Source organism: Sturnus vulgaris, chromosome 2, assembly GCF_052056855.1.
Source record: "Sturnus vulgaris isolate bStuVul1 chromosome 2, bStuVul1.hap1, whole genome shotgun sequence".
In the NCBI taxonomy this organism is placed as follows: Eukaryota; Metazoa; Chordata; class Aves; order Passeriformes; family Sturnidae; genus Sturnus; species Sturnus vulgaris.
In genome coordinates, this window is record NC_142244.1 from 47,871,432 (window position 1) to 47,936,621 (window position 65,190).

Here is a 65,190-nt window from a genome sequence, read left to right on the forward strand (position 1 = left end):
TCAAATCTACCTGTGAATGAATGAGAAACCTAACTCTGTTCCAGCAGGGAGCTCATAGCACTTTTCTCTGAGTGCTCACTGCAGCTCAGGCTTCAGCTGCCCTGGGAATTGTCATCTCAAGGAGGAAAATGAGGGCAAATTGCTTGATTTTATTTGAGCACCAGCAAGGCCACACCTGGAGTACTGTGTCCAGTTTCACACCCCTCAGCTCAAGAGGAATGTGGAGAAACTGGAGAAGGTGCAGTAAAGATGATCAGGGGCTGAAGTCCCAAAGAGAGGTTGTATGAGATGAGTTTATTAAGTTTGGTGAAGGGAAGGCTGAGGGAGGATGTAATAGGAATGTAAAACTGGTTGTAAGGGAGTTACAAACACAAAAAGCCAAACTCTTCTTGGTCAGGGCAGATGATGGTGTAAAAAGCGGCAAAAGCATAAAGAAGCAAAAGGCATTTGTGCAACTGTGACAGATAGTAATTGCCTAAAACAGTCAGCCCATGTGTTCCTCTAGTGGAGTGTGAACAGACAATGATCTCCAAAAACATCGTGTTCACTGTTGGCTGAAGGACTCAGCAGTTGTAACAATGACATTGCTGGTATCATAACATTTATAACTGAAAACTATACAAAATTCATGCCTGAAACCATAAAATATTAATGTTATATTAACTTATTGAAATTTGAATTAATATTTTTTGGATCTGATTTGGTGTACTCTTGATACTCCTTGACTACTTCTATTACATATAAGGTCTCTTCCATAAGAGCATTTCAACCCCTTTTGAATTAAAGGAATAACTCAAAGAATTAAACTCAAGCATTCCAGAAATGGCAAAACTATTTCTTTCTCTCCATTTTGTTATAATATTATTCCTAAGTGCACAAAAGAGTTAAGGCATAAACATCCCAGAACAAAAATTGTGTCTGACACTATAATGTCACTTTGTAGCTAGAGGGAACATTCCTGCTGTCACTAAAATACCGCGGATGTAGCCAATTGAACAAAAATGGTACTGTCTAAACAAACTCTGCACACAATGGTTAGTTCCTAACTTCAGAGGTTCAGCAGACCAACTGTGCTCCAGACAATGCTGAGTTTGTTTAAAGTGTAATACATTTAGTTGTGCATGCTTATATATGAGTTGTTGTAAAGTTGCTTCAGGCTAAATTCATTTTTGCTGCAACAACACTGAAATGAATGTACTTACAACAGAGATTAATTTGGCCCATTATGTACTAAACTTGCAGATCTTTCTTTCTTTCTTTCTTTAAAAAAGAACTATTATTTTTGCTTTTGATCTTATTCACTGCAGTCATTTAAACACAAAGAAAGTCTTATCTGTGTTTCCCCGGTGTGGTGGAGTTATACTGGATTTATGTTGTTGCAACTGAGAGAATTCTTTCAGCTGAAAATAAAGACAGCTGCCCAAATTACATGCAGATCACTGCACTTCTCCTATACACCCAAAAACTTGCAATGCACATTTCAGTGTCATGCATGACTTGCTACAGCAGCTGTAGGGAAAAGGAATTCCTGATACACAAAACTTTGTTAGAAAGTTAGGTCATGGCTTTAGCTGTAAGAGATTTCAACATCTAAGCAAATATGTTTAAGCTTTTCTATTATGCATGAACAGCAAGAAGTCGATACTCTCTCCAATTTATGGGGCAGCAATGGAATTATTTTCCCATCTGGATCATCTACAGAGATGTCACTTCAGCATTCTGGGTATAAAGACTGGTTTTGAACTCAAGGATGGAGGAATAAGATTCAGATGTCTAAACTGAAACTATAAACTAAATTACTGAGACATTTTATGGTCTTATCTTACACAGGAAGACAAGAATTTCTTTCTAGTCTTAAGGAAGTTCTGAACCTGAATTAAGCCCCACAGCTGGAATGAGGCAGGAGCAACCTGTGCTGCCAGGCTGCTCGGAAGGACTGATGTGCCTGCTGCAAGGAGAATGGCATGGAAGCAGCCCAAAGACAGGCACTCGCAGCTCCACCTACAGCCACAGATATGCTGGAAAGAAGATCCACTCCTGTAAACAATAAAGAGCAGAGATTTTAGAAATACATCCTTAAAGTCAGACACTGAATTTTCATGTAGTCTACAGCAAGAGGCTGGTGCAGACTGCATCCTTCCCATGCTGCAAAATCCCCAAACACTAGTCACTAGTACAGCCCCATTCACAGACAAATGTAAATGCAGGCATTATTTTGTAGACTCCTGGCCAAGAATTTTGCTCTTAAAGGAATGGGCTGCACCACTTCAATTGAGTACAGAGTTTAAAAGACTATAGGATGTAGAAAATCCAGAGAATCAGCCATGTGTGTTTCTGGTATCCCAGCCAGGCCGACTTTGCTGCAGCTTTTTCTCTCATGATGAAAACTATTCTTTCCCCTCAGAGTAGCTATAAGCCAAACACAGTAAGTTTACTTAGACAAAACCTCCTTACCTGCTTACTTCTGCAGAAGTGCAGAATTTATACAGCAAACCTCACTACAAAAGACATGCAAAGCAAACAATAGGTTCCTCTGTGGGGCAGGATAGTTCAACCATAATTATCCCTTCGTCTCTGCTCAGAAGACCACAACATTCCTTAAAGCCAAAATTCTCAGGAAGTTTAATCTTCTCAGACAGGAGTGAGATATATGATAGCTGATAATTGTTTGCTCTTCCTTTTTAGTTTTCATTAAACTGAGTATAGACATAGAATCTATATTCTCACGTGGTTTTATTTCACTTGACTCCATCAATTCACTGACTTTGGTGGATCCTGTGCAAACAGAAGAGAAATGTATCCCAATGAAAAACATACTGTCTTTTTGAGGGTCTGAACTTGTGAAGTCCTTTCTATTTAAAAAAAATATTGCCTAGAAACCACAGGAACTCTTTAAAAGCCATGTCTCATGCTACTTAGAAATGCAAAGGTCTGAACATTTTAATGTGTTTTATCATACTTTCATGGGAAATAAATAAGGAGGGCAAAGAACTGCAGGTATTTGATTTTTTTTTTTTCCTCAGGAGGCAACTTCTAAAATTGCAAAGATGTGGCTGAAAAAAGGTTAGAGTTGGCTACATTAGTGATGCAAACACTGTGAGCCTGGGCAGTTCTTTGTGGCCTTGGTGTCAGTCTGCTCATTGCCACTGTCCATGGCATTAGGAGCCTCAACTACATCTGTAGCCACTGTCATAAGTGCTGAGGACGGCCCTGGAAAGCAAGGTATGGCAAAAGTTCACACATTGAATACCCTCCTCTAGGGATTAAAACTAGTTCTGCCAGGCACTCTACTACCACTGGTGACTCAAAGATACACAAACCACATATTACACAAAAAAGAAAGGGAGGTAACTACCCAGGAAGGACAGCATTTTGTTGCTATGTACCACTAATCTCTCTTTAAAAATGAAAAAAAAACCTTGCACAATGAAGAACAGGTGGTGCAATCCAACTACTACTAACGCATCAACAGTAATTAATGATACCTGTAATTCTGGCATAACATCACATACCTGTACATGCTAAAATGTATACTTCCTCAAACACCCTGTTTTCCTGGACTACGACACTAAGAAAAACAGTCTTCCTAGATCATCTTTATGAGAAGGCTCTCTTCAGTTTTATGGGTTTGGGTAAGCCATCTGCTTATTCTATTGTCTGCTGAAAATAGACACAAAGACAATTAGACTTGATGCACATCCAGTTGCCAAAAGTGATCAAAATGTCAGACCTATTAAGATCTCGCTATCTGACATCTGTTTCCTTGATGTGTATTGCCTTCATTCCTGTTCCAGCTACAGTGTGGGGAAACACTGATGAGGTTAGTTAAAGCCCATTCTTAGTGCAGTCACACTGAAAAGGCTTGCTAAAGCCCAGCTGATTGCTCTGTGCCAAATCCCTGGGAACAGCAGCAGCAGTACAGGGGTGTGTGGAATGCACCTCATTTGGCTTTCAGCACAACTGTTCAGACATTTACTGGAGCAGGTTAGGACTCCCCCCAGTATACCTCTTTTCATTATTAGAATCTTCAGGGTGCTCTGATACAGCTGTGGATGAGGAGGGCACCCCTTTCAAGCTTTCTCCAGAAACTCACATGAAGCTACCTCGCTCAGTGTGGCAACAAAAGGTACCCACACCATCACAAAGGCCTTTAGAGACCAAGAGTAGCAGCACTTGTGTCTCCTACTTCAGCTAGAAATTCTTGACAGACAGTGGATGCAAGGTGACAGCAGTGTGGCTGCATCCCAAGGGAGGGAGAATCCATGACCAAGCTGTGTCTGCATTGCTGACGTGCTCAGCTCCCTTGGGAGTACTCTGCCTGCACTTCAAGTGACAAAATTGTGGAATATACATCTAAATAGAAAGCTTGCCAGATGTATTTGTAGCAAAAAGCTCTCTTAGTCAGAGGAAAATGAGTTATCAGCTAGTATTACCATACCACCTTATGCACTTATTTAGCTTATTGCTGCTAAGCACAATCTTAGTACTACCCATATTATACACCTGTCAGCTTGCTTTACCCCTGCCCAGTCATCAGAGTCAATCTGATTTACCATGTGGATACATCATGTAAAGCAGAGACAGCACTGCCTGAGCACAAGGAAGCACCAAAAAAATATGCTTGACTGTACTCCCATGAGAGAAGCACTCAGCACTACAGGGCAGAAACTGTCTTGACCTGCCAGGTCCATGTAAGTGCTGCAGACAAAATAAAGATTCACAAAGTCTTCATACTTAACACTTCTGGAAGAGACCCTTTGTCTTGCCTACATTCCTGCTTTCCACAAGTAAAACTTCTCAGAAATCTGGCCCTCCCCTCTTCACAGAACTATACAATGTTTAGACTGACTTGCCTTCAGTACACTGCACATTTTCAGTGCAGAATTGAGTTAACACTTCTGCGTGCTAAACGGTGAAATTTCCTATAAAGGGCAAATCAGCAAATTTCAAACGCAGTGGACACCCCACATTATCCCCAGTAAGGACACACTTCCCCTGCACTAAAATCCTTCATGCATTTATGCTAACAGTCTCATGGCACAGCAGCTAGATGGACAAATCAAAGTTAGGGAGTCAGCACTGGGTGAAAGGTGGGAGTCACTGCCAATGCTACACTGCATGAGATGAACAGTGACTCCTGTGTCAAAGCAGGAGCCAAAAGTAAAACCTGGATTTGGTGGAAGGCAGAAGCAGACCTCCCACTGATGTCAAGGTAGTTAGTGTTTCATCTTTGCACATGCTCAAGTGGGTCTTGTTCCCATATATCTTCTGGACTGTGAACTTCCTCTGAAGCCACTGGGATTTCTGCATGGAGACAGGTTTCAACATCGTTTTCCTAGAGATGTAATTCAGTGAGCACTTCACATAATGAATGGAAGCAGCAGTGTAAATGAATAAAGGGAGGGAGCTAACTGTTTTGTCACATTAGTATTTTAAAAGCATGTTCATGAAAATTTAATCTAGAAGAGACAATGCTGTGGTACAAAAAGTTTATTTAGTCACAATTTTGTAAACATATGAGGTAAATTAACATTTACATCAACTTGCTTCTTACAGAATTTAATATACAAGGCACTTCTGTGAAGACAGTACTTTTAACTGTTTGCTGGTTTTATTGGTACTACAAGTTCCTGACTGCCCAGAAAACTTGCTATGCTTTTTGTCAGATTCTGTCATGTAAAAGACAAACATCCGGAAAGCAACGAGAAAGTTCTGAGTAAGCTTTCTTATGCTTTAGAACCCTTTAACTGTGAGAAACAGTGGCAATGCAAGTAGCAATAAAAGCTAAAAGCACCTTAAAATATGCTCACACATCTTGCATAACTTTTCAAGAACTGAAAACTCTAGAATTAGATTGGCATCTTACAGCAAACTTAAAATGCAAATCTACAATTTCTTTATCACATCAGTGGTTTTAGTTTATGCAAATAGTCTCATTGTCTTTTATGGTCTTATTTGCAAAAGTTAAAATAACTTGCATGAAATTGTATTTGCAGGCTCAGAACCATATTTTTGCCTAGAAAGCAAAACATTTATTTTTTGTAAAATCTTCTACAGTGTAACAGTGCAGTGTTTATTCACAAATACTTGGTTTGGAATTTTAAACCAGGCTGTAAATTTAGGACATACATCACAGCTAATTTTTGTCATCGAAGCTCTAAACACACAGGAGGGCATATGAACAATAGTGAACCTTAGTTTATTTGGCAATAATTGAGTTCATGATGATATATATTTTCTCCATGGTGTACTCCCTATAAATCCAAAGCCCATATTTTAATTATACAGAGAAAGCTGATACTATGCATCAGTGATCAGGTTAAATTTAATGGTACTACCTTATGTCTGAAGAGTTCCTGTGTTATAATAAGACATTTCTCTCATGTTTAACACATTGGCAGAGTCATTCTTTTACTTCTTATACAAATGTAAACCTAGAAAGCAGTTTATTTCATCCAAATGTGCAATCTGAAATCAAAAACTGAATGTAAACTTCAGAAAATCAAAATTACAAGAGCACACTTTTCACAAGAAAAATCAAAGTAAAACATTTGGAATTAAAAAAAAAATCAGCCTGTTCAATCCATGGTGTTAGTGTCTGTATAAAACAAAGAGGCCTGGGGGCTCAACACTCTGCTCCTGCAGACTGCTGTCACCCACACGAACTCAGTGGAATACAACAGTTTGTAGCAGCTGAGGAGGTGGTCCCACGCCTAACCAAAAGAGGACTTAAAGAGTGATCTGATTTTTAAAGCTTGCTTTTATCATCTTACTGATTCTACACTTATGTATTCATACCAGATAATAATCTTAAGAGCTGCAAAATGTCAGACATTTAATTAGCTCTGAGTGCCTTGCTGAACAATAAACATACTGCAAAAAGAGTAGTACATCATACACCTGGTAACTTGTTCAAAGCATATCTTTTTTCAGTTTTCTTTTCCATAGTTTACCTCAGCATATTTTTTAACTTCAAGTAAGAGAGAGAACAAGTTTTCCCACAATTATTCTACTCAAAGAGCAAAAATTAGTGGGTTTTTTTTTTTCAGTCTGCTTAATATCAGGCAGGATTCTGTTCTGACTTCTGCTTTTGCAATAACTTACCTACAAGTTTCATCTTTGCTGTGCACTTGAGGTCTTTCAGAATTGTGGCTTGAACAGCCATAAGACCAGGCTAAATCAGGGTATCACTACCAGTTCCCATGAAACTTTGTAATTAAGTGATGTGAAAGAGTCAATGACTTAGAAATTAGAAGATAATTTTTGCCAATACACTCTATTCTGCAAGTCAGTGGGTGTTGTACATATTTTCTAGAACTGTGGAATTCTGCACAGAATTTGGCACTCGACTCACAGGTCGATGTTGAATTCAGTGATCAGTCCTGAGTAAAGATTGAAGTCCCCAAAATCGGCCACACCAGTAAGATTTTTCTTTCAACAAATCTGAATCCAGATGTGATGTAGCAACTACAAGCAGTTGTAACTCCACTACGGAGGAGTTCTGCCAAAACAGTTACCTGGGCTCAAATGAAGAAACAGTTACTGGACTCCAAATGAAACTGTAGGCAATGAAGAGGCTTGACGCTGCATAGTTACGTGATGGAACTTAAGCTGCTCTTAAAAGCGCAACCTGTGAGTTGTAGCTTTGCTTTCTCAGACAAGGACTGCCTGGATGCAGAGGCTGCTCTCTCAGACTTCTCTTAGGGGTTGCAATAGAGTTACATTTCTCCCCCCGAGCTTCACCTAACAGGAAAAACCATCTTTTAGAGTTTTCCAGTAGTTACTCTGGCTGAAAATACCATATATTCCACAAAAGCATCTGAATTTTCTGCAGGTCTAACCACAACACACATTAACTTGAAAAGGTCAGCCTAGGTCTCAGTTGATCCTAAGTTAAATCTACCTCTCTTACTATTTTTTTATATACAATATGGATGCAATCCTGCAGGACACACTGTGAGGGTAGCATTAAAGTAAGGGCTGCAAGATGCAGAGCTCAGTCAGACAACATCAGTTTTGCTCTCAGGAAGTGAGACAAAAAAGCACACATTCCAGGTGGCCTGGTTTATATAAATACACTCCAGAAAGACTTTGACTTCGTTCTTCAGAAGCGCAGAACAAAGGAAAATGCAGCCCATAAACTCTGATGTACTAAAATACAGAGATGTATATATTGCATTATTTCAGCAATGTCGTTAACTGGCATTTATCAAAACTTACAAAACTGCTACCATAGATGCTAGTAAATTTAAAAATTTTGAATCTTAATTTCCACCTTTGCTTACATCTAGGCAACTTCATCAACTTTAGTCTGTGTTTAGCATAGTTGCATGGATACAATAGAAAGCAGAACTTGGCTTTTAGTTTTCTTGCAGAAAGCATTTTTATGGCTTATAACACAGAAAATCCATGAGAGCATGCATGAAGCTGAATACCTAATAATAAATATCTTTATTGTACTACTACACATCGACTTTTAATGCAGTTGCTGCCCTTAAGATCCATGGGAGCAGAAGGACTTCTTCAACACAAGGTTCAACATAAGCAGGACAAGGAAGTCATGAGAAAATATGCCCAAAGACTGCAGAACAGCGCTTCTGATCATGAGAAGCTCTTTGTGACTACCCAGAAAGCAGTAAAAATGTTTCATCTTGAGTAGTGGGAATATATTTTGACCGTTGAATAAAATAAGCACACTTAGGAAAACATTTAACAGCAGAAATAACTGGTATTGTTAACTACTTGCTACAGGTTGACCCTGCTTTGCCTGAGTAAGGACTGCACTGCCAGGCCAAACACTTTGAAAATGCAAAGGGCTATCCCAGTGTGTTTGATTGCTCTTTTCCAGTTACAGTACTTTCGATTTATAGCAGCAACAGGACTGACTCCAAGCTTTAGTTCTTTTGGATTTTGCTTAGAACAGAAGCTCAGCCCAATTCCATATTCCTTCTGTACCGAAACTCTCCTGAGCCTATTCAGGCATGCAGAATTCTAACATCTTGTTAAGGAAGGAATAAAGGACAGAGCCTGCTGAAAGGAAAGCTGCACCTTACAAAAAAAAACCCAGTACTTTCCTTCACCCATTTTAAGGGACACATACATTTTTCAAAAGCAGGACTTCAATGTCTTTTCTAAGGCCCAAAATCTAAATTTCTTCTGGCACCCAAAACTTCATGTGAATGTTAGTCTTGCTTGAATAAGGCCTGCAACATCCATTCCCAAATATTGCCCCTTGTTAAATTGAATGGAAATTCTGAAAGTGACTTCAGTCGGATCAGGATAGACCCTTCAGCCACCAGGTTGCCCAGATATTTTAGCCACCTTTTCTGCAATACAATATTATCTAAGTCTGTTTTTACTGACTTAAAGACACTACAGATTGATGTTAAACGGTACACAACAGGAAATAATGTTGCTTAGGGAATTTCACCATTAGTAAGTTTCTTTCCTCTTACATTTTCTTGTAAGATCAAAGATCAAACTCAAATTATTAAGTACACCGTCAAGTAACTTTAAACCTACAGATTATTCTCAAAATGTTCAAATACTTAAAAATAAGCACTCAAGTTTACTTCTAAAAAGCATTTTTCCAACAAACTTAAGCTGATATCTAACAGTCTAAAATGCAGAGCTGTACTTTATCCTAACTGTTTGCTCACGGGCAATGTATGGGGCCACAGTCTATTGAAATGATAATCCTTGCTTTCTGAAGAGAAATTGTTCTGTGCAATAATTTCTGAGGTGTGGTTTGAATTCCTGTCCTCCTGTAAGCAGTTGTAGAAGTCAGCTAAAATTATAGTCAAACATGCTCAAACATATTTGCAGGCTTATAAACATGGTGTGATCATGGTTGGCAAACACCGGATAGAAGGTCAAACCAAACACTTCCTAACAGGTCAAGAGTTAAAAAAAAAAAAATATGGAAAGAAGAACCTCAAAAATCTATTCCAGGGGTTCCCTAAACTTTGCCTGGCCGAGGACCGCATGGGTGACTTGCCATGAACACAAAGGCTTCATTAAGTCATGTTAAGTGGAAGAAACTGAGTTACCTTTAATACGGCAAGTTGGTCCGTAGACACAACAAGTGCCAACAGGCAATACACCACCCTGATGCTTGCCATAGGGCTACCATAGGGTAAGATTTAAGAGGAAGAAAGCAAGTCATTGCATCTGCTCATGTGAAGCTTCTGGGAAAGAGCTGAAGTGAAGCAAGGGCAAGAGAGAGATGACAGCCAGGTGCATGGGGACTAGGGATGTTAGCATTTTTCTCAGATGAAAGTCGGCCTCAGGGCACACGACCAGCTAACATTGCCCCCTGCTATGTGTGCAGGCCTCCCCTACGGCTGCCCTCCAGAGATCTGCCATGAACATGAAGGAAAGTGGGACTGGTCCCCCGGCCCACGGGCTGCGCTTCGGTCACCCCTGACCTATTAGAAAATGTTGATAATTTTCCCCACTACAACTCACAGAGTGCAAAAACAGCAAGCGTCTAAGTTTGAAGCCCAGGCCTTCTCACCCACGCCAGGCCTGGCCTCCCCGGGCAGCTCCCCTGCCCACTCCGCCTTCCAGCACCTGCTCCCCCGAGCACGGGCGACCGCCTTACACGGCCAGGTCGTCTGACCGGGCTCTGCAGCTGCTCGACTTACTGGCCCTGCTCAAGCGCCGCGTGTCTACGAGCAGCGGTGGCTCGTGCATCTCCACCGTGGTGCAGGCAGCCGAGACGGGCCGTGCCCCCGACAGCTCCACCTCGCCCTCCACATCCCACTTGCTGCCGCTCGCCCCGCTCAGGCTGGTGCTGCTGCCGCTGTTGGCCACGGCCACGGGCAGAGCAGCCGGGGGTGGGAGTAGCTGCTCCAGTGGCTCTTCCTGCTCAGGAAGGGGATGCCGGACGCTGCTGGGGGTAGAGGAGCCTTCTGAGCTGGAGGAAACCTTGCCCTGGTGCTCGGCTGCCATGTTGACCCAGTTCTGCTCGGATGGCAGGGCACGGCTGCTGCTGTTGAAGTAGTTGATGACGGCTGGCGTGGGCGTGGGGATGGGGGTCGGGATGGTGACGGGAGTGGAGATGGGTGTGGGAGTCACGGCACGGTGCCTCTCCTCAGCAACTTGTGGAGCAGCAGGGTAGCTTGCCATGGACGTCGTGTTGGAGGGGGGCCGTGGTCTCGGAGCAGCTGTAGCGTAGTAGGATGCCATGGTCACTGGGGCCAACAGCGGTGTGACAGCGCGGGTGTCAGGCAGAACAGGGGCCGGCGTGGCAGTTGTGACCACCACAGGGGGTGCTGGTGGCGGCAGGGAAACAGGTTTGGACTCCCCTGTTACCATAACTGGCGTCATTGTCGCAACAGGCATCTCTAGGATGTACTGGCTTGTCATGCCCTGCTTAAGCTTCTTCCACCCCAAGTGATATATCTCGAGCATGTTCAGCAGCAGGGAGACTGAGGCCACCACCAACATGAAGATGATGAAGATGGTCTTCTCAGTGGGCCTCGAGATGAAGCAGTCCACAGTGTGTGGACAAGGTGAGCGACTGCACTGGTAGACCGGCTTTAGCTCGAAGCCATATAGGAAGTACTGGCCCACAATGAATCCCACCTCGAACAGTGTCTTGAATATGATATTGAAGACGTAAGTACGGAGCAAGGCACCCCCCATACGGATTCTACCACGTTCATCACGGATTGGGAGCTTCTCTTTCCCCCTTTTGACAATAGGTTGATCTTTGACGTTATTGCTGCCTCCTCCACCTCCAGATGCTGCTGCTACTGGGTAGTTGCCATCTTTGCTGCTTCCCTTCTTTTTCAGCTCCTCTTTCTCTTTCCTCTTCTCCTCCATGCGTACAATGTGCAGGACATGGCCCAGGTAGATGAGGGTTGGAGTGGAGACAAAAATGATCTGCAGCACCCAGAAGCGGATGTGAGAAATGGGGAAGGCTTTGTCATAGCAAACATTTTCGCAACCAGGTTGCTGAGTGTTGCATGTAAAGTCCGACTGCTCGTCTCCCCAGACCTCCTCAGCAGCAGCCCCCAGCACCAGGATCCTGAAGATAAACAGTACTGTCAGCCAAACCTTGCCAATAACCGTGGAGTGCTCCTGCGCGTTCTCTAACAGTCTCCCCAGAAAGCTCCAGTCACCCATTGCTTCTGATTTCTAACCTACAACAAGAACACCAGAGCAATGTTAAAACATCTTATAATTACACAAGGCTGGGGCAGAACAGATTGATCCTCCACAAATGATATTTCTTAAGGGTACTTGCCTTTGCAGAACTAGATAACCCTGTGACCACACAACCATGGGCTTTGGTGAGCACAGAAGGGAGATGCTTAATGCTCTCACAGAGCCCATACTGGCTCAAGTGCCTATACACAACTGGCAAGAAGCATTCCTAAGTCAGAATTTCTACAAGGCTTAAATATTAAAAAAAACCCATTAATTCTGTTTCCTCTGTCTGAGATGGCTCTAACTGCTCCTGCTTATATTCAGAAAAGGTAGAAATGATATCAATTAAACAGAATAATCCTACTGTTCATGCAAATGCACTGGTATTCAGATGCAAAGTTTGCCTAACTAACTGTTACCAGAACTTATTTACTCCAGCAATCAGGAAGTTAGTAATAGGTCTCTGCTATTTTCAAACTGCACAAACACAGAGAAAGAATTACTCAAAACCTACAGAATTTGAAGATGAATTTTGGAACATGTACAACTCAGCAAGCATGTTCTCAAAGCCTAATCTTGTTCAAATTTGTTTATTTCTAAAAAATCCCAAACATTTTAGTAACTTGAAGTATTGGGAAGAATGACAAATTCTGAGAGGAATGGTGAAAAAGCTTCTATGCCATTTCCCATACTGTCCTGGCACTTGGTGTTACTGAACTGTAACTACTGCAACATCACTAAAACAAAACAAAACAAAAACCAAAACAACAAACTCAAGGTCATTTTAGCAACTATATACAGATACTTTCTTGGAAAAAAATAGAATTACATCCTATGACCTTACTTCTGTGACAAAAAATTGGCATATATTCTCAGCAGTTTCCACCAATTCATGTATGATGGGTCTCCCATGTCCAATTCTAGGCAGAGACACAATTGCTGATTTGGAAAGGCTTAAAATGCAAGATTTTTTTTGATATGAGATTCCTCACAAGCTTCCTCCAATTGAGAAACAAGAGAAATCTCCTGGTATCATTTCTGTTATCCTTGGCCTGTTCCTAACTGGATTATATGTAAGAATACTGGAATATATGTAAGAAGTACAATACATTCCCCTAATAAACTCACTTCTGTATTTCATATGGCAACCTTAAACTAAAAACAAAATAAAAAATTTTGCTTTCAGCTAACTTCAATACCTAGTGTCATATTTGCAATTCAGATTTAACAATTTACATTTTAAAAAACCACTATCAGAAAAGTAATTATCTTCTTGTTTAAAAATCTTAGAATATTTTATACATATAACTTAATTACATCTTACTAAGCTTATACTTCTCATCCAAACACCTGGGTGTCTTACAACTCCCAAAGAAAAAAAGCTGTTCATCACTACAGCTAGGAAATTACCACTGAAGAAGTGTACTTTTCTCATCATTATATGAGTGCAATTTCCAGTAATTATGTCACTGTTTTTCCAAAAGAAGTACTTCCAAAGTCTGTCCTGAACTTCTTTCAGGCTTTTAGTTAAGGCAACAAAAGAAATTAGATTTATTTAAGGTACTTTTTATAACTTGATTTTACGGTGAGGCAATGAAATACCTATAACTGCGAGTAATATGCCTTCACACAAAAAGCAACAACACACCCGTTAGTATCTTGCAGTTCTATAAATCCTGGTATACTAATTCATCTTTTATCACACAGAATTAATTTAATAATACCTCCCCCTAAAAATACATCTTCAAAAACACACTCCCTTTAATATAAGTGATTTTTTTTCCAACATAACATGATAAAATTACAAACGATGATACTAACAATGAAATACTGATTTTGTGTACGTATGTTCCCTGTCCTGAAACAGTTCTTTAAAATATATTCAGATTCTTTTTGAAGAATATATTTTTTCTCCTCTTAAAACAGTAGCCCAAAGCTGAATACATTTTATTATAATATTTTTACAGTCTTAATTTGTTTGTATTATTTTAAAATTTATTCATCCATCTTAATTTCATACGGTTTAAAATATTTTGGATGGTTAAGTAATTTTAATCTTGACAAATAATAATTTTTAGAGCAATAGTGAATTCATTTTTTTCACTAAAATCATTTGAAGATATTCTCAGTTTAGTTCCAGCTTTGAACAGAACTAAACTGTTGTTTGGGCATGTTTTCATTATGAGTGGGAAAATGTAAGAAAAGCAAAATAAATGTGATATTTGATGGATTAAAGACGTTTAGCATAAACCCAAGTTTTCTCTGCTATTCTTTACATTGTCCCTCTCTGCTCAATACTCTCTGCCTCACTCTTTGTTTTCCATCCCCATCAAACAAAATAGGCAGCTCAGGTAATGACCAGGCAATGATGTTTACAATGAAAACAGGACATTTCGTACTTTTCTGAGGATTTATCTACTGATTAACAGAACAACAATAACAATTTTTAAAACTTAACGATGACGAATAATAAATCCATCTAACTTAATCATTCTCCAATCACTAATACTACTCGAGAATTTTTTTCTTCTTACTATAGGTCAGCAATGCCCAGCTGAGTTAATTCAGGACACATTCATGAGTTAAGACATGACACAATGCACTTCTCAGAGGATATACATAAAAAAAGCTATTTTAGTGCTTAACTTAGTTAAAATATTTACTTCTGCATATTAGAGTGTGCAAATTTATCCTGCACAGCAAGAGAAAGTGTTTAAGCAGTCAGCAGATACTTCACAGCATCTTAACTGCACAGAGGTGAAAATTTTAGTGCATACTTTAGTATGAACTGCAGCAACTGTTGCTTTCACCACAAATTGTCCATAGTATATAAATACTGGAAGGACATAATTTCCAATGCAAAGTGGCTGGAAAGTTCCCAGAAATCCAGGTCCTGTATCTTTCTTCAATGTGAATACATTCTTCAGTGAGCAATTCTTAAGGCCAATGTAACTCACACAAAAACCCCATTAACAAGTGCAAAGGGGTGCCTTGATACAAATCATTATTAAATTATATTAAACGAATACAGAACGTTCACAAAGCTCAGAGAATATCTGATTTTTCCATATTAAATTCAACGATACCTATGTCTAAATTTAAACATCTCAGTATTTTAGCTGAGAATAATCCCAAGCTTGCTTTTGTAGTATTGTATAAAATTCATCTGTATAGTATTACTTTCAGTGCTACAAAGACAGGCAACTGTTAAGACCTAATCTTCAATACGGATTGTGAAAGGAGACATTTTTTCTTTTTGTGCTTGGAAAAAAATGCCGATTAAGAAAAGAAACATCTTTATCTGCATTTCATGATGTCCATGAATACCCACAAGGGAATGACAAAGAATCTGTCTCAGAAAACAATCTAATTCAATGGTATGAAAAGCAAGGACTTCATGAACCTTCGTATCAGTTAATAAGAACTGGGAGTCTTGTATTATTTGGTGCATTTTATTGTATTGTATTTCTTGTATTAGAAAATCATTCCTTTAAGACCACACCAAAAGTGGACAATCATAAAAATTGACGTGGCGTTTAAGAATCGATGTTGTGTTATTAATTACGAGTACATGCACACATTTTGCATGTAACAAAGAGAGCAAGCAAGTGAGAATAAATTTTAGAAGTTGCAATGTTGTATCTGTCCCTCTGCAGAAGAATAATTACAATGTGACATCGACAAACTTTCCAGTTATTTTTATTTCTGATGATGTCACTGAAGAGGTTCATCACTATGTGCACTAGGTGTGCAAAATTTGACATTTTATTATTTATAAATTTACGTAAACATGTACATGTTTATGTTTTTATATACATATATGCACACAAAAAAGTACACAGCTGTATTACATACATAACCAATTATGACATTTGATGTATTTATTATTTCATTATACTAGTACATCCAAAAAATGTTCCATAGCAAATATTTAGAAACTTAACAGATATCCTTATATCCTATATGAGATATCCTTATATCCTATCTTATATCCTATATATTGTCTGAATACAATTTCTTAAATTCAGCCCCCATTTCCTTTAATTTCTTATGACAGTCTAAAAACTTGGGATTTAGATTTTTTCTTCAAACTTATCTCTATTTTATAAAGCAGTATGACAAAAAAGGCTGTTAAAACAATTTGCAATATTTAATTTGTTTTTACACTAAACAATCAGGCATCTCCACCACTACCAGGTTCTTAACTCTGCTAACTGACATCAGACAAAAGCAGACATCCTGCAGAAAGTCTGCAGCATGACCATGTAATTCCAGACAAATGTGCCATACGTGCAGGCACAGAATGAGTTACTATCATTTCCAGTGAAACTTTATTGTATTTGGCCATGGACATATCTATGAAACACAACGGTGAGTGTTGCATAAGTCACATTAGAAGTTTCACAGTTCATTTTATAAACTTGTTTAAATCAGGATTTGAAAAATACCTTTCTCATACTCCTAGCGTCAAATTTTCAGACACATCTATCACTGCTCTCATTGTATTTTAAACACTTGTTAAGAATTAATTCCTTAACTGATCTTGTTATTACCTTGAACTTACTTTACTGCTATGCAGCCTCCTCCTTAAATCCCAGGCAAAACTTCTTTTGACTTCTTCTTGACTCCACTTGACCTCTGAGTGAAAGTTTGTCCTGAGTAAAGGAAAAGTGCAAGGAGTGCAGAGCTGAGCCCAGGAGGAGAGCTACATCCCACCTGTTAAACTCCTCTGTTCCCTGCTGGAGCCCCTGCCCTGATTCATTAGCCACAGGAGAAAAACAGGAAAAACAAGCAACCCCTTTTCTCCCCCAGAATACTCAAATGCCATCTTAGAGCTGTACATGGGAAGGAAAAGACAGTGACTTACCTGTAAAGCTGAAAGGTGCGAAGGGTGTGGAGCTACCGGGGGACTGTGGAACAGCCGTGGAGCATGAGGGCAACAGTCCTACATCCCGAGTGAGTGAAGCATGAATGAGACAGAGCTGTCAGGTGCCCACAACCATCAGCCAACAGATCTAAAGACTACACCGTGAGGAGTGTCCCGCCCCCCGCCCCAGATATACAAAGGAAGGATGAGCCTTTCTGACATTCAAAGATTCAAGACCTTTTTCCACTGCAGAGAAGCAGGGACTCCAACGTTTGAATATCTGTCTGAGAGGACTTCAGGCAAGTTAAAGTGACTGCAAGGGAGACCCTGTTCAAACTCCTTAAAGTACACTTCTGTACTATGGAAACAGCTTAAATTTTTTCTAGTTTAATTCTAAAACGCTCCAGTAGGATTCTTTCATTTCCCTTTAAATAAAAGAGGTAAACACCTCTAGTATCTCTGACTACTCAGTTCAATTCATTCTTCGTATCTGTGTCCGTGTTCTAAAGACCTAACCCACTACGGATTTTTAATAACACACTAGGCTGATATGATTTCTTCAGTGTGTCAGCAGTGAACCCAAATATCTTTTTGCCTACAGGAAAAAAAAATACACAAATGAAACAAATTTTTTGCTTATAACAAGGGCAAATTTTTACTTCCTCAAGCTTCATACCTTCCTAAGAATATTTATTCATCTCAATACTTTGCATCACTTTTGAGTCCTAAGTGAACAAGTGAGTAACTCTCAGACCAAAGATGTGAACAGGGTGAGAACAGCCTGGTCAGTGCAGGGAGGCCACCCGGCCGTTTCCCCACTGTCAGTAAAAAGTGTTTGCATGGGCCAGAAACTCAGAGTTCACCTCAAAGAATCCCGGAACCACCTCGGGTTATGCTCGTGAGCTCCATCATTCTCTGCAGCACCACCTTACAAGGCTGAAAGAAATTCTGACTCTGCTTTATAAAGACTTAACTTTACTTCAAGTGTACAAAACCGGCTTGATGTGCACACCAATGTTCACATGTGAGTGGCAACTTTTAAGGAAGATATTGCACGCCCCTACACAACCATCCTGGATATTAATACTTGTTGCTTTGTCCTCCACTGCATCTTCTGAGGTATTTGGTGAAGTTTGGACACTTCTCCCTGCCACACCAGGCTCAGTTACCGTCCCATCTGCGAGCGCCGCTGCCTGCAGAGGGTTCCGTGAGTGGGGCAGGGACAGACGGACACCCACGCCAGGATCCCTCACCAAGGTACTCAGAGCAGTAGGGCCCCTACCACGACTCCTCCTCAGCAGCATGAGCAGGCTCGGCCCCGCCCTGCCCTTCCCTGGCGCCCATCCCACGGCCGGGGGACACGGCGAGCGGGCAGAGGCCGCGGGCAGGCTCCCGCCCCCAGCGCCGGCTCCGAGCGTGCCCGCGTCCGTGCCTGGGGCCGAGCGGCGCAGCCCGGGGCCGCTCTACTTACGCTTGGCGGGAGGAAGGCTTTTTAAAGCGCCAAAGGCGCGACTCGTTCGGAAGGGTCCGGGCGGAGATGGCGCACAGGTCGTTTAAGCGGGAGGAAGAGGCGCCCCCGAATTTGGTTGGGCTGTGGCAGAAGCGGCGGGAGCCCGTGCCCAGTGCCCTGTCCCCAGCGCCCTGCCTTGTTCCCAGCGCCGTGCCCTGTTCCCAGCGCCCTGCCTGCTGCTGCCCGCGCTCCCCGCCCGGCGCCGGCACCTCTGGCGGCCGCCCCGCAGCCCCCGGGCACCCGGCCCTCCCTCTCCTCTCCCCTCCCCTCCCTTCCCCGCCTCCCGCCGCGGCTTCACACGGGACGGGACGGGCCGGCAGCCCCTCTCCTCACCCGGAAGGCTCCAAGCGGATTGTCCGCCTGGAATTTAAAATGTTTGTCACTGTGCAGATGACCCATCCCACCTGCGCGGGATTTCCTGGGAAATGAAAGAGCTTCTTTCCCGCTGAGGAAAGAAACCCCTCCCCGTCCCGCCGGGAGCGGGAGCCGCTGCCCGCCCGCTCGGCGCCGCCGCCCGCAGGATGCGCTGCGTGAGCCCCGGCACCGCGCTGGGAGAGCGCCGCGCCCCGGCCGCCGGCTGCACGGCCCTCCTCCGTCCCGTGTCACAGGTACCTGAGCAAAAGGGGAAAAAAGCCCCACCAAAACAACCGAACGAGGGTTCGGTTCTTCTTCACCAAAACGAGGGTTTTCTCTCTGAGAGCAGATAAACCTTGCATGTGGTGCCTGTGTGTCCTGCATGAAGAGACCCAAAGGGCTGCCAGCCCCTCTCTTCTTTCCCTCAGGTCCCTTCTCAGCCAGGATCAGCTGTCAAGCTGTTGTGTGCAAAACTTTTGGAAAAAGAAAAAACAACCTCCCCCCCAAAACAGAGATCAGTTGTCACTGTTCTGAAAGTTATTTAGAAGTAGCTCTTGACATTTTCAGCATAAATACTCAAAAATATTACTATCACCTGTATTTTGGTTAGGCTATTGTGTGTTCTGTGGTGTTGCCCCAGGGAAAGGAAAACAGCCACACAGCCTGGGCAGTATCTAAAGCAGAGTGGGAGGTGGTTCTGCTCAAAGCAGGTCGAGGGAGGTGATTCTCCCCTGCTGTTCTGCTCTCATGAGACCCCACCAAGAGTTCTGCATCCAACTCAAGGGGCCCCCACCATAAGAAGGATGTGGATCTGTTGGGAGTGAGTGCAGAGGAGGGCCATGAAGATGATCAGGGGGCTGGAGCACCTCTGCTAAGAAGACAAGCTGAGAGAGTTGGGGCTGTTCAGCCTGGAGAAAAGGGTCTAGGAGACCATACAGCAGCCTTCCAGTCCCTAAAGGGGTCTACAAGAAATCCAGAGAGGATCTTGATACAAGAGCATGTAGTGACTGGACAAGGGGGAATGGCTCAAAACTGAAAAGGGGTAGATTTAGATTAGATTTTAGAAAGTCTTTAGTGTGAGAGTGGTGAGTCATAGGAACAGGTTGCCCAGATAAGTTGCAGATGCCCCATCAACAGAAGTGTTTAAGGCCAGGTTGGATGGGGCTTTGAGCAAGATAGCCTAGTAAAAGGTGTCCCTGCCCTTTGCCAGGGGGGTTGTACCTAGATGATCTTTAAGGTTCCTTCCAAACCAAACCATCCTATGGTTCTATGGAAGAATGACTTAAAGTGGCATGATGACTCAAAAACTCTTCACCAGTAACATATGAGTTTCTCTTGATAGCTACTCTACAAAGAGCTGGAAACAGAACCACACCAGTCATTCCCAAGGCTTTATTTAGTAAAAAAAATCCAATAAAAATTTTGAGACACTTTGAGGAGCTGTGTGTAGCAGAGAACTGTTGAGAATCTGAATCTGCCCATGCCCATGTTCTTGTATTCTTGCACTGCTTGATTGGTCCCTGTAAATATTTCAGCTGAAAGCACTAGAGAGGAAGATCTCTGTTGACCCTAAGCACTAGAGGTGGCACAAGGTCAAATGACTGTTCAGAGATGGGTGATATCTGAAACACAGTGCTGCCATGATTGTAAGTTTATCACAGGGTATCACATGGTTGATCCTGAAGCACTGAGGCATGAGAGGCTGTGTTAGGGTACAGGATGGAATCCTAGCAGCTACAGTAACTCCTAACATTAAAACTTTCCTTATGAAGTGAAGTCTCTCAGCTCCTAAATTTTAATAGCATGAAGCACTGGGTGTTTCTCTGATGGCTTTTTCACTCTCTGGAAGTTTCAAGTGGTATTTCCCACTATCTGGTCAAACTGGCCTTGATAATATTCTTACTCAGGAGGGCAGTGAGATTCTAGAGCATCCTTTTAGTAGTGCCACAGAAGGTTTTTATGATAGAATCCTTTACATTTCAAACTAAGAGAAGCCGATGCAGTGCCTGCCTGCCATGGGACTACACCCATCAGCTAAGAATTTCCTTTCCAAGAATTCTCTTCTGGGTTCATACAAGAAGAGGTTTGGTCTGTCAGCAAAACCCTCTCGGTCATTTGTCGAAAACAGGACAGGCAAGGATGCAAAATTCATGGGGAAGACTTAAAAGAAGCAGTTTTAAAAGTGAAGAACCAATTATGTACTGGTGGAAGCCCAAGCATGAAAGCATGTTGAGGACATGACTTGTTAGTCATATACTAGAATAGGAGAATCTGTAGAAAAAAGTAGGACTTGTCTCCTTGAGGAGTTTATTCAGAAAGAAAACAGGCTCAGATTTAGTTAATGGTGTTCAAATTGTCTCTTTATGTGGACTTTCTGAGAGAAGGATTTCCTTGGAAGAGCCATCCTGCTAGTTTCCTCACTTTTCTTTAAAGAAACACAGCACTGCTAGTTCTCATTATGTTTTAAGGGTTCTCTCCATTGGCATTAACACTAGACAGTGACATACAAGGTGACATTAAATTTTTTACGTTAAAAGGTACACCTACAAATTTTTCAGCCTTCCTTTAATTTACACAGAATCACAGAATGGTTAAGGTTGGAAGGGACCTCTGGAGATCATCCAGTCCAACATCCTTGCCAAGGCAGGGTCACCTACACCAGGTTACACAGGAACGTGTCCAGCTGGATTTTTAATCCCTCCAGAAAGGGATTAATTATCTTCTTTAGTACCATCTTTTGTCTTCTGTCCAAGCCTCTACATAGGTGGCAACCCCTGTTCCACATGTAGACAGACATTTAGCAGTACATGATTTGGCTGGCACAGAAACAAAGTGAATTCAAGAAGTGGGGAGACAGAGCAGTCAGGCAAGTACTTTTAAGATTAGATGAATCAGGTTTTCATGACAAGGTACACGGAAAGAAAATAAAAAATAGACACTGAGCTTTATGAAATGATAAAAAGATATCATAAGTTAAAGAGATATTTCTTGATTGTTCTTAGTCTGAAATTGAGCTGCTGCTTAACAAGAAAAATAGACTTTTTCAGATCAGTATTGCTCTAAGACAGTATTTTACCCCTTGCTATTTCTAATTTAAACATCTGTATTGAAGTACAGAAGAGGATCACTCTTATGAAACTGTGCATCCAAGCACGGTCTGGTGGAAAGCCCCCTAAACTGTGGTACGTGTTTTCACTCATAAGCCGTGCCAAAGTGACACGTGGCTCAGCAGTGCTGATAGCAGTTTTGCCTACACAGTCAGCTGAAAAAAAGGAGATACAAATACCTTCAGTTCAGCTCATTGTGGCACTTTACGGTATGTCAGTAAAGAGAATTGCGCTTGATATGCCACTGCCCTACAGAAGATGGCACTAAAGATGTTTAAATTCTGGGAAAGGGTACTGCTACCTCCGGAGGCACAGCTTGAAGCAAGGAGAATTAAAATTTCTAGTTGTTTTCTGCATGGATGAATCGAAGGATTTTAGAATTAATTAAATAATAAAGAACATGATAATAAAAAGACTGAAGTTGTAGTTTGATCTCATGTTATATACTAATTTTTATTATTGTACCAGTTAGTGATTAGTGATTAGTGTTCTGTTCTGTTCTGTACTACAGCTAAGCACATCAGAGAAGGGAGCATAAGAACTGGTGTCAGGAAGTATTATTATTTCTAGCTTTGTAGGACGACACTGTGAGTCTAGTTTGTAGGAATGGAGGCACAGGAAGACTAAATATCTCGTCTTACCTAGGTTATATTGTTCTGAGAATAGCAGTGAGACTCTTGGCTGGTGTTTCACCCACCAGAACCAGCTTCCTCTGGTTCTTTCTGGTTCTTTCCTTTGGAAACACGGGAAATCTCCTAATACGACAACAAAAACAACAAGAACAACAACAACATAAATCTGAATGTTCTTGGATATGGAACAGCAAGATGCTTTCCATTCATCCTCACGGAATCAAAAGCTCCATGTAAGATGTAGCAGAGGAAGAACTGTAACTGTACAAGCCAGGCATCTGTTAGTAAGCAGAATCAAAAAGAGAGACACAGGACATGCAGGATCCTAAGAGGAATTATGCCAGCTATCATTCTGTCATGGTGTGATGCTATTTTTTTTCTGACACTACAGACAGAAATATGAAATAAAAATATCGGTGTTTGAAACACACTGATTCCTGCCACAACAGGAAATCTGGCGGAAATCTGAGCTGAAGAAAACAAATTTCAAATGCAGAGTTCAAATAGTTCACTGCTGAGTTAGTGAGTTAAATCAACACATACAAAAGTTGAGGAAAGATTGTGTTGGAGCAAGGAAGAAGATGGCCAGTAGCTAAGAAGCAGGGCCAGTAGAGAGGAATAGGGAGCACAGAAGGGCACAGCAGCAAAGGGAGAAAAGGCAGTTAAGACTTTTGCCTTTCTAGTAGCAGTGACTCAGGAAAACACAGCCAGAGGCTGTGGTTTGAAATTGCAGCATGTGTAGCAGCAAATAAGCTTCATGTTGCCATTCCCTCCACCCCTTCCACTCACTCCCTGCAGCTCTTCTTGCCCAACACTGCGGCTTACTGCTCCACTGTCTTGTCTGTGTGGAAGTTCATATGGTCTCCTTTTAATGAAGATCAAGGAATTAATCCATCTGAAAAACAATCTAGCAAAGCAAAACATTTGTTTCTTCATCAGCTAAAACAGTGGGCCAGTCCAGTGCTGAGCACAGCTGTACAAACAACTGTGCTGGCTCAGTGCAGGTTCTGGGATTGGAGGCACTGTGTTGAATGGGGTGGGAGAGAGATACAGACATGATAAGAAAGAGCAGGAAGGAATGACATCAGTATTAATGCCCTAAACTAGTATTGCCAGTGGGGAATTCAATGTGCCAAACCACAAACAAGGTTTCTAAACAAGGATGTTCTTTTTCATTGTGCTGAGAGCAAATAAAGTATGTTTTACCAGGAATGTACCTGGGTGTTATGCATGATGAATTTGTAAAGGCCTGAAATAATTACTGTCTTTCACAGAAAGGAACAGCAATAGGCATCTTGTTTTAAAATAGAAAAAACAGTATTATGTAAGGGAAAATTCCTCTATAAAATTGAAACTGCTGCAGGATGTGATGGTCTGCCTTTGGAATTAAAGAAATCAGTAGCACAAAATGGCATGCCATTGGTAGGAAATCTCCTGGCTGCAGACCAGGCTTTAGTGAACTCCACCAATGTTTGCACATATAGTAAAATGGGCAGTAAAACTGAACAGTGATCAAAACTGAACAGCGATTTGGGTTTCTGTCTTTCTCCTGTTGGGACAAATGCCTGTTTTGTGAGACACACAAGCAAGGCATAAGGAGGTTTTTACTAACTGTGCTGAGAAGAAAAAAAAATCCATTACCAATTTCACTTATATGAATTGGAATTTTATTTACTCACAATACCACCTCATATACTTAGGTGGAACATACTATACCACACCAATATCTTATTACAGTTGCTAAAAGCACGAAGAAATCATGTTGACAGAGATCGTCTTGGACAAACCCTGCACTGGCAAATAGAATTTTGGGTGCTAACAAGAGTGAAAATTTAATTTCAAACATCCTGGTTTTGACAAAACTTTAATGCATACTAGTATGATGTTTTTTCAAGTCAATCATGTTATTGTTTAATGTTCCACGGATGGTCTTCCACAAACTCCAGCTCTTCTTTACAAAACTCTTCTTTGCTTCAGAACAGGTCTCCATTCGATAGTTTTGCAAGTGCTTCATGTTTCACAACAGAAGCACTTAGACCTTCCTATCTTCTAAAACTGCTATTGTTAAGCCATTTCTCCCGGTGATAAAGATATTATTGAATCCTAAGTTTATCTTCCCACTTACCCGCAGCTCCTCCCAGCTGCATACATTTAATCCCATTTGGTGGATCCTGACGCTCTGATAATGAGTCATTAATAATTATTTTACTGCAATACACAAAAGCTTCTATCATGGCACAGGCAGAAATTATGCCTGGTAAATCCATGTTGCAATGTCTCGTTCAGTCTTCCATCAGATAACAGCGAGGGAATTATTTAGTCAGTTTGCTGTTCTGTCTTTGTGCACGTGTGTGTAAAGGAATTGTTTTGGTTTTTTTTCAATCAGTGCTGGACAGATTGTGGAAGCTGTTTAAACTGTATATTAAACACTCAGTCCTTGGAAAGGATGCAATACCTAGGGCAGGGACATGACAAACTGTAAGCAAACATTACACTAATGATGCAACCGACAATAGGTTTGAAATTTTTACCACACATTAATTATATTTTTTTCTGGCACCTGTTGCAATGATCTTAACAAACAATGCTTGATTAAACTGTTCTGATTCCCATGAACATGACGCAGTTGACCTTTGTCTTTCAATTGGGAAAACTCAAGAACAATGAGAGTCAAGGTTGACTCTGTGTATGAAGACTGCCATTATACTTTCAAATCAAGTGAAAGATGTTTTGTGACGAATGAAATATTGATTGTTGGATACCAGACAGCAAGTTTTCCAGTCATTACAACAGAAGTGCAGCATTCCTCCTGCTAATATGTGGATTGCTGAAAGGTGTTGGAGGAGTTTTTATATGTTGTCATAAAGATTGAATCTCCACAGAAAATAATCTGCCAAACATTTTTAAACCCTATTTCATTACCTCAACTTATACAGTTTTAAGCCTGCTACTGTCTTTCCCAGATGACGTGTCTAAATTGCCATAATTGCCCAGATAACAGAAAATATACATCTTGAAGAAGCAAGTAAATCTGCCCAGCACAGCTTGTCCATTGAAAAATGCCTTGTGCTTCAGACCAGCGTGTCTGTACCACACACTACAGCATTCCTTTTCCTGGGGACTGTGCCAGGCTATGACCAAAATGCTGATTTTAGCAGCACACAGAATACATGCTGCTGTTCAAAACATCCGTCTACAACCTGCAGTCATTCATGGCTCAATTTTACAAGTTCTCTCCGTTCACTGAAAACATACTTCCCCAAACTGTGCATCATACTGATACTGTACCACTCCTTTACCACAGACTTATGCAAGCATCTGTCAGCCTGGTGGTACTCTTGGAGAGGATGTTTTTAGTAGATGGCTAATTCAAATATAATGGATTTGGCTATTCAAATACATAGAGAAGATAGATGTGAAATAATCTCTGAGTTAGTGGCAGTGATTAAACTGTCAGAAAAAGGGAGAAGGTAAGAACAATGATGTGACCAATTCTGACATTTAAATCTACAGTAGAATGGGGGACCAACCATAGCAAGAGCAAGGAATGTTCTCAGAGATTGAGAGTCTGAGATGTGACTTGTTTCCTCATCTGGGCCTTCCAAATTAAAGACGAATCCACTTCCAAGCCTAGGTTATAAAGACTTTTTTTGATGGCTAGGAAACTTCATATAGAAAATAGCCAAGTCAAGCTGAGCCAGCTTTATAGAAGAGAAATATAATCTGTAAGAGAAAATGACAATGACAAACTAGGCTGGTCAGATGGGGACAGAAGTGTAGGTACCTTCTGAACTATCTTGAAAGTCATTACCATTAGTCATTACTCATTAAGCTTCAAAGAGTTATCATTACTCTTGCCACTGTCTGCAAACAAGTTCAAATGACTGTGTAGAGAATAAGATGGCGAAAAATCAAATGACCCTGTAATTAACTGTCAGGGTAGTGGCTGTCCTGAATATCAGAATAGGTGAACAAAAATACAATGCAATTCTTTGAGTGTGATTTTGTTGTGGGGTAAATCTCATTAGCCTAATTTTCAGGTGAGGAAATTATAATTAGAGAAAAAAAAGAGATTAATTTTCACCAAGTTTAGTTTTGCAAAGTGATCTTAGCTGTTCCTTACTGTTGCAGTACACTTTTTAGCATATAAGGTAGCTTTTAACAGAGTTGCTATTTTGAATTGAACCTGCACAGTAAAGGAGTGCACTTTTCTCTATGAACCATATAATTTGTCTTTTATATTTGTCCTATCAGATATAAAATAATGTACTATGTTGGCTTATAATAACTGTAAACAACCAAAGGATATTTTTATTTTTATCTAAGAAAACCTTTACTAGAGTACCTCTATATCCAGAAGTTATAAATACAGAATTTATATCATTCCAATTTCCTTTTAAATCAGTCTTTCTCCCAAGGAAGTTATGATTTTTTTCTCTGTCTGGGTGCATGAGTTACCAATTAAGTTTGCTTCCCCCCATCTCCTTACTCTTCTGACAAACATGTTTGTAGTTTTGGTTTCAAGGGTTTTTTTGGATGGAAGTTTAGCCTGATTGAGTCAATGGTGGTTTTTCCTGGCAATTTCAGTCAAAGAATAATTTCAGCCAGTCCCATTCCTACACTTCCTAGTTCTGATACCACATTATTAGACATTTTACATCCTGGCTATGCTGGACACTGAACAATGAGGAATCAGCCCTCTTTTACAGTCATGACCTCAGATTTGCTGCTTAAGTTTTCAAAAAAGTTTGCAATCTTTATTCTGAGGAAAGCCTACAAACCAAGTACCAGATATGCAAACACTACTAGTGCATTTCAGGAAAGAACACACACAATTTCAACACAGCAATATATTTTAATCTGTATGAAATACATCTGTAGGAGGTCACCTATGCAGTGTAGCACATGTAGAAATTGTAGAAATTGGTGCAATTCCCATGTTCCTATAAAGTATCTGATTTTTTTTCACATACAAAGCAGCTGTTCAAATTAAATATACACAGATCTCAGAGCTATCATTGCCTGATGCTGCAGTTCTGGATCAAAGCCCTCTCTTGGCTACACTTCCCCAAACACTTTCCCCAGTTCTATCTTTTTTTCCTGTCTGATAATCTGGTTGCCAAACTGCTAGTTGAAAATAAGTTCATAGTGTTAGTGTTAACAGTTTTGCTGTGTTTCATTCCAAGTTCCGGCTAAATTCAAAGGTAGGGGGCAAAAACAAACTCTCTCCCAATGGAGCTGGTTAAGTTTATCACTGGCCTTTTCCAGGTGCAAGGCTGTTTTAAGCAGCACATTTGAGTTCAAGGGGAGCACAAATGTGACCTTCCACCATGAGCTCAGGCAGTTACCAGTGGAAACACCAACCTACAGCAGAAGGCCAAAATCCTTACATTACCCCTTGGCTATTGAGTATAGTATTGGTGCATACATTTTCCATTATGGTAAACAGATTTTCATTAAACACATTAGGTAACACAGCACGTACAATACAGAAAACAGACAGCACAAAATTGCTTTATTATAATTTCAGGGGAAAAAACCTTGTTACGAAAGAAATGTAATACTAGAATACTGGGACCAGTTTGCTCTCTTTGTACATGGAACAATGCAGGAACTCATTTTCAAGTACAAACTTGATATGTCCCAAAACTGTGTTCTTTGGAGTTGAATTAAGGATGTTTTCACAGTCCAAGTTTCCAGTCCAGCTCATTATGAATGACCTTCTATTTTTCTTTTTCATAGTTTTGAGGATGGTGTTTTTATGGTTTTCTTGCTTCCCTCTTAGATGACAGATTTCCATCTGCAATCAAGCTGTAGCACTGGATGTAGCTCACCAGCAAAGGAAACCTGTTTATGCTCCACTTTCAGTGCACATTGAAGGGTCATGGGTCTTAATTCATGCAGCTTTGTTTACTCCAACAGTAACAAGTTTAAATGTACAGTAAAAGATGAATGCAAATAGAGAAGCTGAGATAGTGCTCATTCATTTTGGGGAAAAGCCAGTTATTAAAGCCAAGGAGGAGAAACAGCCAACTTTCTAGAAGTGGGTTCAATGGGCAGGCACTTGGGAGATAAACTGTGTTGTCCTAAGTGCTATATGCTGCCCATTACAGGCATGAAACACCTTTTGAGACTACTTTGAGACAAGACCAGACTGACTCATATAGTACTTCAAATCAGTAATATACAGTTTGCAGCACAGCAGGATGAACTTTAAGAAAAATATGAAGTTCCTCCTCATTTCTGATTGGGTCCCTTGCTACTTTAGCTCTGCAAGCTGTCTGTAATTCCTGCTAGACCAACTCTAAGAAAAGGAATGGCGATTTAATCCCATAATGTGGAATGTCAGAGAGACTGGGAGTGGTTTGCTCAACTCATTTGAAAGGCACCTCAGATAGGGAGAAGGTTTTATGAAGAAAAGCTGTGCAGGCTAGAGAGAAAAAAAAGAGCAATGGAAGGAGCACTGGATAGCATGCTGTAAGCTGGAGCACTTCTTTTGGATAACGAGCAGAATGAAAAAGCATTTTTAAATTGTTTTTTATTTAAAAAAAAAGTTTTAAAAGCATACAGCTGAGCAAGGCACAGTCAGGTGGTAAAACACCTCTTCATCAGATAAAGTCTACTGTACTGAGGTTCTTCACAATATATTGGGGGAAAACAAGAGAAGGAAGAAGATAGATGCACTGCCTCCACCTTCCCACAGGTGAAAATTCCTTTTTTCATCTGATCTGATCAAGAGAACAAAGAATGAACTTAATTCCTCCCACTGCTGTAGTCTCTGTGACTATGGGGAGGCAGCAATGCCCTAATGGTATTCATAGGCAGTTGAGACTTGCCACCCCCTACCCTTAAGGAAATGCTTCTCAGTGCAGGCAAGAAGATAAGAAAAAAACATGCCGGTGCCCAGCAAAGCTGATAGCATGCACTGCCAGAGTATCTGTGTTCCTACACCATGTTCTTGCTCTCCAGATTAATTAGAGAGGACATCTAGTTTAAACACTGTCACCTCCCTGTCTTCTTCCTTCTCAAAAGCTGTGATGTGCCCCAAAAAATCCTTTACCCCACTTTTAACCAAAAACCTTTGATATTGTTTTGCCTCTGAGCCAACACCGTGTGTTTGTGATTGCTGGATTTCCTCTGGGCACTAGAGCCTACTCTGGTCCTTTCCACTCCCACTGTTTGAAGCATTAACTGTCCCAACAACAGGATCCCGGCAGTAAGCCAGAAGGCTGCTCTCTCTAATTTTGCATGCAGGAATACTGAATTAGCTTGTGATCTTTAAAACCTGCCTCAGCATCAGCTTCCCAGGGAGGCTATCAGTTTTAAAACACAAAATAACATTTTTTTATCCTTTTCCTTGAGTGTGAAAATATTGTTTATTGTTTTCTTACACCTAAGTTTAAGGGAAATGGGGAGCCAGTAAATCCTGAAACTGGGAACTTATTTCAAAACTGTTGTTTTCCTGGATTCTTTCATGCAAACTTTTATCACTAGGTAGCACAACTCAGCCAGATTCAACATCATGCAGATACCAGATACAGCAAGCATGAAAATAGTAAATGTGGTTTTTTCAGTGGGCCGAGACACAAAACAATCCACAGTGTTAGGGCAGGGCCAAGCTTCGCACTTGACCAGGCGAGGCATCTGGTAGCCATCATACATGTAATAGAACACGTACATGAAGACAGCTTCAAAGACAATCCTGAAGAAGATGCTGCTGGTGTATGTCCACCACAAGGGGCCCCGAATGTGAATCCTTTCATTTTTTAGCTCTTCAATATCAATTTTCTCACCATTTCTGAGCCGCCTTCTCTTCTCATGCCTGGTGTAAGCCACATGCATGGCCACCAGCAGTGCAGGTGTGGAGACAAAGATCAGCTGCAGGGCCCAGAGTCTGATGTGAGAGATGGGGAAAAAGTGATCATAGCAAACATTTCTGCAGCCAGGCTGAAGTGTGTTGCAGACAAAATCTTGTTGTTCATCTCCCCAGACTCTCTCTGCAGCCACAACCAGGATCATGATACGGAAGATGAAGAGGACTGTGAGCCATATCTTCCCGATCCCGGTGGAGTGCTTATTTACACCTCCCAAAACAGTCTGCAGAGTTCCCCAATCCATCTTCTTTTCTGTGTCCTTTTACCTGCAGGATGACACAATACACAGAAGGGTCACTTTTCAAACGGTGAAAAATCAACTCTAGACCTGTGAAAACGAGAACTTCCTAACAGTCTCTCCAGAGCCATAGGCAAGCATAAGTCACTTTAATTTATCTCATCCATATGTTTATGGATCCAAACAACTTGTTAAACTCTCTCCTTCTATCAGTTTATGATGGGACAAGCATACCTCAGTGTATTACTCAACAAGGCTTCGGGCAGGAAATAAGTACATCTTAATGCAGTTCCTCTATACATCCTCTATGCTCTCCTTCCCTTTCTGTGGTTGACTCTGGTCAACATTTTGCCTTTCAGTGTACTTCCCAGAACAATAGAAATTACTATCACTGCACGAGTCAAGCCACATCTAGACAAAGTAGAGACTTCTATAGCATTTTCTTACAGGATTTCTTTGCCAACACCACAGTCCTAAAAGGCTGAGCTGCTTTCTTTATCCTGGAGGTAAGTACTACTTGGCCTCCTTCAGCAGAAGTCCTTGCTCCACCCAGACACCTCCTGCGGGCCTCCAAGGCTTTCTGCTGCAGCTCAGACAAGGCCCTTAATCTCAAAAGTACAACATTTGAATATGCCAACACTGCTGAGAAGCCTCAAGCCAGCTCTGTCAGGGCTGCATGCTTATATAGCATAAACCAGCAGGCAAAGGCAGATAGAGCAGAGCCTGCCCTTCCACATTCATTGCTATGTCATCCAAAAAAGGAGGCAAGCAGAGTCAGAGTTGAGAAGAAAAAGCCTTCAGCTAAGGAGTTTATGTTGATTTTCTAGATGCTATCACACTCCCGCAGAACACAGAAAGTCAAACAGAGAAGTTCCATTTCAACACTTTCCTCCTACTCTTAAAAACTCAAATCCACACTCTTTGCCCTTTTGAAAGTAAGTTTTGCTGAAATTCAGACTTCAGTCTCAGAGCTCAGCTATCACTGATTGTAGCCATTTGGAAACTATCACTGAAATGGACAAAACACTTTGAAACCCGAGCTAGGAACCTGCATAGCTGGTCCATCATCTCTCAAGGCTAGACTGGGAGAACTGCACAGGCCATCTCCTCTTGGTGCTACCTGTGTGCTGTGGGGAGAGCATGGTACCTTGCAACCCAACACTGGCCAAAGTTTACAAAAATCTCTCATTCTCACACAGCAAAGAGGGAAAAACAACTTTTTACCCTAGTGTACTTACATCCCAACCAAAACGTGCCCCAACACATATGAGGGCCTAGCTTGTACAGATAAGCCTGGAGGCAAGAGGGAGAGGTCAGATTTACTGTAATGCGGAAAGGTGAAATTGGGTAAGGCAAAAAAGAAAACAACTTTGAGAAGATGGCTGGAATTCCTGAGACTTCTCATGCTTTGTCTTTACTGAAACTGGCACAAATTTTACACTGACCTAACATACAGGCTATGATGAGATAGCTGCATCATTCTGGTAAGAATTTCCTCAGGTCTGTTGCATAGTCATTAAAAAAGCTAATTAAATCTTCGCAAGAGGCTAATCAGAGTTGAAGGAAAGTCCAGGAAATGCATATGGCTGAGCTAAACAGTCTGGGTTCCAAGTGCCATCTCGCACTGCAGTTCTGAACCAAGGCTTCAAGTTTTGTTGGGGGGAAAACTTTTCTCCCTGTCATCTGCCACTATCGAAACACTGCAACTGGCTGTTAGAGAGCCAATCTACCCGGACGCCCAACTTGCCAACCAAGACACCATTATTGAAAACCATTCCAAATCCCCGTTCTGAAGTTAGTAGCTGGCTCCTAGCCTCTCCCTCCCTCCGTGGTAACCTTTATTCCGCCGAGTTCCCACGTGGCTGCGAGCCTTGAGCGGAGGGAAGCGCCAGGATTGCCGTCCGCTCCTGTCAGCGGGCACCGTAGGCAAACACCGGGTTTGGCTCGGAGTTCCGACGGCTCCTGCCGGGACGGGCTGCGCGGTCCGAACGTGCCGGCCCGCCTCAGTAATCCCCTCCGGACCGCTGCCCCGCCGGGGCTGGGGGCTCACAGCCCCCGCCCAAGCACAGCTTGCCCTGGATCGGGGTCGCGGCGTGGCTGCCCCAGATCTGCCCGACCCCAGCCCCACTCCGGCACACGGATCGCCACCCGTTCGGAGGGGCGCACAGCCTAATCCCAACCTCGATCCCGATCCCACCGGCGCGGCACGCGGGAGCCGCTCGGGACCCTCACCTGGCACGGCTGGGCAGGACACGAGGAAGTCGCTCGGGACCCCCACCTGGCACGGCTGGGCAGGACACGAGGAAGTCGCTCGGGACCCTCACTTGGCACGGCTGGGCAGGACACGAGGAAGCCGCTCGGGACCCTCCGCTGGGCAGGACACGCGGGACAGGAGCGCTGCGCTGCTCCGCTCCGCTCCCAGGTCCGCTGGCTCCTGCGGAGCGGGCGGCCCCAGCCTCTCCGGTCCCGAGTTTTAAGGTCCCTCCCCGTTCACCTGCCGCCGCTTTTAACCCGCCCCCGCCCGCGCCCCGCTGCTCCGGCCGCCCGCGGAGGCGGTGGCGGTGGGACCCGGGGCGGGGCCGGGCCGGGCCGGGCCGGGGGCTCGGCCGTGCCCGCGGGGCGGGAGCTGCTGCGGACGGAGCGGGGCTGGGGCGCTGCCCCCCGCGGGAGCGCCCTCGGGCTCGCCCGGGACATGCCCGTTCATGAGCACAGGGCGCGCATCGGGCGGAGCGGACCCGGTACCCGGCAAACAGGGCCCGGTGCCGGGACTGATTCCCAAGTGTTGGCAGAAAACATGTCCCGGAGGGAAATCAGTTCCGCGGGACACTCCGAAACTGCCCCTGAGCCGTGACAGCCCGAGGAAATCGTCACTTTGAGAAATTTCGGATAATGGTCAGATAAAACGCAGCTCCCATAGATTTTCTCTAGGGTGAGGCAGGGCTAGAGAACAAAACCCCAGAGACCCTCTTAGAAGGCCTGAGTTTGGAATACAAAGAATAGGTAAACTAGCTAATGAATTGATAATAAAAAATTGATCTGCGTAGCCAGATGTCGGGATAACAAGGGCATCAGGCTGCTAAGGGCAGGATAGAAGTAAGATGCTTGGTTTTCCTTTGAAAAGTAGTTCCTCACTAGGGTGCACAGCCTTGATTTCACTGCTACTGCGCAAAGGGAGTGGGGATTAAAGTTGGTTTTGCGAGAGAAAGTAATCTAGCAGGAAGTATAAAGAGTGACTCAAATCAGAGTTACGTGCCATGTGAAGATCTGTCACTGTGTTATTTGTCTGGCGATTGAGTTCTGTTGTTCACAATAAAAAAAATAAGAAAAGTTTCATCTTGTTATAGTACTCTTTAAGCCCCATCTTTAAGGAAAGGTTTTGTGGACAAAGTCCAAGCCAGCCAGGCATGAATTGCATCAGTACTAGAAGCTCTTACCTTGGGCTTTGCTTGTAACATATAAAGTATATTCAGTGTTGCTCTCAGGCTCACATTAACCTCACACAGTCTGCACTTCACCCAAAGCATCCATCCAAGATTTCTATTAAATAATCCTTTATTACAACTTAGTAAAGAGTCTTAGCTTATCAAAACACTGACAAAAATTCCTACCACAAATGAATGCTGTGTTAAAAAGAATGTGTAGGGAAAATAACATAAAGTTGTCTGAGTATATAAAGTACTGCTGAAAATGCTGTGTTTGTTACTGTATATTGAAGTAAAAAGCTCTGTATCTTACAATTAGTACTGAGCCTGGTTCTGTGACACGTGTCCAGAAGGAGAAGTGCTTTAATCAGTAGGGACTTAAATAATATTTAAACTTGATCTAGTAATTTGTATAGATAACAATTACTAGAAACAAGAGATACTTGTGTGTGTATCTGCAAAATTACAAATTAATTTGGCTTTGCTCTCAGAGGTTTAGAAAATTAAGTTGGACTTCATAGAATATTCTGAGTTGAAAGGGACCCACAAGGATCATTGAGTCCAACTCCTGGTTCTGCACAGGACACCCCAGGAGTCACACCATGTGCCTGAAAACACACTTTGAATTCTGTCAGGCTCTGCGCTGTAACCACTGCTCTGAGGAGCCTGTTCCAGTACCCAGCTACCCTCTCGGTAAAAAAACCTTTTCCTAATATCCAGCCTAAACCTCCCCTGATACAACTGGAGGCCATTCCCTTGGGTCCTGTCACTGGTAATCAAAGGGAAGAGTTCACTATCTGCCCCTCTGCTTCCCCTCACAAGGAAGCTGCAGACTGCAATGAGGTCTCCCCTCAGTCTCCTCTTCTCCCCTCCCTTGCCCAGCTGGCCATGCTGTGCCTGATGCCCCCAGGACAGGGTTGGCCCTCCTGGCTGCCAGGGCACTGCTGGCTCATGTCCAACTTGACATTGACCAGGACCCCCAGGTCCCTTTGTGCAGCACTGCTCTGCAGCATCTCATTCCCCAGCCTGTCCTTACAGTCTGGCAGTTGCCCTTGCTAAATTTCATCTGGTTGGTGACTGCCCATTCCTCTGATTTGTTCAGGTCTCTTTGCACAGCTTCCCTGCCTTCAAGGGAGTCAACTGCTCCTCCCAGTTTAGTATGGCTAGCAAACTTACTTAGTTTCCCTTCCAGTCCTGCATCCAAATCATTATTGAAGAGCACAGGGCAGAGGATGGAGTCCTGTGGAACCCCAGTTGTCTGATGTCACCGCATTCCCTGTAACCCTTTGTGTCCAATCCATGAGCCAGTTGCTCACCATGTTTGCATGACATGTTCATCCAGCTGTGTGCTGGACATTTTGTCCAGAAGGGTGCTGTGAGTGTATTAAAAGCTTCACTGAAATCTAAGATCTTTAAATAATCTAAAAAGAAAGATCTTGAATAGTTAACTATGTTTTATGAAATTATACCTATGTTTGATGCATAATAATTGTAAACCCTTGGAAGAAATTCACAGTTCGCGTTGCTCAGTACTGCCACAATGTTTTTCATTTACAATCAAGCAAATTCTATGTTAAAGCTGAGTGCTATTTTTAGTTTCCTTGATTTTTGTTTGCTTGCTCATATATCCAATGCTTTACTTGGGAAGGAGAGGGAAATCCTAGCAAGGAATTCTGACAGAGCATATATCCAAGGTTGCAGGCTTCTTGCATACACTTTTCTTAACACCTGTTTCATTGGCAGGAGGTGCAAGAGACAAATTTAAACAGCTCTGGAATCTGTAAAGGTTCATTTGTAAGGAAGGGGTAGCATTGAAGCTGGCGAATGCTACTAAGTGTTCATGTATATACATACAAAACTTTGTTTTTTGTGAATCATAAAGTAATGCGGAAATAAAAGCCTTATAAAATTAGGAAAATAAATACTGTTGTAACTTCCTCAACTCAGAAACAGGTTTTAGCGTATCTCAGGATAGCAGAAATCTTGGCAACATCTCCCAGTAATGCCTTAAGGCTTTCCAAAGACTGTGTCTTCATCTCTGCATTCAACAGCCCCCAGGTACCTCCAGAGGCTCTGTCTGGGTCTATATTTTTAATAGCACTTGTTTCACTCTCTGCTTTGCCTAACTATGTTTTGATGTCACCTCTTTATGGTTATATAAATATTTAATATTTATCCCATATATATAAAAATAAATCCACATGATCCTGGAGTAATTAACTCAATAGCTTAATTATGTGTGGTGAAAGAGAAAAGCAGTTTCATTTCCAGAAAACTTGCTCTTAGATAATTTCATGGGACATTCCTGAGTCTTCATCATTGGGAGTAATAGCTAATTATCTTTCCCTGTTCATCTCCTTTAAGAGTGCATAAACTTCTGTCATATCCTCTGCCCATGCTTTTTATTCTGTGCTGAAAGGCCTAATTTGTTGAAGCTCCATGCAGGAGCTGTTATATATCTTTATTATTCTCATCACAACTTGTGATGTGTGTCATTTTTACAAGAGCAGTCCAAGTACCTGCACAGTTTATAAAAATTCACAAAGCAATGCTTCCTTGTGGCATTCACCATCATTTTCTAGTAATTCCTATTTACTTGTTTTCATTTTTCAGACACGTAGCAATAAATTGACTTTTTCATAATAAGATTCTTTCCTAAGCATTGTTAGAAATTAGAATAGTACCTCCTGGGGTACATATATGTCCATACACTTGAATAGGTGTGTTTTGAACTAATTTTCACATCGTGCATTAGCTTGCATCAGCAGATGCAAAAATAATTTTATTATTCTGTTGCACTGGATAAGATCTGCTATTCCTCGTGGTCAGGTTTAGTTTTGACTACCACAAAGCACCATTTTTATAATTCCCAAAGATTTTTATTTTTGCCGATTCATATGTGTAGCAACCTCCTTATTCACCAGCTTTGCTTCAAATGAAGTTCTTTCAACACCTTGCAGCTTACTCACTACTTGTCATGCACAATTGTCATTAATCAACTGGAAATGCAGCTGTAGACTCAGAACCACACTTTGAAAATAGTTTTTATTTCTTTGAGGCTGGATTAAACGTGTTACACCTGGAATTTTTGCACTAACATCAGCAATAAAAGCACCTTCCCAGTTCAACTCAGCATGTGTAACCAGTTTGCCTCTTCTGTTCAAACACTCATTTTAGTCATTATACGACCAAAAATACCGTACTTGCTTAGCCCTTGAGCAAATAATTTTGTCTCCTTCAATATCTTTACGTGTATATTAGTGTCTGAAATAGGTATCCAATCATTTTTATTATGTTCACTCTAATTGCCCTCCCAGCCTTTTGAAAAATAAGCCTTTTATAGAAAACTGCCTGAAGTGCTGTTGGCAAGATCTGGCTAATACAACTACATGGTTGTAGGAGCTCAAATTCATAAAGTTGTAGCTTCCATGTCTATTACACAACATTGAATTCTTAAAGCTTTCAGAGCCATCGTGTTGGGTACAACTCTGCCTCCTCCCTCCCCACACAGAAGTAATGGGCTCATGTGTGATTTTCGGGGAATATTTTTTTTACAAAGAACAAACTTTCATTGTTTGACATAAACACTTTATTACTTTGTCATTTTTCGGCTTTTTTTACGGTAAAAGTTTAATGTGATAAAAATACTGCTGTGGTTTACGTTGTAGGAGGAGGATCAGGGATTGAGAGGCTGCTCTGTGTGTGAAACCAGCACTCAAAGTGCTTTGTAACTCAACTTGATGTAAGGGCTGCAAAGATGCTGGTTTATGTCAATGTTGCTGCACGGGCATCAATCCCATGATCATTTCAGTCTCCGAAGGTTTCTTCACCAGACAAAGCTTAAGACCCCTGACAAAAGAAGGCAGCACAGAAGACATCAACCTTCTTTTATGTTTGCTGCCTAGTTCAAACAATTCAGGAGACTTCTGGAGAGGGACACAGAACCTGGTTTACTTCTCTGAGTAAGAGCTGTCTTCCAGAAATTCCTCAAAATCATCTTTCAAATTTATTTCATAAAGCAGCATGGGCTTTTCCTTTTCTCTTGGCTGTGCAGGAGAACAAGAAAGTTAAACAGGTTTCAGCATTTCGTCCAGCTGTAACAAAGACACTTTCACACAACACTTAAGTGACACATTTTAAAGTGTCAATAGCTGCCCAATCCTTCGTTTCAGCCCCCTGTGGGAACCAGAATTTTCTTTGTTGTAGCTGTTTGCCTTTCCTCCCTAATTAGAACAGATAAGTATGCTTCCCTCAACTTCTCAGGTCTTTTGTCCAAGCCCTGCAGCTCCAGAGACACCTTCCACTTTCACAGGGCCACCACCTGTCCCCTCAGGAGGACATCTGGCTGGCCCAGCTCGCCTTGCAGCTCTCAGGGTCTCTCTCCACTGCCCTCAAAGGCTCAAAAGGCCAGGAACAGGCAAAGCAGGATCTATAATAGAGCTTTCTGATTTTCTTTGTGTCTGAGGAGATGCTTGCCACTGTCTCAGAAATAATCTCTTCCCAAAGAAGAGGGCTAGGACTAGGAGCAGATCTTGCATTTGACCAATTCCCACCCTTTGCCATACATATTCCATGTCTGTAAATGCACTGTTAGAGTTCAGGCAAACGTCTCAGGTTTGCCAGGAACACTTTGCATTTTTGATGCTTATCTGAGGAGGTTTTGTCCTTCTTTATCTCTTGGAGAACATAGAGATTAGAAGAACTTATTCACAGATAAGGGTGGGAAGAAGACAATGAGAGATATCAGTGGCAAATACTCGAGGCTGGGGAGAGAAATTGCTTAAAAGCTGGGATGATGGAGCTTTTATGGACAGTCATAAAAGCTGCTAAATACAAAGGGTAGTGCCAGTGAAGACTGAGGAGAGACTGGATGCTAACAATGGGAAAAGATCTGATTCTGCACACCCCACAAAGAGAAGGGGAAGATGTGGGTGGGAGGTGTTGTGATTAAAATTTCTGGTGTTTGTCGTGTGACCTAGTGACAGGAACTCAAGGGGGGTGGTGGGGAAGCAGGCAGTATCTGAGAATGATGTATGATTCCTCCATGGAAATTGAGCTGGATTCACATCTTTTGCATTGTTTTAATTTAATCGGAATAAAGTACATTCTCTTATTCCTTTTGTCAATCTTCAAATCGTTGACTACGTGACTGATCCAGCAGTTTGCCAAGGTCTGAAATTTGTGTCCTGAATCAGATTAAAAAGAAGCATAGGATGATTCAGTAACCACCTGGTTGCACCTATATATGCATCATATTAACCAAGTCATTTCTTGCATGCAACTATATAATGGGAAACATTTCCTCTTGCTAAACTATTTAGAGATAAAGGAGTTGAACTGGGAGTCGAAAGGAGTTGGACTGGGAGTCGAAAGGCGTTGGGAAGGAAGAGTCATGGGGAACTAAAGGGATACAGTTGAAATCTCATGCTGTCAACAGAACTAAGAAAAGCAGTGACTATTAAAAAGAGCTTTCCAGGCAGAAGCTACGGCCGAGCCCGCACCAGCATGTTCTTCCAACAGACCCGTGCTGGGTTATAGCTGTGCCCTGGAGGTCATGTGTCTGTGTGGTGCTCTCAGTCAGCGACAATCCCAGGGCCCTTTGGGTACTATTCCGTGCGCAGTGCTATTCCCTGGAGCAATGCCCATGAGAACATGCCTGGGAAGCTGTCTGGGATGTATCCAGGCTGTGCCTCAGGACGTATGGACAAGTCAAATTCTCAAATGCCCACTCTGGTTTTCCATTCCCTAGGTCTTCTTCATTCCACACTTTAAAACTTGGCAATTCAACTACTTATGAAACACCTGCCACACATCCCATCACATGGCTCCTTCGTGTGTCAAAGCTGAGTGGTTCTCTCTTCGTTTGTGGGTATCCAAGAGCAAGGGCTCCACTGCCACTGAGGGTTGAAAAAAATTAGCACATTGCAAAGGGGTTATGCACATAATTTGGAGAATGCTCAAAATCTGATGACTTTCAGCAGCTGTCTATATTCAGTGCAGGAGACTAAAAAATAACACAGGGTGACAGAGTAAGATTGTTATGCTGACGGGGCAAAATCTACAGCACCTGAAGAGCTCTTGGGCACTGAAACACACAAAGCTGAGTGCAAAACTGGCACTGGTGCCCCTGTGCAGAGACAACATTGGGAGAGCTCCTGTCCTGGCAGGAACCAAGCAGGAAGCTGCATGCTCAAGCTTGACTGCTGTTGGTCAATGGGCAACAATTTGGAGCTGTAAAGTTAACAGAAATTATGCAAGACTGTGAGGCTCTGCTTTGTGCAGGAAATAATAAAGGAAGCTGAAGTAGGCTTCAGGAAGACTTGTTTGGCCACGGGCCACTAAGTATATAATAAAAAAGTATATACATCCAGGTTATATACCACCTCGTATCCAAGAGGGAAATGTTACCAGCAGAGTGGGGAGTAGTCAGCTTCCTGGAATGATTCTGCTGACCTGAAACAACCAGACACAAAACCAAACAGCAAAGTACACAAAAATGCTGTTGAGCTGAGGGCAGTTTCCTTTGTCAGAGGAAGTCAGATCATGATTCTCTGGGGTTTGGGGGATGTGGGGCCAGACTACAGCATAGCACTGATGTTTAGAAGGATTCTTCTCAATTCTGTGGTATAGACAAACTCCAGACTAGCAGCACAAGTCACAGATAGTATATTTGGTATGCAAAACCTCAAAAATAAATGCATGAGTTAAGCCAGGGAAAATATTAGATGCCTTGCTAACATTAAAAAACAAACAAGCAAACAACAAAAAAAACCCCAGCAAGTTTTTTACTAAAATAATTATTCTGCAGCTGAATAAAATGTTCCTGAGCCAGTGTGACCCTTTTCTTGCCCAAGTGTTTCTGGTTTGTTATGTTCCTTTCCTGCATTTTCTACAGGTAATAAACAAACGTTAGATATAAATGGAAGAACTTTCGATTTTCGAGGGCTAAGTAACGGTCATTGCTTATAATTTATGACCCTTACTGATAAATTGGGATGACAGTTGGAGATAATAACTAGAGACTGAACTGGTAGTTCATTAAAAGAGTCAATAATTTATGACACCATAAATTACTATGAATAGTTATAGGAAGGGTGCTAAGTGGTGGTTTTGTATTCATTAGTTTCATAGCTCTTGTCTGTAACAAGTTGGAAAGGGATAAGGATGTTGGCTCTTCCCCTGCTTTGTGCAATAATAGGTGGAGAACACTTTGAACATGGCAGTATCCTTGGGGTACAAAGGCTGCTGGTGAAAAAAATCCCTGGAACTCTTGCCCCAGTAATCTGAATTATCTGTCTGCTATTTTAGGCTGCCCTGACATCATTACAAACTTTACATGTGTTCTTCCCAGTCCTGACTTTTCTAATACCCCCTTTTCGTTGCTCAAAGGACAGTGCCTTTTCAGCCCTATCACTCTCTCCAGTCTTCTTGCCAGCTGTTGCCACAGGCTGGAAAAACGGAGAACTTGTCTCACTTCTGTGTTTGTTTTTGTTGGGTACCAAGAAATCTCTGGTGGGCAGAATAGTCCTAGTCCCAGGATGTTCCCTGAAAGATCTCAAGGATTTCTCTGCAACTGCAGGTGCATTTTAACTACACAGAACCAGGGAAAGGAGCTCAGGTAGTTATTAACTCTACACATAGACTGAATCAGCTGGACTTGGAACAAGTCAAAGGGACCAGATAATTTAGGTGTGGATCAGCAATCATTGCTAAATTAATATGAGGAAGAAGTCCTTGATTTCTGTCTCCAAAGGGTGGTGGAGCCTCAGAGAAGATAATGTTCGAAGTACCAGATTCTCTCCTTGCTTGTCATCATGCTGCTAAGCACAGAGTCCCAGTGGAGCCCACTGCAGAGATCTTTGGGAAGAGATCTTTAAACACAGAAGAAACAGAGATATTATGTCAAGAAATTGCAAAGAGTCGCACAGCATCTCCTCAGAAAGGTCACTGAGCTTATTCCAAAGAAATGTAGGAATTCGGGATTACAAAACTCCAGGTAAACACAAGAAATATCCCTTTCAACCAACACTCCAAAAGAAGGAAAACTAAATCCCTTTGGGTCAGGAATGTTTCTGCCTCTGTTCTTCATTTTATTCAAGTACACCATAAAGGGATTTGCTTCAGGCAGGGAAAAGTGGGCATCCAACAAAACCACTGTCTTTTGCAATGTTTGCATTAACTATGTACCCTCAGTATTTAAAATCTGGCATGAAGTCAAGGGCTCCAGTTGAACAGGTGCTTGGTAACTTGCTGGTACAATTTAATGGGTCAGTAGATAATTTCTTTTGCTAAGAAATAAATTTTTGCCAGGTTGCTGCCCCTTACTTGAGATTCTTTCTCAGCACCATCACATGCCTGCTGCTAGGTGGTTCCTGTTTGAACTGACATTTTTATGAGTAAATGGTGGGTGGCAGAATAAACTTACCATGGGGGGAAAAAAAATCTGCTCCTTTGTTATTTGACTACATAAAAGTGTAGCATTTTGAAAAAAAGGTTGGAATTGCCTGAGGTGTGCTCAAGGTGTGCCCAAACCCCACGCATTAAGTGCATGCTGAGTTGTGTTGGCTGAAGCTTCTTATCTGAGCCCCTTATCTGTGCTGGGATACCCGTCCAAGAGATTCCCAGTATAACTCCCAACACTTTTGGCAGACCACTTTTGCCCCATGCTGCTGTGTCTGATCTCAGCAGCAGCCACAGGCTTGCTGTCCCTCTGCTGCACACACCTCAGTTTCTCTCTTCTCTGCAGCCTGGGTGTGCAGTCCCTTCTCAGTCTGGCACCCTGAAAGACTGGCATGTCTTTTGTGCTCAAGGCAGCACAGAGAAACTGGGTATTGGGCTGTCTTGGCACATAGCTAAGTGTACAAATGCAAAAAGCAGGAAAAAGTTGCTCCCCAAATATGTTGGGGTTTCAGAGAAAATGGAGAGGATGGGAAGAGAGGCAAATGTCAGGTCTTGGTGACCCACAGGCTGTGAGGTTCCAAACCAAAACGAGACCAGGAGGCATTCACAGTGGGGCTCACCTCTTGGGACCAGTGTGGGGAAGGAACACAGTGCTCCTGCTGGCATTTGCCTGGTATGGGCTGGCTGATGTCCTGAGTTGTGCAGGGAACGTTGTTTGGACACCAGAAAAATGGGATTAAAACAACCTTACAGCAACTCTGTACATGTCTTGTCTAGTTTGTGGAAAAAATGTAAAATAAATCAGGTCTAAACCACACCAGGTGTTTTACTGCTAGATATGTTATCATTATGGGTAGAGTATCAGGCAAGGGTGCTCATAAATCACTTGCACTAGTTTCTATTATTTCAAAAAAGATGGAATCTACTGGAAATAATTTGGATTGACAGCATTTATGCAAAGCCACAAGGAAATTCCATTCAAGATTGGAACATTCAGAGTTTTCAGTTCCTGCCAGGGATTGCAATTGCTGTTGAAACACTATTTCCAAACTGCAACCCACAGCCCCAGGTGAAGTCATTCTTCCTTGTGTCAAGACACGTTGCATTGTTATGCAAGCCCACTGTATGTCCTGGGAACAGGTATTTTGCCTGTAAGTCAGCAAAATTCACATGCATGTCTGTAACTTCAGAGACATTAAATAAAAAAGATTGTTCATGCCCTTTTAGCTATGTATAGCTCCAGTTGGTGCAGTTAATTGTATTTGTATCTCCTTTTCTTTTTCTGTGGCACTCAGTAGACTTCCAGCACTACCCAGTAATGTAATAGCACTGCCTGCTGATCTGAAAATCACAGCATGATTTCAAAAATAGCTAAATTAATTATTATTATTGCTTTTGCTTATTTGACATGTGCTATCACAGAGTTGTGGCCACAGTCCGGCTTCAGGAATAAAACAGCTTTTGCTCCCTTTGAAATTCCAGAGAGCAAAGGAAGAGATGGGGAAAAGTTAAATACTCTTCTAGGCCTAACTGGAGAGTCTAAATACCCTCTAATTAGGCCTAGAAGTTACTGGTAAGATTTCTGAAATCCACCACTTTCTGGAAAGCATTTCATTTCTATACCACAGCCCAGGACAGCCAGTGAGGGCTTGTGAGCTGTGCCAGTAGTGGGGGAGGTACATTCACCTCTCTCTCCTGAGGTTACATGGAGATGTGGGTTTGAACCCCGCAGTCTAAAGGAATCACTTCAGCAACATGTTTCAGTCCTTAGTGGTGTCCTCCACCCTCTGAAAATTATAGTTAAACCCCAAAATAACAAATATTCAGGCTTTTGCTGTCAGTGTTGCTGGGCTTGGCTAGTGCTGAAAATTTACCCAATGTTCAAATTGGTTTTGCAGCACTGACAGCTTACAAAAATAAGCGAAATAATGTATCCAAGCTTTAGATTAATTGAAGTATATCTGCCACAAGAATTTTACGGAATTTATCAAGATAAATATAAAATTAATTTAGTTAATCATAGCAGCCTTTCTGATATAGGAAATGCTCAAGCAAGATCAGGTAGCCCTTATTCTTCAAGCATTCTTCACGTCAAATACATCTCAAGTATGATCCAGGTGAATTTGATTTTGCTTCAGATTTGCAGATTGTGATATCTTATTTCTAATATTCACCTTTTTTCATTGGTAAGTGTGTAAAGTGTGTAAAGAAGTTTCTTCCTATCTTTCTAACAGACCCATATAAAACAATGCATTTTCTGCCGTCTTTTAATCATGTTTAATAGCTGGCTATTCTTCAGTGGCGATTGGATAATTCACCTTTGGTGAATGACACTGTAAAATACCACAACTGTTAAAAAAAAAAAAAAAAGAAAAAGTGAGAGCTTGCTGAGGAGTAAATTAAGCTGGTGAATTGTGTGTGAACCAGGTGATGTCACAAGACCATTCGGGCCGAGGACCTACAGCTGTACAGGTCCATCCTCCAGAGGGTGTGAAGTGTTCCCTTTGGTTGGTGATTAGCTGTAGGATGTCTTTGACTGCCAAAACCTTTGATTGCTAATCACGGTTTCCCTACATAGTGATAAAGGGGTTAGATAGGTTTTGGGATGAGATCCAGGAGACTACTTAGGTACTCGATAGGATTTAAACAGATGCCAGACACCCACTCGTTTCAGAGCTGTAATAAAGGAAACCCCCATCCAGCTGCCACCCAGCCCTCCAGGCACTGAAATTCACCGGGTGCTTTCCACTGTCACCTGCAAGTTCATCCACATCTCCTCTCTCTGGTGTCACTGGAGGGACCAGAGGGGGAGACAAGGGGTGTCTCCACGTAACCCCACATAATTTCCATATTAACCCCACCTCGGTGCTGGGAAGAACAGGGGAAATACCAGAGGGAGAAAGCGTGGGTGGCACTTTGGCAAGTCAGGCTCTGCCTCCAGAGGAAGCCTCAGCAAAACTGTAATCTTTACAATAAGCAGTGGATAAACACAAAAATAAGCTTGGAATCAAGGTTATCCCTCTTGGCTGTAAGGAGGTAAAACCGAGTAATGCAACATTCCCCTTTCATCTCTAATTCCTGTGAAATAATACACAGTAAATGCAGTTCCAGGTTATCTGTTTCACGTGTCTGTGAACAAGTGAAGAAGTTACTCTCATTGATGCAGCTGTTTTTCCTTACAGTGAGCAAGAAAATGGAAGGTGTTTCTGGTCATCACTTCTCACCTCGGTTGGGTGTGGACACATCTTCCAGCTCTGTGCCAGAAATCACGTGTGTCTTTGGGAGGAGCCCCTTAGGTCTCTGACCCCCAAGGACAACTGAACCTGACTCCCACTCACAGCACAACTAGGTGATATAATTATCTATTTAATTAGCAATTTATTTTCTTTACACATCTAAATATTTGTGGGGTTTTTTTTTCTTTAACCTCAGGACATAGAGCAGAGCTGACTGAATTGCCTGCCTAGACAGTTCTTGTTCCTGAAGATGCTCAGGCCACTGGAAACCAGGGAGTTGGATGAGGAATTAAAATCTTTCCTTGAAAATAATTTTATTTTTCACCTACCATAGTGTTACTGCTAAAAAGATCTTTCCCCAATGTGCCTTAATTCTTTTCTGATCCTAATTAATTCTCTCTCATCATCTAATGATTTTATCTTCTATCAGCCTCTTCTGCTGAAAATATCCCTTTAAACATAAATAATTATAAGGGATGCCAAAATAAAATTTGAGTCCTTAACCCAGGTTTTAAAACATTTGCTAGGTATCCTACTTTTTGCTACACTTATTCTGTGTTAATACAAACTATTATTTTGATTATTCCTCCCTTTGGAACTGTGAGATCAGAGCTGAGTTCAGCCCCATTTGGACAGAGATGGTGTGGGAGACACGAGTGTACTGGCTCACTGGACAAGCCTTATCTGCTCTGGGAAACTTTGCAGGGACTGGTGAACTAGTTAAATTTTTACCAGATAAGAAACCGAAAACTGAGTCAATAACTGAATGTGGCAAGTTTTTCTGATAGCCTCTGTTAAATGTTTTCAAACTTTTTTTTATTATCCTCAACTGAACACACACTGTGTGCCTACCTGGGCAATATTTTCATTAAACCCAAGTCATCATCCCTAATAACAGGATTGAATTCTCCCTCCTGTGTCACCCACAACTGGCTAAAAGCTGCAAGAGCCATTCCAGGTTCACTGTTGTGAACTTTAGCCCCAGGGACATACAGGGATTTTTACCTGGGCCACCAGTTCACCACTGGGTTCACCAGTTGCTTTTCTTTCCAGACTTTCCACATATGCGAGGTGGCATCAAAGGATTCTTTCTCAAGGCCATTGTCATGCTTTATATGATGTCATCATTGTTTAATACTTGCCTAAATTTCCCAGATGTCCCAAAGACATCACTGAGATAGGTCACTGGCCTGAGATGTGCATCATGTAAGCTATAACAAGTGGATGGTGGTGTAAAATACTGGGAGAAATTAGATTAACCAGGACTCCATGTGGTTTTGCTAATATAGAAAGGCTGCACCATGCTGCTCTGGATTGTTAGGAGCAGAAACAGCCCTGCCTTTGGATCTGAAGGAAGTCAAAATAGCATAGCTTGACTGCCATGGACTGAGAGTCCTATTGGGTTGGGAGCTGTCAGGGTGTAAATCCTTCCTGCTTTACTGATCTTCCTGTCCTGAGCTTCTCTGATTCGTGGGTTCATACACAAATAAATGGCTACCCAACATCCAAAACAGGAGGGAAAAAAAGACTCTTGGATTTGTTAAGCCAGAACATTCTAGGGAGCTCTCCCTTTCCTCCTCTAAAGTCTTTTCTGCAGCCAGCAGCAGAAACTGGAAGTGGCTGAAATGGCTGTGAGAGCTTGGGCACACACCAATGGCCATGTGGTCACCTCTTGAGCCTGAGCAGCACCAGGGTACCATCACTGCTGGCAGCAGATGGGCACGGTCTGAACCAGGAATTCTGTACCCAATGTGGAGATCTGCTGCCAGGAGATCTGGCAGCTGTGTGAAATTGGACCTGATGTTGTAAAAAGGGAGTGCAGAAAGCGTCTGTGTGGTATTGCAGCGTTTTTAAGGAGTTACACCCTTCCTAAGAGCCGGCCCAAGCCTGCTTGGAATCAACAGGGATTTGCTGAGTGACAGTGAGGAGCTTTGGGTCTGGCCCTGAAATATCTGCAAGCTTGCAGAAAAGGCCAGTGTGATGTTCACAGCACCGAGGAGAGGGGTGTGGGGAGGCTGAAGGGCAAATTCTGGCATTGATGGGTGTCCCAGCAGCTCAGGCCAGTGGTGACATGGTGCAGGGAGGGGCATTCCTGTCCCTATGCCTCTTGCCAGGGATGAAACAGGGTGCTGACTGGGCCCTTGCTGGGACTTGATGGCTGAGTCAGGGCTCTGCAAGAACCTCTCCCTGTCTTTCCCTCCCATGGACCCACCTGGCCATTACTCTGGGTGTCAGTCACAGCGAAGCCCAGCCGAGCCACCCGGCTCTGTGTGCATGCTGTCAGGGCTGCAGGGACAAGTGGGTGGGAAACTGCAGAAGTGCTATTTGCACCCCACCCCCCATCTTTTTTTGAGAAGCCGATTTTCAGCTTCTGTGGAAGTTGAAAAGGAGGTCAGTCACCTTTACATGCCTAAGCTGAGAAAGAGAAGCCTGACAATAGAGGGCTGTTCAGGAAAAGGGGTGTACGCACTGCCTCTGGCAGGGAAAGGCTGCCATACCAGCTTTCACTGCTGCCCCATGCAATGTCCCTAGAGCAAGTTTGCTGAGGTGGAGATGGTCTCTGTCCATGAGCACATGTCCTGGTTTAGGGCAAATTTGGGAGAAAACTTCCAAAGGGCCCCCTCCCAGGAAGCAAACCTGAGCCACTCCTCTCCCAGCTGGTTTGGGAAGAAATTTCCTCAGAGAGAAGTGGAAAAAATCTGTTTATTCAACAGGCACAGCACTGCCCAGCACAAAAAAAAAACCAAACAAACTAATACCGAACAACAAAACCTCTTAGTGCTGTGAAGAGATGACCAATTCAGAAAGTCTCTCTCCTGTGGGGGTAGCTCGGCTCAGTCTGTTCTCAGTCCCTCCGGCGCTGGAAAATGGCGCTGCCCAGGCCAGGCCCCGGTGGCCGCAGGAGCGAGCTCCGGGTGCTGCCCCGGGTCCCCAGTCCAGAGCAGGTTCCAATAATTCCAGGAAAAGGGAAAGAGAACAACTTTCCGGGGAACTTCTCTGCTTCAGTTAGTCAGAAACTAACAAAAAGCAAAGGAGAGCTCTCTCTGCTGTCCACCACGGTGACACAGTCCAGGAGGACGAGAGGATGGAACTCCTGTCTCTGTGTTTTGAAAACAACTGCCTCAGACATTCCACTGCTTCTCCTCCCCCCTCCTTCACTCTCAAATCCAGCCTTAAAGGTACAAAACTTATTTCTGGGCTAAACAGACAAATGGGGATACAATTCAACATGACAAAGTCACCCCAGGACAGCACACCTGAGGGAACAGCAGTGGCCAGTGTGGCGTAGGATCTCATCCTGACAGTCCCTCTGGTTTCAGAGGCCGTGCTCTCTGAGAGCACAGCTGTGCTAAGGCACATGGAGGACAGGGAGGTGATTTGAAACAGCCAGCCCAGCTTCACCAAGGACAAGTCCTGCCTAACCAGCCCAGAGGCCTTCTGTGATGGGGTGACTACAGCAGAGAACAAGGGAAGGGCTACAGGTGTCATTTACCCACATTTCTGTAAGGCCTGTGGCACAGTCCACTCATAACATCCTTCCCTCTGAAATGGAGAGATGGATTTAATGGGCATACTGTTCAGTAGACTGGTAAAAAGTGATGTCCCTCAGGGACCACCTCCATATTGGGACCAGACTGTTTAATATCCCCTTTCCTCTGCTGTGACAGGTAGTTTCAAACCATATGACCTTTAATTTGAACCACTGAGATTATCTCAGTTGGTTAGAACATAGTACTAATAATACCAAGATGATATGTTTGATCCCCATATAGGCCATTCACTTAAGAGTTGGATTTCATGGTCCTGGTGGGTCTCTTCCAACTCAGAATATTCTGTCATATCTCCATCACTGAAATCAGACAGACACAATGGGATCAAGTGCACCCTCAACAAATTTTCAAATGACACACCTCAAGGACCTGGACAAGCTCAAGATAGTAGGCCCATGGGAACCTCATGAGGCTCAACAAAACCAAATGCAAGGTGTTTTTTGCACCTGGGTCAGAGCAACTCTAAGCATCAATAGGATGAAGGGATTGAGAGCAGCCCTGCAGAGGACTTGGTGGTGCTGGTGGGTGAGAGGCTGGACATGAGCTGCCAGTGTGCACTTGCAGCCCAGAAAGCCAAAGGTGCCCTGGGCTGCATCCAAAGCAGCGTGGGCAGCAGGGCCGGAGGGGATTCTGCCCCTCTGCTCTGCTGAGACCCCACCTGCAGTGCTGCTTCAGCTCTGAAGTCTTCAGAACATCAAAGGTGTGGACTTGTTGGAGTGGGTCCAGAGAGGGGCCACAAAAATGATCAGAGGAATGGAAGGTCTCTCCTGTGATGACAGGCTGAGAGAATTAACGTTGTTCAGCCTGAAGAAGGGAAGGCTCCAAGAAGACCTTTTTGCAGATTTTTAGTATTTAAAAGGGGCTTACAAGAAAGATGGTGACAAACTTTTTATCAGGACCTGCTACAATAGGACAAGGGTAATGGTTTTAAACTAAAGGAGGATGGATTCAGACTAGATAGAAATAAGGATGACATTTTTTACAATGAGGGTGGTGAAACACTGGAACAGGTTGCTCAGAGAGATAGTAGATGCCTCATCACTAGAAATATTCAGGGTCACCTGTTGGATGGGACTCTGAGCAACCTGATCTAAATGAAGATACCCCTTCTTATTGCAAAGGGGTTGTACTAGATGACCTCTCAAGATCTCTTCCAACCCAAACTATTTTATGGTTCTATGAAATAGATTTATCTCACAGGATTGTAATCCAGCTTTGGCTCAGTAAGGGGAATACAGATAACAGTGGCAATAGAAAAACATATCAGGCAGTTAGGAGCAGAGGTCTGCTTCATGTTGGCTATGGCAGCGCTTCCCAGCACGTTCTTGCAGGGCAAGGGTGGGTGAGTCACTGGGATGACACAGCACACACCATGAAAAGGGCTGGGGAGCCAAAGTGACTCTAACCTGGCAGCAAAAGAGCTCATGGTTGCAGCACCTGGCATAGGGGAGGCAGCCTGACTGTGCAGAAGGAGAAGAATGGGTTCAGACCATCCCACAACTGGTCTCACTCTCTTTTAGATCTTTGGCATGCAGGGTTGCTGGGACCAGCCTAGGTCAATGGAAAAACGGAGTCAAAGTTGCAATGAGGCTGTGCTGAGAGGAATAGAGAAGGATGGAGGAGGGTGTGCAATGATGCTGGAATCAAGAGCCATGGTGCCTAACAGGAATAGAGTCCAGCAGCCAGTGCTGCTGCACTTGTAGGTAGTCAGGGCTCCTGCCTATTTGAAAGGCCAGCAGGACAAGAAAGTGGGAGGGGATGCAAGGAATTTGCAGAGCTTTTCCAGAGGCTCTGATTAATCGTTTGGCATCAAAACCAATTTAAGCAATCTCTGCCCCAGGCATAACAAAGAAAAAACCACAGGGTGGGGAACTGCAGCAGGGATGGGCAGAGACAATTGAGCCAGCTGCCATCAGAGAAAACTGGCAGAACTACCATGGGAGGACGGTGGTGCAAGTTCAGTACAAACTGGTCACCAGTAGGCCAGCGATTTGGAAGGCTGGGTAGACCCTCTTCCAGAGGGATGGCTGCAGAGCAGAAGCAAGGGCAAGCACAGAGAATGTCTGGGGGTGGTTGTGCTTTGCAGTTCAGAGCGGCACCAGTCAGTTTGGGAAGCCACAGAAGTTGGAAACCAAGAAAAGCAGCTTGGCTTTTCCCTGCAGAAAGGGTTAACTGTGACCCTACTAAACACAGGTTCCTCCTCTGCTGAGGCCACAGAATGCAGCAAGCTGGGGGAATCTGACTTGGAGAAAGAAGTCACTAAAGCTGTCATTTCATGATGATGTCATCTACCAGGAATAATTTGAAGGGGGCACTGAAAGTTTCAGGGACTTTACCTTAGCAGTAACAGAAGTTAAGGATACTTCAGAGGAGAGTGTTTATAACGAGGGTACATAGAATGAAAAGAAATATTTCAGCCAAGCTCATCAGTTACAACTGGTCTTGCCTGCTGAGATGATCAATAGCTTAGTGCTAGCAAAGCCTTGGATCGGCTCCGGCTCCTTGATTTACAGCTGCCCTTGGTGCAGATTGGACAGGGACTGGCACATTTGTTCCCAACCCATCTGCGTGCCAAGACACCACAGCAACAGGGCAGTGTTGCCAGACTGCACCTTACCAGGTCCTGCTACCACACAGGAAACGTCCAGCCATCCCAAATCCATTTACAGCATGGCCACACACAGAGTTGTGCTACAAAGGACCACAGACAACAGATTTCTTTATTGAAACTTTGCCCACTTACCCAGGATGAAAAGAAAAACCAGTCATGGAACTGATGTTCTAGAAAAAACTAACTGCTGGAATAGAACTCAATGTTTGAAAACTTGTGAGCAGAAAAAACACAGAGAGCTATCATCATATCCCAATTTGGGGTTTTGCAGGCCTGTATTTTTATCATAGACCAAGAAAAACTAACCCTCCTCTATTTGAGGAAAACCTATCTACCACAAAGTGTTTCACAGGGTTGCTGGCAGTCAGCATAGGGCTATTTCAAATTGATCACTAAGGAGGTAAGACACAATTAAGCATAATTAATAACTGATTTCTATTCATATTCACTATATGGTATGTGATCGACAGATGTCCCAGACAAAAGTCAAGTCTCAAGTTGTTCCACCAAACACAGTCCTGGAAGAGAAGCAGCTGTATCTCCACAACCTGGAACCACCACTCTGCTTGTGCCCCTGGGCAGAATGGGGGGTAATCCAGTAAGGTACAGCCTGAGCACCCATGTTCCTGACCCTAAGAGAACAGCTTCCTTAAATCTGCAGAGAGAATAATATACACTAATATACTATAGCTGCATATACTTTTTCCTCGAGCTTGCTGGTAGACACATTCAGAAGACTAGCAGCAATTTCTTTTCACAACAGTGATTAAAAAAGAAAATGTGCTGTGAAGGCAGGAAAGATCAGGAGTGTGCCAGTGGATGAGAATAAATGACAGGGCTCAGTTCAGGCCCTCATGCAGGGACAGAGCTGACTCTAGGTATTTTGTCTCTCTGTTGCTTGTGCCTGCTCCCTGTTAGGCTTTTACTAGTCACAAATAAATCAACCAACCCACCCACGCCTTCTTACAGCATTGACACACATAGAGCTGTGCCAGCACCTGTAAGAAGTGTGATACAACAACATGAGGAAAAGGGCACTGTGCAAAATCTGCCCCTAAAGATACCTGCTCTTTGTTCTACACCTTGGAAGGGTAGTTCCATTATGCAAAAACAGTCAGGCTAATCCATTTGTAAAAAGACAACAAACCCCCAAAACAGCTCTACCGAGGTCAGCGTATCCACGGTGGTGAGAAGTGGCCCAAAACAGGAAGCACACAAGACAATACAGCTGCTTTGCACTGCACCCACCTCTGACTTTCAGGTTCCCCTGCTTTCACAAGCACACCCCTCCCACAGCCACATACTGCCATGCACTCAGAGTTACCTATCTATCTCCATGAGAGTATGGACAATAGAATTAGGGCATCAGTGCCCTGGAAGTGAATGAGGGGTGTTCTAGGGTTTATGTGCACTTTGGATGTAGTCTCTACTTGAAAAAGTTTTTTTTATATTCCTACTTAAAATTTTGCCTAACATTCACATATAGACTCTCACTTCACTAAGAAAGGTAAAAGTGTTTGCCTTTTATTCAGAAGACTTGCTCCATTTCCAGTAATACTTTTCCATGTCCTTGAAACCAGACAGACTCTAGTCTCATAACAGCACCATCAGTCTACTACCAAAAAAAGCAAACAAATCAAAACCAAAGAAGTTCCATGATGTGATACAGTATGAAGAAACAAATACAGCTAATACATTAGAGAAATAAACATCTACATAAACATATGTAAGTGGCTATAAAACTGGCAGTATGCAAGTAAGAGATTGGTAGGATTACCAGGTCTGCTAGATGTTTAAACAAGTCTACATAGGCTGTAACTATATTCTTGTGCTGTTTTTAGGCAAGTGTTTGCACTCAGAATCTAGCTACCTCAATTATCCACACTGGTGGGCTTCCATACAATTCCCCTACAGCCAGCAGTGTATATGCAAGCATCTCAAGCTACCTGCCCGGACTCAAGCAGCACTCACAAAGCTGTGAAGATGCATGAAGCCTACTGCTGTCTCTTCCCTATGAATATGGTATTACAGGGTTCATCCGCATATGCCTGGTTAAGAAATAAAACAGTCAGTTGTGTACTGTAACACCTTAAGTAACATGGAATCTTAGATTTTAGAAAAATATTTTAATCATCAGGTCACAAGTAAAAACTATCACTATTACAAAACATCTTGTAATACTAGGATACCTAGCTTGGAAAGACTTTTGTTCTTATTGCTGTTGCATTTAGTTTTCAGGAGCTGTGTCAGCATGAAGGTAGCAGTGGGCTCCCCACTTGTCATAGTCAGCTTGTAAGGGTACTCATAGGAAAGTGTATCTTCCTATTTAATCCTTGCACAATTTTCACATGTTTAGGCTGCCCTGACTTTTCCCAGACGTGCACATACTCGACATCTGACACTATGCATCAAAATCTCACTCAACTTTGTTTCATACAACAAATTTCATTTGCAGCCTTTAAATAAAACATTCACTCCAAAAACAGTGAACGTCAGCATTGACACCACCTTAGCTACTTGAAAACCCTATAACTGTGTTCTGGCAGCTATCAGATATTAACTCGTTCATTTCATTTTGTTTGGTTTCTTCCTTATTCTCATGGTTGGGTTGCTGTTTTGAATTTCCAGCTTTTCTAGACCTTCTGAGGAAAAACTTTGTCAGTAAGTAACATAATTCAGCCACATTTAAAAGAATGCAAATGCTGGACACAGCAATCATGAAAATAGTGAACACTGTCTTTTCAGTAGGTCGGGAAACAAAGCAGTCTACAGTGTTGGGGCAGGGCCAGGCATTACATTTCATTAAGCGAGGCATTCGGAACCCATCGTACATGAAATAAAACGCGTACATGAAGACGGCTTCAAAGATCAGTCTGAAAAAGATGCTGCTGGTGTATGTCCACCACAAGGAGCCCTCAATACGAAACCTCTGTTTCCGGATTTCTTCGATGTCCTTGAATTCACATTTCTGGTCTCCTTTTCTGAACTGCCTTTTTTTCTCATGCCTCCTGTAAGCCACATGCATGGCCACCAGCAGTGCGGGTGTGGAGACAAAGATCAGCTGCAGGGCCCAGAGTCTGATGTGAGAGATGGGGAAAAAGTGATCATAACAAACATTTCTGCAGCCAGGCTGAAGTGTGTTGCAGACAAAGTCGTCTTGTTCATCTCCCCAGACTCTCTCTGCAGCCACAACCAGGATCATGATACGGAAGATGAAGAGGACTGTGAGCCATATCTTCCCGATACTGGTGGAGTGCTTATTTACACCTCCCAAAATAGTATGCAGAGCTCCCCAATCCATTGTCTTGTTTTAATCCTCTGCCCTAAGACAAGACAAATAAACAAAACTAAGATTAATCAAGACAGGAAACAAATATCAGCAAGCATGCCGTTTAAAATACAGCCCGTATCATAAGTGTAGCACATGCACTGGCTGAGGTAATGTTTTGTGGACACAGTGGGCTTACCTACAACTAGTCATAAGTGACAACCTAATCAACATCAGCAGGAAATATTTCATACTGGATTACACACATGGCACCACATTCATTCCACTCCTAGGTGTATTTGCCAATGCCACATTAAGTAAGAAAGACAGATGGGAAAATGATGAACATAGCCTTAAATGAAAAGATAAAACTTCTAGCAGCTTGATAACTGTAACAAAATAATAGGAGATATCAGCCAAAAGTAAGGTAGATGTTACGTTAAAAAAACAATGTGTTAGATAGATAGAATTCCTATATAAGTCAAGGCCAATTGGTTTATCCTTGCATTTAGAGTGTAAATAATGATTTGAGTACACTCCAGCAATAAAGATAGACCTTGAGTAACTGCTGCTGATACTCTGCACCTTCCATGAGAAGGTTTGGATAACCTGCATTCACCAGTTTAAAAAGTGTGACTGCATTCTTAGTCAAAGCAAACTCCACACTAGCTTGAAGCAATGAAGGTAAAATCTCTGTCATTATCCATCCCAAGCTGGACATTTAAAATCAGCATTTAAGATTCATACCAAAATTGCTTTTCTTTCCACTTACTACAAAAAGGGCCTAGGGTAATTGGATAAAGACTCTTTCATTGTGAGTACCTGTCAGGTTGGGGCTTTTTCCTCCCCTATAACACAGACTTCATTAGTCCTAGATTAGGGAAGCTATTTCAGAGGCTTAGGAGAATGCTACAGTCAACATTTTAAGAGTTCAGACAGGCCAGCAGTAGCTCAGAGACTTTTTCAACAGAAGAATATAGTTTCCAGCAGGTGAGTTTCAAAGTACTACAACTAATGAATTAAAGACTTCATCTTTTGGTCTCCTGAGGAACAACACAATTGTCTGGGTTTTCCCAGCTTCCACAAACAGCTTTTTACAGAGAGCATTCAGAAGCATTTCAGCCCATCTGCCCTCACCCCTCCACTTCACACCGATTTACATAAAGTTAGTTTGAGAGCTACTGTGTATTCAAGAAACTGTGCCTATCAACCAGGACCATCTAAAAGTTTTTACAGATCTCATGGCTATGAAATTGTTCATGAAGGTTATTTACAACTTTAATTTGTTTGTATCTCAGAGCCCATATCTCTTTTACAGCACAAGGCACCAATAAGCAAAATCATCTTTTCAAAGTTGCTTTAAAGAGCAGTTACTGGCAAACAGGTCATCATATTAATCACAAGATTCTCCTGACTCTGAAATGGATCACACTGCTTGAGGAAGAAAAATCATGACACTATCTTGCAGTTGTCTTCCACATCACACCCCCATTCTGAGTAATGTCAAAAATCTTCCTGGTTTACAGTGAGTTACATATAATCAGCAGGTCACATACTTTGACTGAGTATCAATGTACCCAACAGGTCAAAGAAAATGAGGACACTTAACTGTTACACAACACTATGGTACCTTTTCCTTGAGTTACTGAGATTTAAATGTCATCTCCCTTCACTAGTTCCAGAAACTACATTTCCCTCGGATGTTGCTGATTGACTGTGGGGGGTTATACTCCAGCTGAAAACCAAGGGGGGGATCCAAGATCTCCTCCAGATTGGAGAGATCTTTTCCTGAGCCTCCTTCAGGACGTACAAACTATATGGGCTATTTCTGCTGTATGTGACTGAAAACAGTCCTGAAACAGACTTAGCTTGCTATCCCCTGCTATGTTATTTTTTCCAAGAAGAAATATTCTTTTTTCATTAGCATACAGTTACAGAGAGTCTCTGTAGGTTAACAACCCTATGAGGACAGAGCAAAGACCCTTTATACCAGAGATCCTTACTAAACATATAAGCTGGATTTTTAATTGTTTCCACCCCTTTTTCTGTCATCTGATTGATGAAAATTCTTTCAGAATTTGCCTTGGCAATTATTGCATTGTTAAATAGAGGAACAGTTACCACTTTTTTGTGTTCTCGGTTACTATTACACACATATGGCAATTACAGTACTTATAAAATGATAGTCATTACAGTCCTTATGAAATTACTGCAACTAAATATTATGACTAGAAATACTTCTGAACATTTGAAAATAAATCCTGCAGAGGACTGGCACCATGCAAACTGCAGTATTACACACATTATCCTGTAACTCCACCAGAGTCTTTACTTTCTTCCCAGTCATTCCATCTTCTTAGAGTGAAAAGGCTGTGAAGTTAAACCTGTGTATCTGCTCTTCATAAGCCCTGTTTTTAGCTTCACTGCACATCAGTAGTGCTGCCATTTTGTTACAGCTTCACATGGATTTGTTTCCTCCTCCCTATGCAGAAGGAGATTCAAAGTACAAGTTCCCCAGTGTGTAGTTAGCTGAAGAAGCTTCTCCTAGTCCTCTTTTCTCCTAAGGTCACACTACAGGTCATCTCCTGTGACTTTGTGAAGGCGCATTATAAAGTGGGTGACTTGTCCATAAATTCTTCCCAGGACTAGTATGTTTTGGTTGATTTGAATTTTTTAAACCTGATCCATTTTATCATTCTGCTTAACAGCACAGACCCACAGACCATCTGAAAATGATAGCTTCATTTTAAACCCCCCCCAAGAAACCACAAACAATAAAACAACAAGAACTCCAAACTGCAAAGCATGGGTAAGAATGAGCAGTCAGTGGAAAAAAGGGGCTGGCAAAGCTTTAATGCTGAAGATAATACACACCCTTCATCTCGCTCCATCTTCTCTTAAGAGTATATTGTCCTTGTTAAACCAAAAAACTGCTTCAATTCTAGCAAAGACATGTCTGTATCTGGATCAAGAAAGAAGAAGCCACCACACTTTGAAGAGGCAGTCTTTTGCCCAGAGTTTCCTGGTGACATCTGCTCTTCTTTCCAAAAGAGCCTTTGTCTTTCATATCTGCCCAAACACTCCTCCCTTCACCTTTCCCACATACCTTACCAAATCTTCCAGCTACCTCTTCAGCTCCTCCAGCCACCATCCACTGTTCTTCCCACTGATTGCTGAGCAAGTCACCAACCTTTGCCCCTTCTTGCTCACAGCCTCTCAGGCTTGTTTTGATGTTGGTGAAGAATCATATGACTTCTGGACTACTCGAGTGCTACAGGCACTGATCAGACAGCAGTGAAGTCTCACTGTCTTCTCCCTGAAAGGTGACGCATCTAAGATTGTAGTGCCATATCCAGGCAGCCTGAATGCCATCCAAGTACTTTGGCCACAGCATTTCCTACTAGCTGGCTTTAAACAGCTCTCCTCAATGCAACTTAAGAGAAGCCAATGAAGGCAATTCACACACTGCCAAAGTGTCCACCCCTCTCCAACGAACAGACACAGTGATCCAAGCAGAATTTAAGTTAGCCAAGTATGGCCCTTCATGCTACTAAAGCCACCAGTGCAGATCCCTCCAACTAAACATCCCTTCAGGGCTAACTGTAGTGATGTGATGGCTTGTTTACTCTTAACCTCTGATCAAGGTTCTAGCTTTTGAGTGAGTAATCTTTCTTTCAAATACTTGCCCTCCTTTTCACTAGCAAGTACTTTACTAGCAAGTAAAGTATTAGCTGTCCTGCTGACCAAAGGAGAAGAAAGCAGGAAAATTATATCCCTTTAATGGCTTGGCAAGTCCTATTTTTATAGAGCCAGTCCAGATACTATTTCGATGTGAGCAAATCCTGCCAAATGCTTACAGAAATAACAGTATGTAGACAGTCAAGGACTTACCTAGTTTGCTGGTACAGAACACTACAAGAAGACAAAGCTTAAGTGAATTTTGGGGGAAAAATGTAAAGTAGGAATGAGGATAGAGATTGGTTATAAAGGAAGAAACTGGGAAGAACAGAAGACAGCTGAAGCTGTGAGGTTTAGTAACTAAGCATTTAGAATAATTTTTAACAGGGGCGTGCATTAAATGTTAATTTCTCCTTCACAAAAATTGCAACTGAGCATGAAAATAAAATTTTCCAAGTCTCCACATAGGTATCTACTACCAGCAGCACCTTCTGTTTCATTTCAACCATTAGAGGAGCACAGTGGGATATGGTTGTTACACTTAACAATTAAAAACAATCATAAAAGATCACCATGCTTGACTGAAAAATTAAGTTACAAGGGAAAACAGTTCTGTATGATCACACAACATAGCCACATAAGCAGGTGTTTCATTTGGGGGCTGGTTTTTTTTGTATTGTTGGTTTGTGGTTTATTTTTTTTTTTTTCCCCACTAGTAAGCTAGACAGCAGCAAGAGAAGAACCACAGCTTAACTCCTTCTGTAGTTCTACAGCTTATGGGCAGTATTTTGAGTTCTGTGCTGCCATGGCTAGACCGCCTTCCAGTTTAAAGCTAGCTCCTGTAAGCCTATATTAAACCACAATTGCAGCACAGTGCATAAACCCTGTGAAAAATCTCTGCAATCCACAACACTGAGGACAATCATCACTGAGCTCCCCTGTTTAGGAGTACAGCTGGCTTGTTAACAGACACCATTTTCCTTTGTTATAGACTGTTGCACTGGAAAATCATTACTCAGTACCTAAATCCACAACTGGAATACAGTGAAGGTGTAAAAACAAAAGAAGATACGTCTTTGCCACATACATATATGGTGCTTGCAATATGGAATATTATCAAGCAAAAAAAAAAGTAGACATAAGCAAGTATTACAATATCTGTTTATGCTACAGTAATATCTAGGAGCCCCATTCAAGAAGAGGTCCACAGACCCTAATTTATGCATAAATTCAGATTAAGATTATACCCCTTCTCACCTTCAATCTGGATACCAATTTATTTAATGTACTGGATTTACGAAGAAATTTAGAGGGTGTTTGCAATTCTATCAGAATTTTAGTGTACAGTGTACCAGGAGTTACCAGTTTGGTGTGACATTCCACCACTTTCAGCATGCCTCCAGATACTGATAAAAGATCAGCAGATTGCCAAGAAAGAAGTCACTTTTTCCCATGTGGGAATGTGTTAACCAAGATAATCTTTAAGCAAAAAAGCACTGATCTCAAGTGTCCCCGCCTACCCTCCAAGGTGGGGACAAAGGTAAATCACATACCCAAGAGCAGCAGATTAATGCAGAACTTTTGCCACAGATACAAAATCATTACCAAAATTATTTTATGACCCAACTTAGCACAAGTAGTACTGCTGCATGTTGAGGTCCAACATGCATTCAAACGTGCTTCTGAGACAACTTTCCCTTCAGGTGTTGATCTCACTGAACAGCTGCACTGGAGCAGCGGCTCACGGTGGAGGGGAGGGGGGGTGCAGCTGATAACCAGCATCGAGGTGTCCTAGAGCTGCATAATGCTGTGACATTACTCAGATTTGAAGAACACATTAGTCTGGGTTTCAGCAGTTTTCCATCAGCATGCCTCCATCCTGCCAACCTGACATCTAGTTTACAGCAAGCACTTAATTACCAGCGTGTAGATTTTGTTATTCCTATTGCTAAGTTAGTTTTGGTGCTGTACTACAAGAACAGCAGCACTGCCAAGGCTGAAGCAAGGAAGCTTCTAATACATACAGATTACCATCTTCCAAAATACAGCACCCTTTTATGTCACCAAGAAAGGCTTGTACACAGGCTACATCAGTCACTTGCTAGCTTGCTCAGACTTCCTATCTAATTTGTCAGTCTGCCCCATGCCTCAGTTTCCCAGACATTAAACTAGAGATAACGAAAATATCACCATCTCACAGGGCTGTTCTCCTGAAATGCTCCACTGCAATTACAAGCTTCACAGGCTAAATGAACCAAGACAGATAAGTAACAGTTCAAAGCTGGATGCACAGAGCTTGAATTCAATCATTCAGGATATTTCTGACACCTGAAAAAGAACGCAGCTCCCTACATTGCTATAGCTTTAATGCAGAGTTCAAAAATGCAAGAAGACAAAGCTTTGAACTTAGACCTTGGAAAGCAAAATCCTTTAATAGGTAGCTTCCAGCTATTTTAATTTTACAGCAGCATATTAAAAACTTCAAGGAATATGCAGCTAGGAGACTCTGGAATATCAACAAATCTGCTTTCCTAAAAAGCTGGGAAAGATCAAAGGACCAGCCTAACAAGCACAAAAGCCTGTGCAATTCTCACTAGTAGCTCTTAGACTTCATTCTGAACACCTATCTCCAGATCAGAGTGGAAACTGGAGAGGAGAAGAGCCATGACAGAGGGATTACAGTATATCTGATTTGACACAAGAACAGGCAAAGACTAATCAGGAACAGGAAACCTCTGACAGTTGCAGGTCTGAACACTGCAAGCATTGTTCTTTCCTTCTACTCAAGTTTAGGAAAACAGGAGGCATTCTTTGCTCTAATTAAATACAGCATGAAATCCAGAGAAACCCAACAGATTAGGACCCAATTTGTATGTAGTTAAATGTTATTAAAAATTATGCTATTTAAATATCAAGAGCATTTAAGGGTTCAGTTTCTGCCCACAATGACACCCTTATGACTGAACCATATTCATGCCCTCACAGAAGTTTTAAGTCATTTTCCAAGGATGCTTAGAAACATCCATACCTATTTCACCAGCCTGCAAGTGTAAACTGGAGATTACTATCCTCCAGAACATCTCTACACAAAATTCATTCCACTTGTACAAAACAGGAAATCAGAGGTCACACTTGAAGGCATAACAAGACAGCACAAGTCCTATTAGAGTTTAGCCTGTCTCAGCCATTTTCCCCTGTAAACCTTTCCTTCAAAGTGTGCTTAAAGCTTCTTACTTTGGAAGAAAGCTGAATTCCTGAGGACTATGCCACCGCTGATACAAATGTCCTATTTCCCATATCTTAAAGAAAGTTTTAGAGATATTGTGCACTGCTTCTGGTCATCAAAATAACTTTTTAGTTATGACTTTTTAATGTTACTTTTTTTTTTTTTAAAGCCTGTTACCTAATTTCTATTTCCATCCCCCTACACCTAGGCAAATGTCTACATCCCCTCTACAAGTCTCTCCTTTCCTCTACAATTAACAAGCCTCTGTCTTCTTTCACACACAGAACTCATATCCTTTTGGAAACACTAAAACTTATAAACACACTAACATTTTACGCTGCACTGGAGCTTTCTCTTGAGCATGTATTTTGTTATTTCATTTATCAAGAGTAAAGTCAAAGGCAACTTTTTCTTTTTAGAACTCTATTACAGGAAGAAAGGCAGGTGTGTGATAAGGAATAGAATTAGTTTCAACATTCTTTCATCAGCTAATAGATGTGCTTCTCTTTTTCCACATTCTTGCTGTTTTGACAGCACGTTATCTCACCTCATATCATCACTTCAAACTTTTCCTTACACAAACTGATGTTTAGCCAGGCAAGAGTCAGAATTCTCCTTTCAGATACCTCATCAGTCATCATTAAGTAACAATTAAAATCAGCAAGGAACAGAACAAGGGAAAAAATCAGAAGAAAAACATCTTCAACCCATGCTCCTATTTCACAATGTCTGGGACCACTGATTTAACTGGAACTGTTTACAAGAATCAATTTGTCTTTACTCACAAGTAACCATAACCATAACCCACGAGGTTATGCATTGAGTGTTATGAATTTGTATGTATAACTCAAAGTGCTGTTATTTTCCAGCTACTAAGATAGTCTGCTATACATTTTTCTATGTACAATTACTTTTTTTGCACAAAATAGATTAGGCTGCCCAAATAATCTACCTGGGTTGTGCATCAAGGGATGCTAAACAGCAACCCTGTCAGAGGCCCAGCTTCAGCAAACTGAGAGAACTGGCCCTGCCAGGACAGAATGAATTTCTCCAGAGAAGTATGCTAATTCATAGGGTTTTAGTGTTCCATTTTTAAGCTCTGAGATATGTAATCCTACCAATTATGAGAGTGACAGTTCTGGAGTCTCTGAAGTCTCCTAGGAAGCCTGACACGTGTAGTATAAATGCAATCTCATGCCTCTGGGAGATGTGCTGAAAAGCCCACCATGAAATTTACATTGCAATGTTTAGTTGACACATGAAAGTACCACCTTCTTCCAGGCTGAGGCTTGTCCCACTATTGCCTTGTTTTCTAAGACAGATCTAACCCAATCACATGCACACCCTTTTACCAACTGTCTTTTCTCTGGAGCTCTTCAAAGGATGTAGCTGGCAAGTAGGGTTGCCAGGCTGAGAAGTAGAGGCCAAGAAATGTTAAAAATTACATAACTCCTTTAACAAAATTAAGGATGAAAATATATTTTATTCTGCTTTTGACTCAGTGTACACATATACACTGTGGTGATGCCAAACTCTCACAGTATTTCATACAAGACACAGCCATTAATTACCAAAGTTATAAAATCTGGGTTTAAAAGAGCATTCTTAAGACAAAAGGCCACTTCCTTCTTGCAACCCTCTGCCTGCTGTCTCAAGAGTATTGCCAGGCTACACAGCGAAAACTAATGGGGTACAAGACAAGGAAATAATTTCTTCTGTTGAGAGCAGAGGAGAGATTCTTCAACATGAGAGACTGTGAAAGTAACACCCAATCTAGGAAAGCCTGATGACAGAAAAGCCAGCCATGCCCAGAACATGCCCAGCTACTAGCTAGTGCCAGGAGCTAAACAAGCACTCCTGCCTTTACTCCAGCACTTCCTTCATGTTTTATTTAAGGCCTTAAGTACTCATTCTTTGGGCGATCTTATCCAGCCCCGATACTCAGAAATACATTTATTTCTGACTCATATCTCATTTCCTATTTCCCCTGTAATTCTAAGGAATGTTTCCAGTGTGTGGTCAGACACTCACAGGACCTGTCAGTTTTACTGATGCAAGCTGTTTACCTTCCCGCAGCTCTCTTAACGTCTGTAGGCGTGTCGCAAATTACCTGTAATTGCAGGAGCCTTGATTTTGCTTGGTGTCGTAGCTGGTCGTACGTACCTCACATAACGCGCTCACAGAGACCTGCTGAGAGGTGAATAAAGATTTCGCTGTAAGTCAAACGCGTAACCAGCGGAGACAGGGAGCATTCCCAGCCACAACTGCTCACGGGGTTGGAGCGCTCTCTGTGACGCTCAAGCTGGCGAGGGGAAGCGGAGAGCACCCACACCGAGCAGGGTGAATCCTGCCGGGGCAGGGTGGGCAGCGCACACGGCGGCTCCGCGCCCGGCCCCGCTGCCTCCCCGGCGGGCACCGCCACCAGAGCTCCTGGCTGCGCTGCCGCGGCCCTGGCCCCGCTCTGGAGCGCAACAAGTGCGGCCTCAGCTGCCCGGGGGTACCGGCACCTGTCCCGCCGCACCCCTTCCCTTCCCGTCCCTTCTTCCTTCCGTCCTTCCCCGCCGCGCCCCTCACCTGCCTCAGCGGCGGCCGCTGCTGAGGGGCGGTCACCCCGCCGGCAGCTCCCGGCGCCGCGGCCGGGCTACGCCGATCAACGTGGCTCCGCCGGCGGCTACGGAGCAGGCGGCCCCAGCTTCACCGCCCCGGAGCTTTAAGGTCCCTCCCTGTTCACCTGCCGCCGCTTTTAACCCGCCCCTGGCCCGTCCCCGCCCGCGCCCCGCTGCTCCGGCCACCCGCCCGCCCGCCCGCGGAGGCGGTGGTGGGACCCGGGGCGGGGCCCGGCCCATCCCCGCCGCTGTGCCCCGCGGAGGGGGCCGCGGCCAGGCGGGCTTCAAGGTGAGGCGGAAAGAGCCAAAATAAGAGGTGGGAAGGGCTTGTGCCCGCCCCGGGGCCGCTTCCCGCCGCCAAGGAGCTGATCTGGGGTTGTAAAGGGAGACCCTGAGGGGAAGGGAGATCAAGGCAACAGCGGATAAGTGGGGTTTTTTTCAGGGGAAACGCATA

General features: G+C 42.7%; 3 protein-coding genes across 14 annotated transcripts; all 3 read right to left on the reverse strand.

The window, feature by feature from the left end:
• Positions 1-10,599: 10,599 nt before the first annotated feature.
• GJA3 (gap junction protein alpha 3) lies at positions 10,600-18,632 on the reverse strand. 5 transcript variants are annotated; one of them, XM_088159467.1, is made up of 4 exons: positions 18,495-18,632; positions 17,024-17,101; positions 16,721-16,811; positions 10,600-12,149 (listed from the first exon to the last, which is right to left on the reverse strand). In XM_088159467.1, the coding sequence occupies exon 4, from the start codon at positions 12,130-12,132 to the stop codon at positions 10,600-10,602; it is 1,533 nt and encodes a 510-aa protein (XP_088015593.1). In that variant the 5' UTR covers positions 12,133-12,149; positions 16,721-16,811; positions 17,024-17,101; positions 18,495-18,632. The 5 variants fall into 5 exon arrangements, with proteins under 5 accessions (XP_088015593.1, XP_088015592.1, XP_014733151.1 ...); XM_088159466.1 differs by having other exon boundaries at positions 16,710-16,811; XM_014877665.2 differs by having other exon boundaries at positions 16,710-17,101.
• A 9,476-nt stretch (positions 18,633-28,108) lies between these two features.
• GJB2 (gap junction protein beta 2) lies at positions 28,109-33,131 on the reverse strand. Of its 2 annotated transcripts, none has more exons than XM_088159468.1 (2): positions 33,017-33,131; positions 28,109-30,766 (listed from the first exon to the last, which is right to left on the reverse strand). In XM_088159468.1, exon 2 carries the CDS (start codon positions 30,742-30,744, stop codon positions 30,067-30,069), a length of 678 nt encoding a protein of 225 aa, XP_088015594.1. In that variant the 5' UTR covers positions 30,745-30,766; positions 33,017-33,131; the 3' UTR covers positions 28,109-30,066. The 2 variants fall into 2 exon arrangements, with proteins under 2 accessions (XP_088015594.1, XP_014733149.1); XM_014877663.2 differs by having other exon boundaries at positions 32,971-33,098.
• Positions 33,132-53,461: 20,330 nt separating this feature from the next.
• Positions 53,462-64,901, reverse strand: LOC106854035 (gap junction beta-6 protein). 7 transcript variants are annotated; one of them, XM_088159474.1, is made up of 4 exons: positions 64,705-64,901; positions 64,241-64,320; positions 58,338-58,542; positions 53,462-55,281 (listed from the first exon to the last, which is right to left on the reverse strand). In XM_088159474.1, exon 4 carries the CDS (start codon positions 55,257-55,259, stop codon positions 54,468-54,470), a length of 792 nt encoding a protein of 263 aa, XP_088015600.1. In that variant the 5' UTR covers positions 55,260-55,281; positions 58,338-58,542; positions 64,241-64,320; positions 64,705-64,901; the 3' UTR covers positions 53,462-54,467. The 7 variants fall into 7 exon arrangements, with proteins under 7 accessions (XP_088015600.1, XP_088015599.1, XP_088015595.1 ...); XM_088159473.1 differs by having other exon boundaries at positions 58,333-58,542; XM_088159469.1 differs by lacking the exon at positions 58,338-58,542.
• Between the last annotated feature and the right edge of the window lie 289 nt (positions 64,902-65,190).

Excerpts from the sequence above, each read along its gene's own strand:
- LOC106854035 (XM_088159469.1), bottom strand. The coding sequence starts at position 55,259 with ATGGATTGGGGAGCTCTGCATACTATTTTGGGAGGTGTAAATAAGCAC.
- GJA3 (XM_088159467.1), bottom strand. The coding sequence starts at position 12,132 with ATGGGTGACTGGAGCTTTCTGGGGAGACTGTTAGAGAACGCGCAGGAG.
- GJB2 (XM_088159468.1), bottom strand. The coding sequence starts at position 30,744 with ATGGATTGGGGAACTCTGCAGACTGTTTTGGGAGGTGTAAATAAGCAC.